Raw genomic sequence first — 72,089 nt, forward strand, 5'->3', positions numbered from 1 at the left:
GCGGTGCAATTTTCAGAATTGTCTCGGTGCCCAGGAACTAAAGACAATGTTCGTTGTGCACCGCTTAGGCAGCGTATTAAGAAGATCTCAACATTCAATTCCTATTTGGAAAGAAGGATTATTGCACTACAGATGTTTTATGCTAGATTAAGTAGGAGAGCAGATATCGATCGGTTGTACTGCAATAGAATAGTGCCTGATCCACAAATTAGCTCTATGTGCATATTTTAGCTGTGCATTATGGGTTGTAGAACATAACTCTTTAGTTAATGTTATGGCTTCTAGTCGATGAGCTACCCATGTGAAATAAGAGAATACATAAAGTCCCCTACTGTGTCAACCGAGTAAAGAAACATAAAACCAAAATATATATAAAAAGGTTTTTTACAGCTGATTGAAAGTGAACGTGGGGAAATCGCCACATGTATATGTATGAGTATTTGTGGCTTAAGTCCCGGAAGCAAATGTAACAAGCACTGCAAAGGCAATTGAACTGATATTTACGGCTATGCAATTCATGCAACTTAACTAATTAACGACATTTAATTGATTGTTGATGGCGAATGAAAATTTTTAATTTTAATTTTTGCCCTAAACTGTCGACAAAAACAAGGAAGTATAATGCATTTTATTATTCATTTATTGGAGTGTTTCAAAGGTGTACATAATTAATGTGATATTTATAGCCACTTCATGTGAATATCCTTTAGCCTCACACCGTTTGCTTAATCTTTACGACCGCATATGATTCTCATAAATAATAAAGAAAACATCTCTGAGTTTTTAGTATCAATAAAAATATCCATAAAACCGTTTTTGTTCTACGGTTATCGATAATTATTTATTGTTTTGCTATTATTCTTGAAGATATTAAGTAAAATATACGATATGAAATATAATATAATATATAAGTACATCTTTAGCACTTAACTAATTATTATCTTTAGAATTTTTTCACACAAGTTATTTAACGCCCACTTACTTGGTAGTTTACCAACAAACACGTGCACAAAAGCCGCAATTAGTGGTGCTGCAGCCATAACGGCATAGCCGTAACCAAACAATAGCCTCAACACTACAGCATGTGTCGATTAGTCATGCCGTAACCATAAACAGCTGATATTGAAGTAGAATTAATGACAATATTTGCATTTTGTCATAAAAAAACGGACGATTTTCCACTAAGTGAATCAATTTTTTGTCGTTCATTTCTAATATTCAAATTTTTATCGTAAATATCAAAACAAATGTAAAGAATTTCACAGCTGCTTACGGTTATGAGGAAAAAAAAATACATGCTGCTATGGTTCTCGTCATGACGCTATGGTGCGGTACCTATAATCGTTTACAATGATGCCCCATGATTCAATGATAAAAGGTTTGCTCAGTAGCAGCTCAGTAGGCAGCTTTATCGTTCGTTCTTGACAAATCGGCTCCCTTAGCAAGACGCTGGGTTGCTAGCTCTAGAAATTTTGAGTAAAAGTGGAGGAAAAGTAAAATTTGTGGAAAATAGATTTCATTTTCAAAATGGTCTGCTTACGAGCAACAACTCGCTAAAGACTTCTCATCTGTGTATGTTCAGGACTAGGGTAGTATGACATGGAATACATACCGCTTAAGTCAGGACATGATAGAGTAATTGAGGCAATCCGAGATCGATGGGTAGAGAATTTACAAAGCTTTATTTCTTATGATGTGGTGATTTAGACGGAGTTCATGTTTTGCAAACAGCTAGCACTTCCCAAAGAGGTACGACAGGGAGAATACTTGGATAGTCCCGATGCTATGGATAACATTTCAGAAGACCTCATTATAAAAAAGTTGGGTTTGACGGAACTTATTTTCAATGAGCCCACCTTCCCATGGATGGATGAAATGTCCAGAGGAGGCTTAGTAAAGCACAGTACCTGCATGAAAAACCTCTACATAAAACTGTAGGTCCCTCCATTTATGGAATAACATCAAGACGCGCGCTACAAATAGGAGGAAGATCTCGGCCAAACAGAATTGTACGTGCCAATTATTTATTTATTTTTAACAAAAAAGTTTCATATTGGCGAAACTTCGCAACTTCGCGATGGATTTTTAATTTAAAAATGAGTTCACAAAATAAAATCTTTGATGAAGTGAAATAATTTCTTGTTTTAATATTAGACTTGGCAATTTCCGCTAATAACTTCTATTTGTACAATTATTTACTTTCAAATATTAATTAAAATTAATTTTTTAAACCGTTCGCAGTTTCTTTCCATTTAAGTAAGAAAATAATAGGACTATGAATAAGTTCGTGCGGTTTTTTCGAAATTTGAAACTTTATTGACGTAAAATGGTTACAAATTTAATATTCAAAATATTGTCCATCGCTTACTACTACTTTTTCCCATCTTTCTGGCAATTCACGGATTCCCTTTGTGAAAAATTCGGTCGGTTTTGCCGCAATCCACGAATCGATCCATTTTTTGACTTCATCGTAATTACGGAAGTGCTGGTCAGCCAGGCCATGTTGCATCGATCGGAAGAGATAGTAATCGGATGGCGCAAGGTCTGGACTATACGGCGGGTGGGGTAGGACATCCCATTTGAGCGTTTCTAAGTATGTTTTGACCACTTGTGCAACATGTGGCCGAGCATTGTCATGTTGCAAAATAACTTTGTCGTGTCTATCGGCGTATTGCGGCCGTTTTTCTCGCAGTGCTCGGCTCAAACGCATCAATTGTCGTCGGTAGACATCCCCCGTAATCGTTTCATTCGGTTTCAGTAGCTCATAATACACAACACCCAGCTGGTCCCACCAGATACACAGCATAACCTTCAGGCCATGAATATTCTGCGCCGACGTCGATGTTGAAGCATGGCCAGGGTATCCATACGTTGCCCGACGTTTTGGATTGTCGTAATGGACCCACTTTTCATCGCCAGTCACAATTCGATGCAAAAAACCCTTTCTTTTGTGCCGTTGAAGCAGTTGTTCGCATGCCATAAAACGGCGTTCAACGTCTCTTGGCTTCAATTCATACGGCACCCAATGGCCTACCTTTCGGATCATTCCCATGGCTTTTAAACGTTTGGAAATGGTTGATTGATCAACTCCCAAAGTTTTTGCAACCTCTTCTTGCGTTTGAGCCGGATCTTGATCGAGCAATTCCTCCAATTCGGTATCCATGAACTTTGGCGGCGCACCCTCGCGTTCTTCGTCTTCCAAGCCAAAATCACCACTTTTAAAGCGTGCAAACCACTTCTGGCACGTTCGCTCAGATAGAGCATGCTCACCATAAACTTCCACCAAGATACGATGACTTTCGGCTGCTTTTTTCTTCATATTAAAATAATGAAGAAGAATTCCCCGCAAAAACACATTATTTGGCACGAAATTCGACATTTTCAAGTGTGATAAAAATATTGTTGTTTACGCTTCAAATAAAAAACTTATACTGACGTTTGTGCCTTACGACAGTAGCTCTCCAATGAATGTTTGGAAATGTGGATCGATGGAATAATAATCAAGTTACGCCATCTGTTGTAAAACCGCACGAACTTATTCATAGTCCTATTTTTACCAAAAAGGATTTAATATTTTCCACTTTATTCACCTTCTTAAATACAATCCTTTGTAAGGGAGTGTCAAAAATCGAATGTCACTAGTGGACAAACCTTTAATACTTGAATCATGGTGATGCCCATATGTTTGATCAGAACAGCTGATTGCTATGGTTATGGTTATGGATAAGGTACGGATTGCAACTTAATGTATACGTACTTACCAAGTGAAGCGAGCGAGGCCGATAGTAACATTTTTTCCCACAGTCAAGCCGCGATCAAGACACTGACGACGCTAGGGTGCAGATCCAAACTGGTCAACTCCCGTAATAAGAAGATCAAATCTCTTGTGTAGGTGTGTAGGCACCATTTCTGATTTGGGTTTTGGGACATACACAGGAACAAAGAGGGAAATGAAATTGCTGATGAGCTTGCCAGGTCGACTAAATAGGTCTCAGAGATCTTCTGCCCTGACATCGGCATCCGTTTGACTGTTGTTAAAGGAGAATCAAGTTGCGCCGCCTTGAATACGAGATTCATGAACCCTCGAGAAGAGATCGTGAGCCAACGCGTATGACGAACGAAGTGGCAGTCCGTCGACATCGAAAACTAGAACTAAAAAAACATCAATAAAGTGAATGGGAAAGAAAAGTTGACCAACAGAGAGCTGGCAGACGACTTAAACATTGCTTATGGATCTGTTCAAGGCATTGCAGTTAATTATTTGGGTTTGCACCGTGCTGCTGCATATTTGGTCTCAAAAGACCTGAATTTCATGCAAAACAGGGGCCACGCTGATATCACCAAAGGCAAGACTGAATCCGACCCAACATTTATCAAACGTATCATGTACACTGCGAATTTTTACCAGGAGATCAGACAGTTAATGAGGACTAACGCCTAAATGTTACGAGATGTTGATATCAAGGAATTCCCCAAAGAAGAAAGGATTTTTGGGAAAACAACTCATGGACTTTTCATCATGATAACGCACCGTCGCAGAGTGGCATCTCTATTCGTGGATTTTTGAATACCATTCACCTGATATGGTTCTTTGCGATTTTTTTAATTTTGATCGAGTCAAAAAACCACTACGGGGGATGCTTTTTAACAGCCGAAATGAAGTAATGTAGCAATGGAAGAAGTAGAAGACGGCTCTGATGGATATACCAAAAATAGAGTTCCAGAAATGTTTCGAGAGCTCGATAATGCGAAAGTATCACTTTTGAGAAACAAATTTGTACTTTAAATTTTCTGAATATATTCCGGGACATGCATAGGCATATTCCGGGGCTTTTATGGACAGTGGGGTGCATTTGATAACGTGACTTTCAAGCAATAGAACTGAGACTCTCCAATAGGGAAGCCGATCCAACTATTGTTAAATGGGTAAGCAACATAATAACCCAAAGGATAGCCACAGGCTCTCTGGGGCAAGTTACCCTAAATGTTACAGCCGCGAAAGGATGTCCACAAGGGGGGTACTATAGCCATTGCTCTGGTTTATCGTGGCTGACGATTTGGTGCAAGCCAAATTAGCTGTCAAATTAGCTGACTTGTTCAAAATCGCTGAGAGCCGCTTAACGGTCTGCTGTTGGCCACACCTCTGCATTCTGTACATCGTGGGCTCTATGATACATATTTGCAGTCGCCCACACGAATAAATCTACATATCTTTCTCCAGCTAATTATGATTCTGTGACAATTGACTAGATTACAGGATTTCCCTACTTGTAATTGGACAGGACACACTTCCAACAAGAAGACATGTATTCGAAATTTTTGAATTTGGTGAATGAGTTTCGTGATGCAATATTTGAATAGCTCAGACGGCAGTCCGCCAGCTACCGTATCATTGCTGTTCTTTAATTAAGTTATTGCTAATAAAGATTTCGCCATTGTCGAGTAAGCGGACGATAGTTCCATCAACATGAGGTTGTATGTTCCAGGAGGGAAAATGGGCAACAGTAGTAGTAGTATTTCCATCGATTTAATGTTCAGGGCACACTTCTCTATGAATTTGCCGTTGCCACTGTTAAGAGAAGTTTGAAAAGTATTACCTCTATAAGTATCATTAACTATTACCACCGAATTTTTAGGCAGAATTTCCTGGCATTTATTCCGGCAAATCGGCAACTAAAGCTATTGACACTCACTGGTTTCGGTCTCTCTTTTTCCTTCGCATTCGTATATTTCTATATTCTTTCCTCCTGGCGTTAAGAATTAAATCACATAAATGATTTTGCCGAAGTTTCAAAAGTGTTCTACGGAATGCCTTAGTCTAAGGCATCTAAGTTTTCTATGGTCATAAGTATCTATACTTAAACTGTGCCTGTGTCACTTGACTAGCAACTGCACCATTTCGTGCCAAAATCGCAAAAAGCTGCAATCTGTTCTAATTTAGCGAACAAAACGAATTCATTTAAAATTAATTAAAATGTAATAATTGCAAAAGGAACGTTAGTCTGATTTAGCAACCTCACAGAATATAAATTAATAAAGCAATAAAAAACAACAGCAACAGCAACAACCACAGTACAACATCTAACAAATGCGAGCAAATGAGGGGAACTAAATCGAGTGGAATCGAATAATGAAAATGATCATTAAAAAACACTTACACGCGCGGATAACTGCTCAGGTCAGCTATTCAGCGGCCGAAAGCCATTCACAAACACTACTATGGCATTTTATTGTACGTACATATGTATGATACACATATATATATAGTACATAACAGCTTCAGCTTCAGCATCGGCTCAAGTATCGGCTGAGTACTGAATGAAACTATTCATAGTTTTATTTCGAAATTTTTACTATACGACTATTATTCCGTTAGCTTTTTTTGTTGCATTCGTTGAGGTAATTAGTAATAAATTCGGGTAAGTGTTGAACGCCGTGTGCGGTCGTTTGATTGACTAAAGTGATTGTACATATTGCAGATGTGTTTTCATAGAAATTGCTTCATTAAATACTTTTGATATTTTTCGCAATTAATTCGCGTGATACAAGTGAGCACAGTGGAGATTTGAAACTTTTTAATTGAGGGCGTAAAAATTGGTTTTAGCGTCATTGGTGTACAACATTTTGTTTTAAAAATAAATTTTGGGTGTAATTTTGATGATATTAATATAAAATTGATAAAACAATGGCATGAATGATGATTGAAAATAAATTAATCGAACAAATTCTACTCCAAAAACAGGTAGTCATAACTTATTTGGTCAAGCAGAGGGGTAAAGTAACAGATGTGTGGCATAAACCCACGAGGTTCGTGCCACAGGGGACGCCCTAAAAGATCTTGGCGACAAATCCTTAATGAGGAATTTTTTGAAATTGACGAATCTCTCTCATGGACTCAAATTAAGACGAACAAGAGAAATTGACCAAGAGAAACACCCACGAAGGGTGTTTGCCCCAATTATATACTAGGTTCGGCCTTATTTGATGAAGTAAATAAACTTCAACGATACTTCGTCAAAAGAATCCTCAAACTACCCGAGCTCACTCCGAATTATGCAATAACACTAAAAACTAATTTAGAAGATAGTCACATTTATTCTTTAAAACTACACATGAAATATACGAGGTGTGTTCTAAAAGTATCGCGAATTTTGTGTTTTTCCAAAACATATTTGTTTATTCCTTAATATCTATTTTATCCCCTTCAAAGTAATCCCCATGAGATATTATGCACTTGTGCCAACGTTTTTTCCAATCTTCGAAGCAATTCAAAAAACCTTTTTTGTTTTATCATCAGCTTCTCCTTCGTTGCCGTTTTTATCTCGTCTATCGTAGCGTAGCGTCGTCCTTTCATGGGCCTCTTCAGTTTCGGGAACAAGAAAGAGTCACAGGGGGCCAGTTCTGGGAAATACGGTGGCTGTGGAATCATTAGTGTGTTGTTTTTAGCCAAAAAGTCGCGCACAAGCAACGATGTATGAGCAGGGGCGTTATCGTGATGCAAGAGTCAATTTTTGAGTAGCTTCTCCGTATGACACAGTCAACATTCGGAAGGCATCCGCGCACTTAATTTGGTTTTTCACATAAAATTTGGTATAGGTTCTTTGATCCATCTTTTTGAATAGGTAAAAATCGAAGACGCAAAGCAGCTGTCAACAATTAACTGAACATTCAAAATGGCCGAACTCGTCGGCATGAAGGAGAGACACGAGTGCCAACATATCGCCACAAAAAAATCGAAATTCGAATATACGTAACCTGCGAAAATTCAAATCTGGAAAACCATTTATAAATACAATTCCACCAGACTCCCACACAAGGCATCTTAAGTAAAAATGAGTTTTGGCTAAAGCATCTGAACAACATGGGAATGGAGTTCGGTCTGAAGTTTGAAAAAAACATCACCGCTACAGACTGGCAATATTGCTGTGTGCAACTTTTTACCAAAATGAAAATAAAAAATACAAACATGGCAAAGTAAAAATCATAATCAAGCGCGACGCGAATTTATAAACATTTAGAGTATTCAAAAGGGGGCTCGTATATTAGAGAAGATATGCGACTAGCTGACATTTCAACAATTTTCAAATGAAGATGTAGTTTATCAAAGCTAAATGCGACCACGTATGGAAATTCCCAGAAAATTTGCACCCTCTGCAATTTAACAAAGGACGAAGATATAAAGCACCTCCTAGGAAGATGTGCAGTACTGAAGAAGATCAGAATAAGATACCTAAACGCAGCGAAGCTAAATGAAGCATAATATATATAATAAATATACTAATAGCCACAATTAGAAAGGACTAACTTGCTTTATATACTCAGCCTTACGCTATAGAGAGTTTCTTATTGTGAAGTTTAATTTTTGATTAATTTTTGACCTGTGGCAGACAACATTGTTATTGCCACAAATTTATTATTTCTTTCTTTATGTATTTATATATTTAAATGAATTATTGTATAAATTATTGATATGTAAGATGCAATAAATATAAATGAATAAAAAATTACTATTACTACTACTCGACTAAGTTCTTCAATAAGTTTTGCGGTTCGATAAGAGAGGGCGTTGCTAGTAGCCTAAATTTTCTTTCAGTATGGGGTTAGGAGTAGTCAGAGGCCCGAAAAATAATGACTGTTTTCTTTTTTTGCTAGTCAATTGCGCTGTAGAGTGCCCGAGCGCCCTTTGTTAATTCTTGAATAACTCAAAAAGTGTATCGGATTGACTTAAAATTTTCACACAATACTTTTAAAATATTATATTACATTTTAAGAGGACAGATACCTGTAAAATTTCGAAACAATTTTTTTTTGTTTTTCTTTCATAAAATGTTAATACAATCCTTTAAGAATATGTCAAAAAGATTTTAGAATGTAAATTGAAGTATTTCTTATATTATAGATCGTCAACCGTGACGACTTATTCTTTGCGTTCGAGCGTTTGGAGGGGTATATCTATGTAGTTACGTTGCCGACTTTAGACGCGTTTTTCTCAAAACTATATTTTTCGAATTGACGTACACGATAATTCGAAAAGTTATTGACCGATCTCCCAGAAATGTTGCACATATCTTTTTTATGATATTACTTTCTATGTAGATTTACAAGTTTTCGAAAATTCTTCGAAAAATAAATTTTTCGAGGCAAAAATAGTAGGAAAATCCGCCCCAAAATTAATTTTTTGGTTTTGAAGCACTTTATTCCGCGATTTTTTTTTTAATTTTTTTTTTAATTCATATAGAAATTATGACATTAATAATTTTTGGTTTTTTGTATTCAGGTCACTGACGCCGATGCGACAATGTCCGCCGACTGAGAAGCCCCGCTCCGACCTTCCTGGAAGAACTGAGTGCACATCCGCCATTTTAAATGATTAAAATAAAAAAAAACAATTTTATATTATTTTATGTATAAATAAACTGTATGCCAATTTTGAAAAAAATATATTGACTTCTCCATTTTAAATACTTTTCATGAAAATCAGGGAAAATATGGCCGTATCTGTCGCCTTAAGAAAATGCAAAACGAAATCAAATTTTTTTGAAAATTCTGACTACCCCTAACGCCTTATGTTGATAAGCTCTTCATATGTGAAGTTTCATTTCAATCTGCCAATTCATTCCTTGTTTACAAGCCATTCAGTAACGACGTCTCACAGTATTTCCTACAATGGAAAAGTATCGGGCAGTGATTGAAATTTTATTTTTTATTTTTAAGTTTAAAAACAAATGAAATTTGTGAACGAATGTTGAAAGTGTATAGAACTTTTCACCATCAATAAGTACAATACAAAAAGGAGTTGCTAAACGCCGTCGAACCAGCCTTGAAAACACTCCACGTCAAACAGCGTACGTTGCAAAACAGCAACAACACCAGAAATCATAGAAAAAATACAGGATATCGTATTTGAAAATCGTCGAATGACTGAAAGAGAGTTAGTAGAAGCCTAGGCATCTCATTACGTTGCGTAAGCAATATTTTGACTCAAGTATTGGGTTTCAGAAAGCTGTGTGCGGCATCCATTGTGCTAACAATGGAACAAAAACACCTTCGAATGCGACTTTCTCTGCAACATTTGGAGCGTTTTCGAAAGGATGAAGTAGATTTTGGGCGTCGATTCCTCACAATGGATGAAACTTGGTTCCATGGTCATGATCCTAAACCCATTTAAGGGGCCAAATGGTGGTGTGCAACTGATTTTCGGCACCGAAACGAGTTCGTGACCCGAAATCGGCCAAGAAGGTGTTAGCACCAGTTTTTTGGGATGCGAAAAGAATTTTATTTGTGCATTACTTGCAAACTGGTAAAACAATAAGTTCTGAATGTTATTATAACCTATTAGACCAGCTGAAGAAAAAAAAAAACATGGAAGAAAAAAACACAGTTTGCAAGAGAAAAAAAAATATTTTTCAGCAGGACAATGCACCCCGCGAATTCAAATCCAAGTTGTTGGAGCATCCACTGCATTCAGCAGATTTGGCCCTTAATGACTTTCATCTGAAAGAATTCATGCATTTCAAAAGCGTTTTTGATCAAAGAGCTGTGAAAGCGTACTGTGTTGATAACCAGCTTTCGGTGTTTTTCGAGTGCTTTCGCTTAAGGGGGAACGCCACTGTGGGGGTCAAAAAATAGTCCATTTTTAGGATTTTTTTTTAAGTAGGAATGATTGTTCGAGGATCGGACCCAAGGCAATTTATTATATATACGTACTATGTTGATGTAAAGTTTTATTAAAAAATATTGAAAATTTACCAATTTTACGTAAATAAACGTAATGAGTTAAAAAAAATGACGTCATCTGGTGGCAGCAATACAGCAATGAATAATCATCTGAAATCAAAAAACCAAAAATTTTATTAATCTACACAAAGCGGCTATCGTTGCACGTAGCCGTGTTTTTTTTTTTTTTTTTTGACAAAATGGTGGTGATTTTAATTTCGATGTGTGTTTTTCACCATTTTTTTGATTTCCAACAGGCCCAAAAAATAGTTATTTTCAAAAATTTGAAAATCGTGTACGTAGCCGATAGCCAATGCGATAACAAAAATTTTTAAAAAAAGAAAATTTGAAATCGGTTCATTAGTCTTCGAGAAATCGTTGCCACCGTATCAAAACAAATTGTTTCGGGAAAAACGCGTTTGAAATAAAGCATCGTATCGCTTTAAAATTTCTACCACATTTTCTTGAGTAGTTATACTAACAATTTATGCAAAAAAACGATAATCGATTTTTTTGAATTTTCACAGTGGCGTTCCCCTTAATATCACAGAGATCCCCTCCAAAGACTGTCTAGCAAAGCTTTCATATACTTGGCCTACCAACAGCCTTCGGATCCCAATCAGCCTACCTATAATTAAGGAAACAAATAATGGCTAGCAACAGCATTTGAATGCCCAGTTTACCTGTTCCAGGTGCAGCATCCACCTCTTTCATCAACTCTTTGTAACAAAATTCTTCACTTCAGTTTCAGAGTAATACCAAACTACTCTACCTTATCAGAGCGCGAGTGTAGGCCTATCGAAGGTACTAATTTGCATAATGATTTTTAAAAGACAAAAATATTAATGCTACTCCATATAATTACGAACATCCTTTCGTTTTGTTTAACCTTTCATGCCGATTTCGAACAGCTGCTGCTACTTTTCCACTGTTATTACGATTATCCTTTCTTTTAAGTCAAGGCGATAATTGAATAGCATTTCCTCGACAATTTTAAGCAAACAAAAATTCACCCTTGCCGCAGCGATATGGAATTTACTCCTATATCTTTAATAAATCTAAATATGTATGCTTATGCGCGCATATGTTTATCCTTCAGCTGCCTCCGCGGTAGTCGGCACAGGTGAAAATTCAAAAATCTGAATCAAGCGAAATTTGCCTTTCTAAAAGTTTTCCCACTTGCCGTATCCCTTATCTATTGTTCAGTTTTTATTAGTTAATTTCCACATATACACATTTATATTCAAATTAATTATTTTCGAAAATGTTTGGTACAATTAACACTTTCCATTCCTTTTCGCCTCCTCGCTTTCAAAAGCAGCAGCGCCAGTTGGAAGATAAGTATTAAAATTCCCACGCAAATGAACAAATAAATTCTTAAACTAAAAATACATTCTTCCGCATTCATCGGACACGCATCACCCACCTTTGCTAGTACTCGAAAAATTATACAGAAGCGCTAGAATCCAATTCGATCGACGCGATCTTGAAACGCCCGCCGCTATCGTATTCACATTGGTGGCTGGAATAGTAGATCGGCTTCAGCATCGCATTTTATGTATGCACCTCGCGCCTAAATGCTAAACGCTCCTCCGTCCATTTATTATTCAATATTGAATACCTAATAACTAATCGCGGCATTTGCCCCAAAACATGCACACAAATATTTGTGTGATTAGCCTTTTGTGACCTTATCAACGTTCGCTGCTCTGTGGGCGCACAGTTAAATGAAAATCAAAGAAAAAAATCTGCTTTCAAGCTGCCGACCCAGCAGTCAGCAAGTGGCAATCGGTTTTTTTACTTTTTTTCTGTTTTTGATTATACGATTATGTGTTTGTGTGTTTGTGTGTATGGGTATCCATTGTAGGTAGCCACCGCCACCAACGCAGACTCATTTGGGCATTTGTGCGGCGCAATAGCTATTTAATTCCCATTTATATTTATTTTGTTTGGTAATTTCTCACTAGACCTTACCTCTTGTCTGCTCTTTGACTGCTTCCCATGGTCTCAATTAGTCCTGCGCTGTGTTTGCTGTCCAGGCAGTTGCCTTCTTCACTGCGCTGTGCTCGATTTACGCTGCAGGATGTTTGGGTCAGGTGTGCGCGGTTGCCGATGCTCGCAGGAGCACTGGACGCTGTGAAGAGGTACTTGAGATGTAATTGGTTTAGACACCTTGACGCCGCACGATTGATGTAATCGATTTCTCCCCGAGCGCACACTTGCACGTGAACAAGAAACTTGTAATGTGTAATTGATGAATTTTTAATAAAATCAATGGAAGCAAGAATTGTAATTTTCCCTTTTCTTGAAGAGGTTATCAATTAAATTCGCTATGCCAAAATAATTTTTGAAGGTGTTGAAGTATAAAAAAATAAATGGGTTTCGTAATGATTTTTCCTTTAAAGATATTGGAAGCAAAACATACATTAGTTTCTATTAAAAGAACAGAAATCAAAATTTTTATTTTTCAAGAAACTCAAATTTGATATCTGCAAATGCTAAAGTAAAATTTCACAGAGATATTTGATATAAAAGCTACTATAAAAATAGAACGTACGTTCGAATCTTGATGAAAAACCAAAATTAAGAAAACGTTTTTTCTAATAGCGGACGCCGTTCGGCAGGTAATGGCAAACCTCCGAGTGTATTTCTGCCATTTCTGCCATGAAAAAGCTCCTCATAAAAAATATCTGTCGTTCGTAATCAGCTTGAAACTGTAGGTCCCTCCATTTATGGAACAACATCAAGACGCACGCCACAAATATGAGGATGAGCTCGGCTAAACACCTAAAAAGGGTGTACGCGCCAATTAGATACATACAAGTTTTTTTTGTTGCAAGCGTAACGTGAGCAATGCGACCACAACGGCTTTGGGAATGGTCACTGAACTCATTACACTCCACCTTATAGCCAAACGGTCGGCAGCTGGTGCAGTCCTAGGATTGCTAATCTATTTCATCTTAAAGAAATCTTCCAGGCCATGTAACAATTCTGATTTCAATCCCGAACTCTCCGTGCCTGACGGTCTGTGCCATGACGGAAAGAAAACTAGAATTCTCCAAGAATTTCAAGGTGGCCATCAGTGATCACTCAGCATGAAGAATTAATGAAATACCATATCTTTAAAACAGGGCGCACTGGTGTGGTTTACTTATGGGTCCAAAATGGAAGACGACAGTGCCGGGGCTGGAATTGTAGAACTACACTTTAAGAAGGCAATTGCAATGCGAAAAACGATTTCCATTTTTCAGGCGGAGATCCATGCCTTAGAGCTCCAGGGAATATCTTCATAAAGACACGCGTGGGGCCAATATCAACAATCTCTCTGACAGTCAAGCAACACTAAAATCGCTTAAAAGCTTCTCATTCCAATCAAGGTTGGTCTTGGAATGTTTGAAAATTCTCGAAACTCTGGCAGCAAGAAGCTTTATTACTCTGATGTGGGTACCGGAACATGTTGGGCACGTAGAGAGTGAAATTGCGAACACTTTAGCGAAAAGCGTGCAAGCACTCCTTTCATTAGTCCTGAGCCTTTCTGCGAGGTAAACCACAACTTCAAAACTGCCTCTGTACGTGGGCTTAATCGAGTACTGGAGAGCCCAAACGGGCATGGGGTAGTCGAAAAGTCTCGTTGATTCAGAACGTATAAGGATAGAGGCAATCCTTAACATCAACAGCAAAGGCATAGAACTCTAAACTGAACTACTAACAGGACATAGCAAACTCAATTACCACATGAAAAAATTGGTGTGACAGAAAACTGTTCTTGTAGACTCTGTAAAGAGGTAAAAGAAACAACAGAAGATATTATGTTCTATGCGACTGCCCAGCAGTGGCACAATGCAGACTGCCTGGGAAGCAGGGTTATAGATCAAAATTTCCTGGTAGAAACTAAGCTTACAGCAGTTTTAGGATTTGTTAAAAAACTGCCTGAAACTGTTTTAGTAGAACTATAAAGGCACGTAGCATACCTGGTAAGGATTCTCCAGAGCTACCTGAGTGAGCATGAACTGCTGTACGACTCACCAGATGCCCAGAAAACAAAAGCGATAACGTCTGGCGCAGCTCAAGGATCTATTCTCGGCTTCGATCTTTGGAATCTGAGGCACAAAAATGCCAGAAGACACATATCTAGTGGGATACGCAGACGAGATAGCGGCGGTCATACCAGCTCGGGACACTGAGGACGCTAGAAGGAAGCTGAACCAAGTCATAATAAAGAGGCAAATATGGCTTGAGCACCACGGCCTGGAACGCCAAACATAACACCGAAGTCATCCTTATGACACGAGGTCACATGCCACTCGAGGTCTGCAGGCGCCACGTCCTTAGTGACCCAAAAAGTAGTGAAATATTTAGGTGTTTAACTTGACTACAGGCTTACCTTCTGGGCCCGGATACGGCATGCGGCTACCCAAGCAGCAAAGGTCATGGTTATGCTAAGTAGATTAATGGCAAACATCGTTGGGTCAAAACAGAGCAAAAGAAAGCTAATTATGGCGACCACAAACTCAATTCTTCTGTTCGGCAGCGAAGTATGAGGAATTGTGTTAAACTGCAAAGCCAAGCGCGAAGCACTGTGGGCTGTGCAACGAACAGCGGCTCTCAGAGTTGCCTTAGCCGATCGCACTGTCTTAGGTGATCAGCAGGCAGATACCCGTCGACCTCATGGTCCGGGAACGAATGAATGCGTAAGACTCCAAGAAGAAAGACATCATCACTAGCTTCTCAGAACGGAGATGCCAAAGAAGGAGAGGAGGGATCGTTATAGTGGCCACAACACACGACGCAGTAGACGACGGTCGCTGTCAGTGCGAAGGCATTTTAAAACTCTACCTCTCCCACCAAACCACAAAAAAAAACACAAGCGGGCGTCGTTGCGGAATGAGTTAGTGAGTGGCTACCATACGGTAGTGCCCGAGCATGAAACACCAATAGATAGAAAACGTTTTTTCTAATAGCGGTCACCCCTCGTCAGGCAATGGCAAACCTCTGAGTGTATTTCTGCAATGAAAAAGCTCCCTATGAAATTCCATCTGCCGTTCGGAGGCAATGAAATAATTGGACATTTTTTTGTATTTTATGTTGAGAAATGAGCTAAAAAAAAATAAATAAAATGTCTACATACTTTGTTCTTCCATTTTGGCAAAATATTATGAAATATAGAACACTTTACAAATATTTCGTATCTACATCAAACCAGGTGTGAGTGACTGAACACTAATAAGGCATATAAGAAGTTGGTGAACTTCAATTTTATTGTGAGCTACTCCTGATCGACTCAAATGGCGCTAGGTGCTGGTTCTACACCTGTCGAATAATTTGGATATTCTTGAGTTTTTTGAGGCATTTTGGTTGAGCGCGGTTGGCAAACGGTACTTTCTAGTTATATGCTCGTATAGCGTGCGAAATTTAATTGATGTCTTTCATCTCTGAAATCTGCGAAATAAGTGAAAAACAAATATGATGAAGCTGATATACGCAGAAGAAAATAATGAGAAGCCTTATCAAATGTCTTACCAAAATAGATGTAAATGTCATTGGCCATGCGGCAAAGGGTATCAAGAGTCTTGCAGTATACTGTGCTGGATACACTCTATGACATCTTCAACATTTCCATCCTGCCTCTGCTTGCTACATTCTGCAGAGATTTGAGGGATACAAAGCAGTACTATCCATTTGAAATGTAAGTTTATTTGAGGTATAAATCTGTCATGGCGAAGCAAGCCTTCCTTTACTGCTTTTTCTCTAGTGCTTTAAATGTGTGAATTTTAATAATACCGTTATTGATTCCATATCTCAATTATACTCTTGCGACAGCAATCACTAAGAATGATTTGCAAATAAAAAATTTTAAAAATATTGCACATACAGGGTGGGTTAATGAGCAAAAAACATGTTGAAGAAATTTAATTTTAATTAAAAAAACCTGACTAGCAGACGGATACAAACACGGGTTAGCAGCTTACTTTTATTATATACATTTTTAACACATTGCGTACCGCCATACGAGTACTTTTCCCAGGCGTTATTGCATTCGTTGTGACATATGAAATATAGAAAAAAAGTAAATTTTTTAATAAATTTCTCGATGCCAAGTTGCGTAATTTTATAATTCCTGGATGCCAAAGGTAGGTGAAATGGTTGCAATGCTAGTCTGGCACTCCTCAAGTAGCTCCAGAGCCATTGTGAAACCTCCAACTGGCCGATATCTACAGCCAGCCAGAGCTGTTGATATAATGGCGAAGATTGATGGGATTTAGGTTGGCACTCTGCCCCAGGCTGTCGAAGAAAGAAGCACGCAGTGATCTTTATCGTCTAACTGCCGGACATTTACAGAGATAGTGCTCAGCAGTCTCATTTGCAATTTCATTCCCTCTATGTTCCTATGTCCTGGAAGCCAGATTAGAGAAATGTTACCTGCACACCCAAGAGATTTGATCTCCTCCTTACAGGAGTTCACTAGTTTCGTTCTGCACCATGGCGTCATCAGAGCCTTGATCGCGGCTTAACTATCGGAGCAAATGTTAATTCTCCCTTGCTCCCGCGTTCCCTAAGCATTTTGCATGCTTGCAGGATCGCAAAGACTTCTGCTTGAAAAACACTAGCAGTATTCGGCAGTTTAAAAGAGATAGATAAATTGGCTGATTTAGAAAAAACCCCTGCTCCGACTCCCGATTCCATATTGGAACCGTCAGTGAAGACAGACTTCGGTGCAGATTTTGCCCTCGATTCAAACCTGCCTATTTGGAAAGATTGCGCTAGCACGACCCTCAAACTCCAGTTTTCGAAAAGAGAGATCCGTCCGAAGTTCGGAGAAATACGGGGTTAACTGTCCAAAAATGCTACCATGTCGCTTAACCTCTTCAGGGACGAATTTTTTTAAAGTAAAAAAACGTTTATTTTATTTTTCATTTTATTACGAGTTATTCAGCTTACATTTAATATATAACAATTCAGTAAGATAAGAAAAAATAGAAAATAGTAATTTTTACAAAAATAATGTTCACATAAGTGGCCATTTAGCGTAGAGTTCATCTATGAATGCAAATATTTCAAAAAACCTGAAGGTACACATATGAGCCGATATCCCTGAAGAGGTTAAGAGATTGCCTCCAGAGGCCAATCTCCTCCAACCTGATTGCACTTCGAGCTGCGATGGAAATGACGGAAAAGTCGATGGGAAGTAAGTGCAAAAGGGCATTCAGGGAAGCACTGGGACAAGTTTTACATGCTCCAGGGATGCCAAAAGCGCTCATATATTTTTTATTCTGTAACAGTACAGTGTAACCTCTCATAACGAACAGATCTATTAACCAGATAACTCCCTTGAGTGGGCATTTTATTCTATGCCTCATCTCATGTAACGGAAGAAGTAACCCTCTTTTGAATGGATACCTGTCTTGGACGGACAAAAGCTGACTGAGAGGCTTCACTGTATAGTGTGGCTGGAAATAATAGTATTTGAGTTTATCTATAAGTGCGTTCACCGGAGGCTTGCACGGCACCTTAATAAATGTAAAGTTTTAATAGCTGAAGCCACACACGACACTCAACACAAAAAGTCTTTGCAAGAGAAGTTACATTTCAAGATCCCAAAGCAGCCAAGAAACACTAATTATTCCTGGAAATAGCAATTCGTACAACGAAATGTTGTTAGTGGAATGCACGACGTCATACCAAAACACTGGGCACATACACCCTTTTTGTGTGTTTGAACGAGCTCCTCCTCCTATTTGTGGCGTGCGTCTTGATGCGTGCGTTCTCTCTGAATTCCGGATGATAGTCACGCACCAACCCGTCACGCATCGCTGAAATTTCCGTGATTGCGAAGCAAATGCCACTTAGTAAGTTTATTGATTGTTCACACACCCTGTATTATTAAAAATAATGGTGAAGCAGCAACTGCTCATAATGCTTTTGAACTTTCTAAATTCACACTGTGAAGTAATTTCCCGCAATCTCAGCACATATTGTTGACTGCAGTGAATCATATTTTACATTTTATTGCAGAATGCAACGATAGTAATAATCTTTGAATTATGAAAGTTAGAATTCGGAACTGATTTGTTAGACTTTTCCAAGTTTATTACACATACGGATGCAAATATTGTGCTTGTGTATGTAGACAGCAGTGTCTTGCGACATATTTTACGTTTCTCAAAACTAGCAAAAAGAAATAAGCTAATTAGCTACTGAAACACCACCAGTCTTTACCCGAATCTTTTCCGAATTCAACCAGAAGGTGGGAAAGTCATTAAAAATCTGCATACGGCAATTAACTGCAAGTACTTCGCGAATCGTTCCACTGAAGGAACGAATTGCCGTCCACCTCACTCAACAAATGAACAAATATACTCAAATCGCCCTATGTGATCGTATATATGCATACAAGCATTCATATAAACATGCAGATGTAAGAGTATGTACAGTGGCTCAAACGATTAATCGCGCATACTCACTACTCAGCCTTAACACAGAATATCGGAGCTGTAGAAAAAGCATATTTTTCAGTTATTTAGAATTCATTCCATTCAATTACATACATGCATTTTATTTACATTCAACATTTCTATACCGAAAAAATAAAGACCTTTAGCCAAGTTTTTAGTGTAAAATTTCGTAAGGGTTTTTCGGACTAATTCGAGGATCGTTTGAAAAGTTCTTGCAAAGTGGCACTTATCGAGATTAGGTTTAGTTAGTAGCATCTCTTGGACGAACACACACCAAATTTCAGCCAGATCGGCTTATTTCTTTGCATTTGGGGATCGAGGAAGTCGATTGATTTTCCTTTTCCATCACGACAACGCACCAGCTCACACCTCAGCAGTTGAGGTCCCAAAATTAATGAAAAAAAGTTCCAACTCGTTCACATTCCCCTATTCTCCAGACTTGGCTCCCTCGCTTCCTTCGGACTACTATTTGCCCTAAATTGAAGAAATGGCTGACGGGAAAAATATTTTATCCAAACGAGTGACTATTTTTCAGACTTGGACAAATCCTATTATTTGGATGGGATCAACAAACTAGAACAGCGTTGAACGTAGTGTATAAGTCTTAAAATCAAAGGTTTTACCCCAAACAATTAAATAGTTTTTCGGGGCACGGACTTTTCAAACGGCTCTCGTAGAGGGTTTCTTTTGCGCAATTCGCCCGTGGAAGTTATGTTTCAACGCATTTCGAACTGTTTCATTACAATTCAAGTTATTCGTATTTTAATTTAATATTTTATTAATTTCCGCGGCTGATGTAAATGAACTTTTTTCTCACTTCTGCATCTTCGCTATCATTAAGCTGCTTTCCTTGGCCTAGGCAACTTTTATTTTCTATCGAAGATTCACTTTTGTATCTTCCAATTGTGTACTGCAATGTTGAATGAGTTCTGTTCATTAAATTCCCGATTTCTCGAAATTTTTTTCCTCTTGCTGCAGTTTATCAATCAGTCGACGGTCCTCTTTGGCGGTCTGTTTTGCTGAGGCAGCCGTTTTAAAAGAACTATGGCTAGCACTTCAAAACTTATAGCAAATTTAACTTGAAATATAACGAAAACCTGCCGCATCCTATTTATGTGCAAATATTAATTTTTACATGTTTTATTTATTGAGTATAAATACGAGATTAAGTTGAATGCACCGTGAATTAATGAAAAATATGTGTTTTCCTAATAAAATTCATTTAGCGCTTCGAAAATCTCTTATAAAATGTAACGCTAAGTATGTACGATTAAACATTGGAGACACTGTACATACCTATAGGAAATCATTTCTGAATATAATTTTACATAGGCGGCTGTCAGGGAACTCTAGCGAAGGCTGATATAATATATGAAGATCTAACTAATATATCTCAGGAAGTGCGCGCATTTGATTACCCCTCACCTTCGAATGGATTCGGAGAAATCAAACTACGGAAGAGTTTCCGCTTTTCCAAATCGAGAACATGTTGTTGTTGTTGTTCACATGGTTGAGTATTTCCACAGAAATAATCCTAATTAGTGACCAGCACCGTTTTTCTACCACTGTCTCCTCGTGTGATGATGTCTTGTTTTGGTTTTTTTTGCTTCTAAGTCAGATCTATTTCGTGAGGTCCAAGTATATGCTGCAAGAAAGGCTTACCGAAGGAGCGAAGCTGTGACCTAGCTAGCCCTGGACATTCACATAAGTAGTGGGAAAGACTTTCCTTCACCCCTTCCGCTTGACAGCTTCTGCAGATGGGATTGAAGGGGAGGTTAAGTCTGGCTGCTGATCCCCTACTTTCCAATGACCTATAAGGGTTACAGTGATGCGTGAAATGTTTGATCGAAAACTTCCTAATAGGTGATTCGTCCTTTGGATTTTGTACAACGGCCATGTGTTTTTTGTTGTAGTAAATGTAGTTAGTTGCTTCCATCTTCTTTCGGCCAAAGCATGATAGTGTGAAGCAATGGATGCTTTTATTGTGTTGAGTGGGGTGGAGACTGCCACCGCCTCTGCTATGTCTAGTGTCAACCTTTTTCTTGCTAACTCATCCGCTGTCTCATTACCCCGTATGTTCCTATGACCGGGAACCCATATCAGAGTAATTTCAAGCCAATATCTAAGTAGTTCTAGTTCCTCTCGACACTGTAAGACTAGTTTGGATGAAATGGAGTTGGAGTCTAAGGCCTTGATAGCTGATTGATTGTCTGAAAAGATCAGAAGGAGTAGCGCCTTCACCTACTTCCTTGTAGAGTTTTAGTAATTTGCTTACTTCTCTGATCGAATTCGATAGAAGAATCGTTAACCTAAGGTCAATCTGAACCCGGCAGATTTAGTGTCTAGTCTGATTGCTGAAGTGTCCATGAATTTTGGTTAACTCTACGGTGCGGGTAAAGAGTTCAGCCGCTTTCATTTGCGAAGCGGTTTAGCTTTTGGCATACCGCGTTTTTGCTGGTTTGAGCTAGGAATATTCGGTGTATGGTCCTTTTGAGTCTTATTTAATAAAACCTCGCATTTGTTTTTCATTCACCTGCTTGCAGAATTCCGAATCCTATAGCTCATGTGGTCTTATAGACCTTACTAGTGGTTCTCTCTGATCAGGTACAGTGACTTATTTTCCTTTAAAGATGCCAGGGTGAAGCTGCCGATAGATTTCGTGGCAGATGAATCTGTTTGTATAGAAGTTTGGGACTCCACTTGTTTATTCTGGATTCCGAAAATAATTTTTTTTCAATATACCTATTTATTTTGTTGTGTGTATGTATGTTTAGTCAAAATCCCCATTAATGATTTCTTTGGTTTGCAAACTTTAGTTAAATTCGTCTTTGAAGTATGCACAGGGCCGAAACCCTTTTTTGTTTGAATGAGAAAATTCCACTGTTTGCACTTTTGGAAACCTAATTCCATAATGTAAATCTTTAGTACGCATGAACTTAAGAAGCTTAACTGTTTATCAACCGCCATTTATCGAAAATTATTTAAGCCATTAATTTACTTGTTTTCAAGCATTTTTTTTATAATTTCTGTATAGTACAATAATAATGTAAAGAAACAATTTTAATTTACAAATCCTCGCAAAAAATCGACCTTTCCTATTGTGAGTGAAAACGAAATTTTGAAAAATTGTCTTTTTGATCCCGGTTCGCCCGTCGTCCCCCACTTACGTGCGCCACTGCTGCGTCATCATCGTCAATACAACCCAAACTCAAATCTTTGTAACAACCGGCTAGCGAGCGCATTGTGGGCAATTCGTCAGCTATCTGTCAGGTAGCGCATATTAGTAAAGGAATGATCAGAGTTTATGTTCGAACTGGGAATTAACAAAACGGAACTTAAAAATGTTGCAACGCCACTTAAAGTTTGTAACACCGTTTAAGCTCTGTGTTGGCTGCTTGCTAGCTGACTGACTGACTTGCTGGCTAACTGCATGGACACGCTGGAGGCCAAACTAGCTGAGCGATCGAGTAGTCGTCGCCTGAATGGCTATTTGAATGTATGATGGCTGTGGTTGTTGTTGTTCGACTGGCTGGCATGGCTGGCGACGTACATAGAATTTGAGTTGAGAAAAATATGTGTTTTCAGCTTTTTTGTAAAGTACTTCAAAGCTTTTTTTTTTGTTTTGCTCAGTAACTTTATGCTCGTTGCATTTTATGCGAAACGACAACGATCTCTTTGAACCTGCCGAATTCCGGTAACCAAAGCATTGAGTGGCGATGGGCGTGGTGAATTAAGTTTGCAATTTCATTATAACAACAACTGTGGTAGAAAGCAGAAATAGCGTGCTTAGAAGCAACTCTTAAGGACACCAACAACCCTTAGATGTATTCTCGTGGGCCCATATGGATTTTTGCGTGCAAATGTATGTTTATCAGTCATTCGAACATTAGAAGAAATTGGGCTTATTAATTAATGCTGTTCAACACCCTTTCTTGTTAGACTTTGACCGCACAAAAACGCAATCAGCCAAACGTTTGCTGTTTATTTTACATGCAACACAAGGCTTTCCATAGGGTTGGGAACAGAATTTTTGTTGTAAAATGGTCTGTATTCAAAATTTAGGTTGGTAAAAATTCTGTTTAAAAAAAATCTACTTGATAAAATTCTTTTTTGCGAAAGGATGTCTTTAAAAGTTCTGAATTCAAATTTAATTCTTAATACAGAAGGTTATATAAAAGGAGTGTTCTTTAAAAATTTAAATGTACAGTAGAAACTCGATTCTTATACACTTCGATACTTGCGTCACAATTTTTTTTTTTTTCATTGCGTACTCAGTATGTGCGACATTAGAAAATTTTTACCTCGACATTTGCCAGATTTTTTGTTTTATCTTTCTCTTTGCTCTTTTTACATTGTTTTTTACATTTATGTAATTCTGATAAAGACATTTTTAGATTGAATAAGCTGAATGAATTTAAGGGAATTACGTAATGACAGTTGCACTTTAACTTTTGCATAATGTCAAAGAGAAGAAAGAAAAAGTTGACATTCTGAAAATATTAAATGGTGATTTCCATAAAAGCATTAGCTAAAAACTTTCACATGCATAAAGCAACAATAACTCGTTTAAAAAAATGAACATAAAAGTGTTTGCTACGCGATCCGAATCCGGTCCAGGTTTTCTGAGTTTCCAAAAATGGAAAAGTCAATTTTCAATTGGTTTTCAGATCAACTTACCAATTACAAGGGATATGCTAAAAAAGAAAGCGAAGTTATTACAGTCTGTGTCAGAAGAAAAGAGCCGAATTTTTTCTTGTAACTTCAAGGTATATTTCGTTCTGCTTTGCCGCACCCGAAGGCGCGATGTGTCTCTCACTCACGCCGACGAGTTCGGCCATTTTGAATGTTCAGTTAATTGTTGACAGCTGCAGCGTCTTCGATTTTTACCTATTCAAAAAGACGGGATCAAAGAACCTGTATCAAATTTTGTGTGAAAAACGAAATTAAGTGCGCGGATGCACTCCGAATGTTGACTGAGCCATACGGAGAAGCTACTTTGGACCAAAGCAACGTTTATCGACGAAAAGCGTGCCGGACGCCCGAGCACTTCAACAACAGACGAAAAAATTGATGAAGTGAAGAAAATGGTATTGGCCAATTGTCGAATCACCGCTAGAGAAGTTGTTGAGGGCGTAGACATATCGATTGGCTTGTGCCATTCGATTTTTTTCATTGATTTGGGGATGAGACGGGTCGCCGCAAAATTCGTACCAAAACTGTGAGTTGGTGTGAGTGTCAAGCTCAGCGCCATTTTAGAATTATTAAAATTAAAAAAAAAAAAAATTCTAATTTTTGTACGTAAAAGAATTTTAATAAAAAACCTAAAAAATTTCAATATAATTTTAATTTTTTTATTGTAAAAAAAACTTCCGAAAGCTCTAGACCAACGGAACTCCTCAAGTTGATTTGATGACAAAAAAAGTTTCTTTTTGGCCCTACTATAACTTATGAATTTTGTATTCTCTATTCGCAGAATTTTACATTTTCTTCCTCAAGTTTCCGCTTTTGGTATGTTAAGAATAGTATTAAAATTGTGTTCTTCGAACATTTCATTAATTCTGCTTTCCTTGATTCCTTCGATTTTATATTGATCGGGTTTCTTACTCCGTACAAGGCTTAGCGAAGCCCATTTTGCCAATTTTTTATTACTAAGTAATCTATATTTAGAATTTAGCTAATTCATTTTCTCGTTAAGCGCAGCTGAGCGAAACAATTAAAGTTACTATTATTTTGTCTTATTATGGAACTAATTTTTTTACTCAAACCTGTCCTAAAGACGATTGAAGCAAAATAGAAGATGAAATGTATTACACAACAAAACACCGTTAACCACAGCTCAAATATTGTAAACACTCAAAAAACCATTTTCAAGTAAGTGATACAGTCGATTCGAAAATTTGATGTGCATTGTTTCTATTATATTTTCCAAGAGTGTATATATGTTAACGTCGATATATTATTGCTGAATTGCCAATTGATTTCACTTATTTTTGAGTTCTTCATCATCACCATCATCTTCATTAGCACTACAGTCTTGTCCATACGAGTGCTTCCACAACTGCGGTTCTCTCCGATCGATCCTCTATTATGCCTTTCCAGTTTATGATCCCCATTTTCCGCAGATCGCCTCATCCACCCAGCGTTCATTTGGTCTCTTTCGACTTCTCCGTCCAATTGGTTGTCTATGAAACGCTATACTGGCAGCTCTCCATTTAGACATTCTGTGTATGTGCGACAGGCATCTGATTCGTTGATTTTTTTTAAAGCATATTGCGTTTTCATTACGTATTAATGCGTCAAGCTCGTGATTGATCTTATCCGATATGTTCCGTCAACTCGCCGGAAGGGATCTCGCATTTTATTTATTTCAAACTGCAGTATTTGGTTGATGTCTGTTGTTTTAAGTACTCATAACTCGCTGCTGTATGTTACTATGTGTCTAACAAGCGCCTTATACTTATACATTGCCAGCTTTTGATATCAATCAAAACTTGAATACTTTTTTAATACTAAGTTTTTCGTTCCAAGCACAACCTCTTGTTCAGGGATCCTTTTTAAAAGGTTTTATCGATAGAAAATTAAATTTTAGGAAACTGCCTGGAAGCTCAAGTCGTTAGCTATAAAATATATATGTTAAATTCACTTCCAAAATCGAAAACCCCAGACTCGGGTGCACAACGGAGTGGTAAATTATAGTTGTTGGGTGACAGAAAGTCAATACTTTATGTTCTCTGTTCGCTTGTGAAAGCATAAAGGAGACTTTGCACTTGAGAGGCGAATTGCTTCGTTACTTTTTTCGTGTTCCTATTTTTTTTTTTGTGTTTTGTTTGTTTCTCTTCTTCCTCCTTGTATCTTATCTCTCAATATATCTAAATATATATATTTTATTCTTTTACTTAGCCCCTACTATTACGACTACTTCCTTCACTATTCTCTAACATATCGCTTTTTTGAAATTTTTAGACCACCGGGTCCTCTTAAATATAATATTTCTCAAACCTTTCATTCGATACCAATATTGAAAGATCTCTTTCCACTCTTTATCATTGGATGATTACCCTTTGTATGTTTATATGGATGCATGTCGTCCTGAACTCGATTTTCGAAAAAGCGTGCTTGTTCGAATGAAATTTTGTGTCACGATTTGACTTTCCGAATACAACGTTGTATCAAACTTTCGAGTCAATGGTCGGTTTACTTTTTGAGTTTTTGTGACCACAAACATCCGTAAGCTAGAAGACCGGCTACCTTCGAACATCAGATGTTATTTTATGGCACAAACACTCGCACACGCTGAGCGTTGTCATCGCCGGCGGATAATCTGCTGGTGTTAGAAACAATTTTTTCATCATTCATCATTTCATTTGATGCTTCTTCGCAATCCGAATCAGACGCGAGATTTATTACTCCTATGGCTCCCATAAAAAGACTGATGTACATGCATACAAATGTGCTATCGAAGAATCAGTCGTACATTAAAAATTATAACATGCATATTTCCTACACAACTCCTTTCTCCATTTCACTCCGAGAAGTGCAAAATTTTTATCATATCACGCGTATCATATTAGCAGCCCATTGCATTATCTTAAATTTATTATTTTTATAAGCTTAGTGAATAACAAAGTTCTAGTAATTAGTGCATTTTACATTTTTTTGTTATGCCTTGGAGGTACTTTATCGTATTCATATACACACATTTTTTAACAAAATTCAAATCTTCATTTGCTAAGATTGCATGCGCCATAACGTAATCATTAAGCGCGTAAATTGCACGCCTACGGCTCAAAGAGACTACTTTTTAAGCATTTGTTTGAAATTTTCGCTGTACTTTGGCAAATAAAATATTTCTATCTTTTAGGTTTCTGTTTTTATATAATTTTTTTTTGTTTTTGTTTTTTTGAATAAGTTCTTACCACCACCTTTTAAAATCGGCACATGACAGCTGCTCGGGCGGCGTACATGTCTAACGCATTTAATAAATCCTCATCTCATCGTTAATAACAAGCGCACAGTTTTCTAGTCGCTATAAACGGTCTCATTAGAGGGTCCAATTACTTACAAACCTGCGCATATATTCCCATACAAAGTTAAAGTAAATACATTCAATCATTCACTCACTCGCTCACTCTTTAGAGCTTTACAATGCGCGTACTACGCCAAGAATGTCTACACATTTACACAGAGGAGCGCAGATGTCAATCTTGCCGCTTAGCTTACGCTCATGACGAACGCCATAACTACCGTTACAGCACACAGTCCACCATTGCAATTTTTTTCCTCAGTCGTTGATTGGCGGCGTCGCGTGCCTAACGCCCATCGGACGGTTCATAAGCACGTTTCCAGCGGGCGTACTCTTTTCAGCAACCATTTTTGTTAAGCGAGTGTGCCAAGAGTAAGCGTAATAGCTTACGGAGGTACACTATAGCTGGCTTCTGCACATATACGCATGGGATATACTGCTCTAACAGTTCGGATTACTGTGTGCTCTCACATTCTATGTTGCGCGTTTGCGTATTTGGCACTCTCACGCCACGAAGTAACTCTCTGATATGTGAAGTTTTTTGTGTATTTGTTTTTAAGTTTGGTTTTCTTCTTCTTTTCAAACAGCTTGCACCACTTTTCTCTTGCCGACAGAAACTTGTTTGGCTAGCTTTGTTGCTGGCCACCGCCTGAGGGTTAGCACTGCTGCCACAAGCATCGTCGGCGGCCCATTGTCGTTAGCGGGATCTCTACTCACTCATTTGGTTAGTTAAGATTTGATTGTCGAGTTTAACTGTCGACAAACAAGACACGACGACACGAATGGCACGACATTCACAGTTGGTATACAACAAGAGCGACTGCTAAGGTCGAGCGAGTAGATAGTGGCGGCAAGAGAGTGGAAGCAATCAGAAAGAATAAGAAACCAATTGAAACACAAGCAACACACACACGCGCTCAGCCGACACAACCACCACTGCGCTATGCCAACCAACACGTACGTCTTCATGCACATAACAGCAGTGTAAAATAATAACAACAACGTATTTACTATACGAAACAGGGAGAGCGGCAAAAAACTCGAAATTCAACTTGTCTAGTTAGCAAACTTCAATCTAGTTTCGAACAGTTGACTGCAAAACGTCGAGTGGAAAGGTTGGCCCGATTGGATAATAGTGCGCAGTGTCGACCGGCGAAGAATCAGTCGTACATTAAAATTAATCGTTAACAAGCAAACTAGAAGAACAAAAACAAAAACACACAAACTGCAATGAAAAAAATGAAAACTATTTTATACTAGCGGCGAACAGTGAAGAGTGAAGGCGTGCGCTAACATAACTACATACATACACACGCACAGCTTAGATCGAGTGAAGTGAAACGTTGAGTTGTGCGCAAGGTTGCTACAAAAAATAAATGAAGCGGTTAATCAGAGAGAATATTGAGGAGAGTCATCGTTTGTTAGAGGTTTGTTGCAGCGCAACTCGATTCGTACGACTAACTGATTTGTGATTTGATTGATTTCAATTTTTGTGTCGGCTGTTGGCTGCCCGCTGTCAGTTCTCAGCTAACTGCAAACGTGCTTAGATGTCGGGAAACTAGTTGTTGCTAGGCTTGTTAGACGCTCTTGAATTAGCTCAATATTGAAAAAATAAAAATAATACAAACATAGGAAAGAAGAAGAAGTGACATTCAAAAGAAAAAAACATAACAGCAAATCATTCTGTGGAGAATTACGCAAAAAGTGGTGAAAAAAAAAAACATTTTCAAATTTTTCTGTACATTTTTTAAGAGTGCAAAGCGTAAAATTAGCGCACCAGTTCTAATTCATTGTGTTTGTACCCGCCGGTAAACACCAACGACAAGCAAATACCGTTTTTATCACTTTGGCTTAACGGAACATGCTTTGTCCGCTCACTATGCGTCCCGCTAGCCCTGCTGAATCAGAAATTTCCGTTGGTGGTGCACCCAGCCCACTGCCTCACCACAACCCGCACCCCCATCAGGCGCATTCGCATTCGTCGCACCATCGCAGCACCATCGACCTGCTGCAGCATCAGCAAATGCTGATGCAACAACATGCGGCCGCCGCCGCTGCAGCCGCTGCTGCCGGACTGACACGTACCGGTGCCGAGGAGTATTTCCAACCGCTGAAACGTTTACGTATGTCCAGCGAAATGGAGGAATCGTCAATTGCGAATCGCACACCAAGTCCGGTGCAAACGCATGGCTCCACACTACCGCCGCCCCCACCGTCATCGTCTGCCATCACTGCAACCACAAACGCCGGCGCCAACGCGAATGCAGGCGGCACTGCAGTCAAATCGAATATTGAAGGTGTGAAAAGTTTTTCCATAGCTGATATTTTGGGTCATGAAAAGCGTGCCACATCCACTTCACCACCCTCAGTGCCACCACATCAGCAGCATTCATCGAGTACACCCACACGTCCTCTACTAAGTGCCAGCAGTCTGCTGCAACCACGCGCCGAACCGTTGGATATGGTGAGCGCTGCAGCAGCGGCTGCCGCTGGTATGCCACATCCTATGCTCTTGCCCGGCGCGCAAATTGTACGTCCATGGGATCATTTGTTAGGGCCAATGCCAGTACGCCCGTTCATACCCTCGGCGCTGTTGCACTATGAGCAGCGATTGGCATTGGACTATCATCGCCAGCTGCAGGAACACTTCAATGCACAAGCGCAGCTGCTGCGGCACATGGGTATGGATATGATACCGTCTGAGAGTGGTTCGGAACGCTCCAGTTCGGCGGCTAGCGATTGTTGCTCGCCAGAAATCGCACGCTCGTCGGGGGAGCCAGCCAACGCGGCAGCGCAATCTGCGTCAGGTGCGTTGGGTGATCGAGATCGCGACCGTGAACGCATTTCACATACCTCAACGTCAGGGAATGGTGGTGGCAGCGGTGGTACTGCCGGTGGCATTGGGTCCAACAACGATAATTCGCCGACCAATGGCTCGAACGCAAAGACCAAAGCAAATGGAACGCCTTTAGATGCACTCTTTCAGATGACCACAAAAGACTTTGATGACTCACAAGGTGAGTTTTGAGTTATATATTTTGTTGTATTCTGATGCTTTATAAAGCAATTCAGCCATTTAAATATTATAGTGAATCGGAATGGAAGTATTTTATTATTTTCAGTATTTTTTTATTAAATATTCCATTCATAGTTTTCGGTGGATTTAACTATAAAGAAGGCATAACAGTCAAGTTGCTCATTAAAGAAAAGTTAGGATTATTGAGATTTTTTATGATGTGCTGCATACAAATATTTAGTTGGAAACTCCAACTCTATTGAAAGTTTATTATTTTTCTAACTGATTAATCGTCAATTAATGACGATGCTCAACAAATTTCCAACTTCTGATTTTATTCGACGTCGAACTATGTGATTAAAACTCCTAAAAAGAATACGTAAATAAAAATGTCCTAACACACCTCAGTTCTCAGATTAAAAGCTACGCCTAAAATCACGATTTTCTTACGCACTAAAAGTCTCACTTTCATTGATGTTTTGCTTGGAACAACAATGTTTTTTTTTATGCAGCTGGGATTCTTCTCGCATTGGAATTCACAAGGCTCCCACTGTAATAAGCAAGCAATTCGCTTTCACCCTTAAAGGAACCCATATTTTTGCAGCAAATGCAATTTCAACAACGTTTTGCCTCCCATTTTATAATAGCAGTGCAACAACACTCTTTTTTTTTATTTTTCTTGTAAAGTAGTCGAATTTCTTTTTGCCAAAGAAATTTTTTGTGACGTCAATAAAAGCGTTCCATGCTTGCTTTTCAACACCGATAAGTAAATAGAAAAGTTGTATCTTTAATTAGTATTTTAATGTCTGAACTTTCGAAGATTCCCTCCTTGATTTTTGCCTTAAGCGTTTTACTAAACTTTTTATGAGTCTCAATTTGAGCCAACTAATTGGAGATCCTTTCGTTCTTCTTCTTGTTGATTGGTGCGATAACCGCTCGCGCGATTTTGGCCGAGTTTAACAAAGCGCACCAGTCGTTTCTTTCTCGTACTAAGCGGCGCCAGTTAGAACCACGCAAGTCCTTCTCCATCTGATCTTTCCTATGTAGAGGATTTTTTTTTATTGTCCACTTCACCCGGAAGCATAGGGCCTCGAGAAGACTCAGTCTTGCTATGGTTTCGTTATTCTATTTGATTTCTGACAGGTTAGGTGATTAGCCTGCCGCTACGAGAGATGTAGAGGAATACGAATTATAAAAAGGAACATCTCTTCTCGCATATATTTTAGTGAACTTCGTCTTTCGCTAACTACCTGCTCTGACTTATTGAAAATCTGCCTCCTTTCAGCGGAACTTTTTTGCACATAACTTAAAAGCCTTACCATTTCGGATCTATAAAGAAAAAATGTTATTACTGGTATCTTATCAAAGTATGTTTCAGTGATTTAAAAGCCGAAAAAAATATTGATTATCCAGGAAAAAACATCTGTCCTTGAAATAGATTTAAAATTTTGCGCATCGATACTGCATCGATGTGTCTTCCAGCATTACTTAGTGAGGTATTTTTTTTTTAATTGAAACAGCAAACATTTATTGATATATTACAGTTAAACTTTTGCAACAGGAACATATTTGAAATAAATCTCCAACGACATTTTACCCAAATGTACCCAATGCCCCCAAAGTACTCAGGGGCTCTCGTGCTCTGAAGTAATTTTCAAAAAAAGCAAATCCTTTAAAAACTAGCATTTTAAAAAAATGGATAAAATTTCTTAATAAGTTCAAATTTCCAAATATATGAAGAATAATCAATTTAGAGGTATCGTACTTTAAATTGAAAAAAGACCACGAAAATTAAAATTGATTCGGCAGCTTTTTATTTTTGTGTCGAAGCATTCATGACATTTATTTTTTAAAGATAATCCCTTTCAAATGTTAGCCGAAACTGCGCCGTAATTCGGTCATCCCTAAACACCAACTTTGAATGACTCGAATCTTTGAATGACCCGAATCTTTGAATGACCGATTTTGAGGACTTCGGTGGGCATCTAGTGAATAACTTTAGTAATGTTGGCTCTAATGCCTCAATCAAAGCTGATTTATTCAGAAAGCATTTGAACATTACATACCCCCACAAATAAGAGTGCAAAGGTGTGAGGGTATGTAAAGTCTAAATGCTTTGTGGATAAATCATTTTCGATGGAGCTATTGGAACCAACATTACTAAAGTTATTCCCGTACGATCTCGGTGGGCAATCCTCTAGCCCGAGACGAGAGTAAATTGCTCACGGAAACAACGACACAGTAATCCATCTCAACCGACCAAATGCTGTGGAGATCACGGGCTTCAACTTCCGGCATCAAAGAGTCGGGGCACGATAGCGTTCGCCCGTTCACTGTTGCATTGGCGCCAGCCTTGTCTTTGAAGAAATACGCGCCGATGATTCCTTCAGCCCTTAGGTCGCACCAAACGCTTGTTTTTAATGGATGTAATGGCTGTTCTTGAATAGCTTGGGGTTGCTCTTCAGTCCAAATACGGATATGGCAGTTTTTCTTATTTATATAGCCATTAAGCCAAATATGGGCTTCATCGCTGTATGCCATAAGTTGGCCTGAGCGCGCGATGAGCACTTTTCACAGAGCGTTGATTTTCGTAATGCATTTTCACGATTTGTAAACGTTGTTGAGGCGTAAGTCTTTCCATAATGAAATGCTAATGAATACTGAAACAAATTATATATTTCGTTTGACAGAAGTGACGAGTGATCTGTCAAAAAAAAGCCTATTGGAAAAAGTAACTCCTAGCTGATCACCTGTTATATGCATATAATTGGCGGATACATATTTTTTCAAGGGCTTAGCCAAGCTCTTTCTCTACTTTGTGGAGTGCGTCTTTATTTTGTTCCACAAAAGATGGGATCTGTAGTTGTATGCGGCTTTGCCTATATTTCTGCATTGCATATAAAGACAATAAGAATATATTTAAATTTTTAAACTAAAACTCATTTCTAAGTCGAGCGCATTTAATATATGACAGAGAGAAAAAAGTTAAATAATAGGGATGAAAAAGTTAAGTTAATAAGGAAAATATGTATTAAAAATTTATACATATTTTCGCCAAAGTTTTTGTGCCCAAATTCAGTGTGCTATAATATCAGAAACGGTCTTTCAAAAGACGCGCCTAGCCATAATTTTCAAATAAACATATAGGCATTTAGATTTGTTCAGATTTCAATATTTTTATTCAAAATACGGTTCCTAATAATGAAGGGGACAGATACCTGGAAACGGCCATATTTTCCCTGATTTACATTAAAATTATTTTAAATGAAGAAGTCAATATATTTTTTTCAAAATTAGCATACAGTTTATTTATACATTAAAATAATATAAACAATTTTTTTTTTATTTTAATCATTTAAAATGGCGGATTTACACTCAATTCTTATAGGAAGGTCGCAGCGAGGCTTCTCAATCGGCGGGCATTGTAGAATCGGCGTCAGTGACCTGAATACAAAACACCAAAAATTTGTTTGTTTATTAATGTCATAATTTCTATATGAATTAAAAAAAATGGAAAAAAATGTGGGGCGAATCTTCCTACTATTTTTGCTTCCAAAAAATTATTTTTTCGAAAAATTTTCGGAAACATATTATAAAAAAGATGTGTGCAAAATTTCAGGGAGATCGGTCAATAACTTTTCGAGTTATCGTGTACGCCAATTCGAAAAATATAGTTTTGAGAAAAACGCGTCTAAAGTTTGAATGCCACGTAACTATACCTCTCCCAGCGCTCGAACGCAAAGAATAGAGTCGTCACGGTTGACGATCTAAAATATAAGAAATACTTAAATTTACGTTCTAAAATTTTTTTGACATATTCTTAAAGGATCATATTAACATTTTATGAAAAAAAAAAAATTCGAAATTTTGCAGGTATCTGTCAGCAGGTCGGTCCACGGCCAAATTCGGCCAAACATCCGGCTAGAAATTTTGGTAAGGCGGTGATTAGGCGCAAATAAGGCAGACCGCATTCCAAATTTGCGCCTCATAAGGCAGCCAAACTAGGCCCAAGTCCCGAAAGGTATCGCCACACATCTGCCTGATTAGGCGCAGGTTCGAAAAACCGAACTTCGGTAATACTCCGGATGCTCTTCTACAAATCAGTTAGGGATTCCAATTTATGCCTAAGTGAGACACTGCCACAGATTTTCGTGACCACAATTTGGTATTGTTCTGGCATGCCAATCTTTGCCTTGCCTAATGTGGGCCTGGTAAGGTAATAGTGAGGTGTGCCTCAGTAAGGCCTGCCTAATTCGGGCCTAACTGATTATTCGGCATGCCTCACTGTAATTCTAGTCGGGCAGTCGATTCATGAACGTCTAATTGTTGAGAGCGTCGAGATATCGATGTTGCACGTGGTTTGGCAACACTTTGCACTGCAGCAGTAATATTCTCAACTGAACTTGACGTTTTTGGCCTGCTACTGCTTTTTCTATCCTCGACCTAACCAGTTTCTTGAAATTTTCTGATCAACCTTTGAATTGTCGACTCATTCAGAGGGCTCTTTCCAATAAAACAATCACGAATTTCACGATATGTTGTTCTTTAAGATAGACCCTTTATATTCCACAGTCTAACTTCGATAAAAGGTATATGAACATATAAAAATCAAAAATTTCAACGTAAAAGCAGGTGAACATATAAAAGTATATAAATTCAATATTAAAAATAAAATAAAAAAAATAAATAATTGGCGCGTACACTTCTGTTAGGTGTTTGGCCGAACTCCTCCTCCTGTTTGTGGTGTGCGTCTTGATGTTGTTCCACAAATGGAGGGACCTACAGTTTCAAGCCGACTCCGAACGGCAGATATTTTTATGAGGAGCTCTTTCATGGCAGAAATACACTCGGAGGTTTGCCATTGCCTGCCGAGGGGCGACCGCTATAAGAAAAATGTTTTTATTAATTTTGCTTTCACCGAGATTCGAACCAACGATCTCTCAGTGAGTTCCGAATGGTAATCACGCACCAACCCATTCGGCTACCGCGGCCGCATACCATAAATTCAATATTATTTTTGTAAAATTTAGAAATACAATATTAAAAAAAATCCGTGGAAACAGTCACTCACTTTTCCGCAACGTAATGTGGATTTGCTCTCGGCTGCTCTAACTACAGCATTTCTTAGCTTTGCAAGCGCATATCAAAACAATTTTATGATTCATAAAGGTGATGATAATTGAAAATATTGAGAGAAATTATATGTGTTTGATGCAAAGAATTAGAATATATTAGCTCAAAAACTCGGGTTATTCTACGAAAAGGCATAATTGAAAAATCACAAAAGTCATGGATTCTCAATTAGGTTTTCCCGCGCTTCTGAACCGTTGCAAAATGTGCTACTGCTAATTTGTAATACCAGCATTAAATTAAGCCAAACTAATGATGAAATGTGACCAGCTTGAAATCAATAAATAGTCATTAACGTTTTCTCAGAGTATAGGTGTTATATTTTCAATTAAATGCAAATGAAGAAAATTTATGGCTTAATTCATTTATCGCTATTTGTGGTATTCACTTAAATTAATTGCGCTTAAAGCTTTTACATGTGCACCGATACATGCAACCATTGGTACTTGGATGCATGCACACACTTATTTATATAAAAATATACACTTGTGCTCACTTAACTGAGTCACTTTACCTTTTTTCAATATTCGCAATATTTTTCATGCAAATTTTTTTTTTAATTTTTTCTAAAAATAAATGGCATATTAAATTAAACGAAAACAAGTCTGTGTATATAAACTGCAAGCAGAACAAAATCAAATATGTTTTAATATACAAGTATACATAAATGGTACACAAGTTCTCCACTCATATACTGCAAATACCTAGAACGCCAAGCTAAGACGGACGCCCGTGCAAAGAAAAAGCAAGAAGAAATGGAATTACGCTTATGGGAAAGGAATTAGCAATATCAATAAATAATAATATAATATATGATATAAGCAAATTTTGAAGTTCATATGGTCCTACGGTGCACAGTTATGGGGCTGTAACATTCACCTTAAACAAAGGTTCCAGAAGAAAATCGTTCAATGTGCAGTCGTTGCTGCTTGATTTATCCGTAACTGCGCTCTCGAGCGCGACCTAAATATTGACTAGGTAGCAGACAAAATAAAAAAGGCAGCAAAAGGACACGATGCAAGATTAAAAAACCACATCAATACGAAAGTCTCTATTCTCGTTTACCCAACAGAATCAGCCCTTAAGTGTTGTATGCAGGTTAGATTAGGTTTGGCAGCCGCATCGCACATAGAGACAACGATGCCACTTAGACTACGTAACGGGTCCGTTGTGAGCCGCAGGGGCTGGGCTACATTCCCCTTCCATATTGAACCATTCTGAGCTTTTGACAAAGCGTAAAAAGTTGTTGATACCTAAAGTGTATAGATTAGCCATATTCATTAAGAAGTAGGATCTTAAAAATCGGTTCCTGCTTCTGGCTAGAGCCGGGTATGTGCAAAAAAGGTGTTGAATTGCTTCCAACTCCTCCTCATTTCTGCAGCTACGACAGAAATCATGTGTGTAAACGCCTAATCTCCTTACATGATTGCCTATGAGACAATGTCCTGTGAGGGCCCCTACTAAGGTCCTAATTTGAAGTCTACTCAATTTTATAATATTCTTGGACAGACGTTGATTTAGCCTCGGCCATGTTTGCCTAGCAATTTCACAGGTATTGATACTAATCCATCTTTGCTTTACAGAACTGATTAGTGCGTTAATAAGAAGCTTAGAAGTTGCGGGAGATACCCCCGTAAAATTACTTCCGTTTGCAATACAAACACCTTCTCTTGCAAGTTGGTGAGCCCTACAGTTACCTGGCATATCTCTGTGGCCTGGAACCCATCATAAGATTATACGATATTGCTTGGCCCACTCATTTAGAGATTGGGGACAACGTAAGACACTCCTTGTATGTGCCTCATATTATACATTCAAAAGAAATTGCTCGTTAGTTAATAATAATTTTCTTCGTGACTAGTGGCAATGTAAGCTTCAAAAAGAAAAAAAAAAATGAAATGAAAAATATAGTGCATTGCATAACAAAACACGAATTTTTTACAAAATTTACAAAAATTTAACGAATTTTAAAAAATTGTCATCGAAATTTTTAACTTTTCTTAATCAGAATCTTTAGAAGTTTTCTAGACATGCAGTTTTGAAGCTCATTCATTCTCAGTAGCTAAATTTGTATTCCAAACGATATTGAGCAGTTTCTTCCATATAAAGAACCTCCAACCATATGTTTATAGTATATGGAAAAATGTTCAATCAAAAACAAAAAATTTAATGCAATTTTTAAGCGTCTTAAACCTTACTCTATTTTATATAAAAAGTTGAGAGGCTATAAAACTGCATACCCAGAAGTTCTCAAAGTTTTTTGAATAAAAAGTTGAAAATATTGGTGACCTATTTTGAAATTTGTTACATTTTTGTTAAGCTTTAATTTGTGAGGCTTTTGTTATATCGGATGTTTTTTAGCTGCATGAGAACTACCGATATCGATAACTATGAGACAGCTCAAAATGGCAAACTATGTTGACATTTCTGTTCATTAAGGTTTGGCAAGTCGTCCTGCATCGTTTAACGCCAGAAGAATGCTTCCAAATAGGGGAAATTTACTTTGAATTGAAAAAAAAACACTAAATAAAGAAATAATTGAAATAATTGAATTTGAATTAAAAAAAAAACTAAATAAAGAAATAAGTTCGCGAAGTTCATAGAACGAAGTGTTGTAGAAAATACTGAAATTTCGATTGGTTGTCGTTCTCAAATTGTTGCCCTTTGTTCTTTGACTACGTGGAAAATTTCAGTTAAGGATTGCCTTTAAAATTCGGCTCGTGCAAGAATTGAAGCCAAGTAACCGTCGTTTCCGTCACATTTTCGCCGATTTGGCGCACTTAGATTTATTATTGAGATTTATTGGAAAAAGTTGTTAAAAATGGGATTAGTTAAATGGACCGTACAACTCATAGTCGCAGCGGATATACACATGCCGGATATCATATTAAAAAAAATAAATGGCATTTAATTATCTACCAGATTATAAGGAAAAAGAAATTCATTTCAACAATATTTATTTAATTATTTATTTATTTATTCATTTAATAGCCTAAAAACACAGTATTTCTTACAGACTATGAAAATAATAAATAAATGATGAATGATGATAATGATAAATGAAAATAACAGATAAATGCTAAATAATTCAATCAAAAATAAATTCAAATTATAATTTACTAGTTTCATTGTAACGAATGAAAGAAAAGGTAATATTTCTGATTTACAGAGAAAAAATATTAGATAGTACTTAAAATTTAGTTCAACAATTCATTTAGTAACAATTTGAAGTGGTTCTTTGTTGAAGAAAAATCTAAGACAATATGGCTTGAAGGCGAATTAAATTCTCTTACAGTTCTAGATATCGGAATTGGAGCATAATTAGTTCTAAACATCCCTACCCAGAAAATATTATAAATTCGTAAGCTTCGCTGAGAAATACTGAAATGAATTTGCACGAGTAGCGATCGGGAGTCAATCGCCCCACATATCAAATCGAAAAGAAAAGGGAGGGAGAGAATAGTCCCTCTAATATCAAGTGTTTTTAGATTAATGAGCAAGCACCGACTTTTATAGGATGGAATTGCAGCAGTGAAATTCAAAGAACGCGAAGCATAACGGACAAACGCTTTCTGGACATGTTCAAGCCTGTTTCCGTTTTGTATTGTATGATCATTTTAAGTTCTCAAGCCTTTGAAAACACACCCTTTACAATGATTTGTATTTTATTTAAAGGAAGCATGAAAAATATGGCAAATATTACAAGAAGGTAAAGTTACTCAATTATGTGAGCACTAGTGTATATATGCATCCTATAAGTACGCTGCTTGAATAGTTAAGAAACCTTATTAATTAATACATATGTAGGCACTTGTAAGGAAGAGGAAAGGAACATTAACTAGTCATATTGTAAGTAGATTTCTGTAGAAGCACGTCAGCTAAGAGTCAGTGAATTTCATTCAAAGGACATAACTTGTAGTAAGCACACAAGAAGACAAGTTTTCAATTGAGTTTACACTACATAAATGCTACTGCTGAATTTACACATTTGAAAGGAGTTCTAAACTAGTTCAAAACCAGTATGTAACTAGTTGGAAACTAGTGTGTAACTAGCTCGAGACTAGTCTATAAAAATAGTATTTCTAGTTTATTGTCTTAACATTATATATGCATGGCATTACTAAACTTTAACTGTAAGTTAAATGATTTCCCGACAGCTTTTACAACTTATTCCATATGTATATGTGTGTATAAGTACGTATTGCCTATTGCCTGGCGTTATATTCCACATGGGATCTACGGGAATATATATATATATACATATATAAATATATATATGTTTACTCATTAACACCTAAGGCCATAAATTCATGGTCTAAGTAAAGCCATTTTGTATCCGTCACCCGCTTTTATCCACATGTTGCTTACAAAAATTCCTTAATGCATATTCATCTTCACGGAAATTGTTAAAAAATTCTATTGGATTGCAAAAATTGAATTGGCGCCACAAATTTCCTTATCATACCAGCTGGAATGACAATTGCAGACGCTTGTGTTGGAAGTAGTGATTGTCAAACGAGAACTAAAAACTGTAACGCCCACTTGCCCGCCCCCTTTCATTAAATTGTCATTTTATTTAAGCGCTTTTTTGCAAATTTCAATAGAAAATATTTAAATTACGAATTTATTTTAGCGTAGTTTAGCGCATTATTATTGGCTCAACTCAGCCTTAACTGGTGCTGGGGTTGCTATGCGCGCATTGTCACGCTCAACATCAAGTTAATTAGCGATAATGGCTTTGTGGCTGCGCCTATTGTTGCCATTTGCAGTAATATTTAGTATGCGTATGGAGGTGCTTAGTTATGGTGTTCGATACACACACACACACGCACACACACATCCGTATGTATAAGCATCATTAGGCGTTTTCCCTGATTTCGATTTAGTTTTTCATTATTTGTACTGGAGCCAATATTTTACATATTTATTTTCATATCCAAGGCTACTTATTCGTAATTAGCGTTCACAAACTGCGCTTAGAGTGCAGGTGCAGTGCCACGTTCGGCGAACTCCGTTGAGCGGCGGAACAAGCGAATTGCACAATACTTTTAAGATAAGAATACAACTGGATGCTGCTAAAAGAGACAAATTAGTGAATTGAAAATGAGAATGAAGTAAATAGTGCGCTTGCTTGCGTTAAGTGCTATGAAGCGCTGAGTGCCGACGTATTTTGCCAGGATATATCAACTCGCATTTTGGTTATTCGAGATTTCATTAGATCTTTGTAGGCTATTTTTGGGCAACTTGCCATTGCGCTAAAGGCTTAAAACTTCTAAAATGGCTCAATCGCCAGCGGTTATTGTTATAATCTATTGAGTATGTGACAAGAGGGTCAATGCTTAAGGCACATTAATTAAAATCAATTAGTGACGCAAAATTAATCATCCAATTTCGTTTTGAATAACTTTTTTAATAAATAAAAGAATTGGTAAAATTTATAAATTTTCCGATGGAGTGATTAATTTTGCGCCACCTTGTACAATTTGTTAGTGGACGACGCTGTGCTCCAATATTCGCATATCTATTAATGCGCTTTGTAATATGCAGCAAAAACTTGAATTTAAGAGCTCTAAAGATGCCAACTGTAAATGTTCATATGTATTAGCATAACGTTAACCCTCCGTTGGACACCTTTTTAAAACCTTCGGTTGGGCAGACAGATCTGACGTTTTTTCGTCTTGTTCGAGGCTCCTTTTTAAAATGCTACATCCACAAGTCGATGGAATAAAAGATTTTAAAAAGTTACCTGGAAGTTTATAGTAAGTCGTTAGCTACAATAGAAATATGTGAAATTTACGTCCAAAGTCAAAAGAGACAGTCTGGCCAGACAGTCTGGGAGACCAACGGAGTGTTCATTATTATAATATTTATCGGAAACTTTTACACAGATAATACTAAAAAGGGGAAACAAAAATTTAATACATCAAATTTTTATAAATGTATTAAAAAGTAGAACATATACGAGGCATTTTTTTAAAGTAAAAAACAACAAGTAAATTTTTTCCAAAAATAATTTATTTACTTGAAAGACCATACTTTACTTTTCTACATAATTTCCATTACTATTGAGGCATTTATCATGTCTTGGGACCAGCTTTTGTATGCCATCGTCAGAGAAGATTGCCGCCTTATTAGACAACCACTGTTTCACAGTTGTTTTCACTTTGTCATCATCGGAATGGCGCTGCCCCGCCAGATGGTTCTTAAAGTGCATAAAAAAATGATAGTCGCTCGGCGCTAGATCGAGACTGTATGGAGGGTGGTCCAATTGTTCCCAGCAAAAACCAGTGATAAGGTCTTGTGTTCGATTTGCTGTGTGTGGACGGGCATTATCCTGGAGCAAAACGACACCTGCGATCAGCATGCCACGCCTTTTGTTTTGTTTGAATTGATTTCTGCTTCGATTCCCATGTAACGTAGGCTACCCATGATTCATCGCCTCTGACAATATGGCGTAAAAAATCATCCCCCTCGTTACTGTATCGTTCGAGAAAACTCAATGCCCTGCCCAATCTCTTGGTTTTGTGCTCATCAGTCAACATTTAAACACGTGAACACAATTTTCGATAATTTAAAAGTTCGGATACAATTTCGTAAAGAACACTTCTTGAGACAGCAGGAAACTTTTCAGCTAAGGACGAAATCGTAATCGTCTGTTCTCTTTCACTTTACAGTCCACTTTTTGAATCAGTTCATCAGTAATAACTGAAGGTCTCCCACTTCGTTATTCATCATGAATGTTTGTGTGGCCATCTTTAAAGGCCCTAATCCATTTCCTCACCATTCCATCACTCACAATGTTTTCATCATACACTTCACTGATTTGGTGATGAATGTCAACAGATTTGAAACCCTTGAGCTTAGAGAAACCGTATTATAGCGCTTACTTCACAGTCGGTGGGATTCTCAATAGGTGGAGGCATTTTAAAATCACGCAAACAGATGTAGACTTGATAGGATGGTTCCATGGCTTCCCAACAGAAGTAGCTAAAAGACGCGCATGTGCTAAACAGCTACCGCCGTATGAAATTTAAAATGAAGAAGGTGGAGAGCAAACAATAGTTAGAGTTAAATTAATGTAACTTATTCACAATTCAATTAGATTTAATTGGCAATTGGTCTACTGCCTATGATATGAGTTCTTTCATTGAAGATGGCGCAAAATTAATCATCTTATCGGATGATTAATTTGTTTTTTTTCACCTCCGAGTGTATTTCTGCCATGAGAAAGCTCCCCATAAAAAACCATTTGCAGTACGGAGTCGGCTTAAAACTAGGACCTACAAGAAACAACATCAAGTTGCACACCACAAATAGGAAGAGGAGCTCGGCCAAACACCTAACAGAAGTGTATGAGCCAATTATATTATAATTTTTTTTAGTTACTGAAATACCAAATTGATTAATAATTTTGCGCCACCTTGTATATAACCCACACTGTAATTCTATATCGTCTACTTAGACCTAAAATTTCTGCTGTGTAACTACCAATTTGGTCTCGATTTTATGCGGTTTTTAGCTTTTTTATGGCATAGCTACAAATAGAGGTTTGCCAATGCCTGCGGAGAGGCGACCGCAATTTGGAAAAAAAATTTTCTATTTGTTGTCATACGGCTCAGTTGCGATCGCCATTATATGCCTTAAAAATCAAACACTAGAAGAGTACGCAAATGTAAAATAAAAGCAAAACGGAATCATCTTCACACAACAAAAAATACCGATTTGAGGTGAAAAAAATACAAAAGCGCTTGCAACATAATGGAGCAAAAGTTCAGTGTAAACCTCTGTTTGACCAATAGGACCTCTGCTAATTTAATACTTCAAATTGAAAATTTTAGTAAATTGAAAAAACAAAATTTTAGTAAATTTCAGCAGCCTTTCCCACATATTTTTCTATTTATTTCACAATTTAATATTTATCTTTTGAATTCAAACAACAACAAAAAAAATAAAAACACATTAATTATCATACAGGCATCTCACATTTAATTGCTTTCTTGGTGAACGCTTGTACAAGAAAATATGCTGGCATTCACTTGGAGACACATTGTCTGTCTCAGTAATTTGTACCAAGTCAACTCACTTACTTCAGCCACTCATATCAATAATTAACTTGTCTGACGATTAACAAATGTGCACAGACTGATTCCCTTGAAAATACCAGCATATTTCACTGGAACTTATCAATTCTTCAAATACTTATCCAAGTAATTCTCCAACTGGCTATCACTGGTCAAGTGCTTGTGAGCTAGAAAAGGCCATAAAATTAAGTGAACATATTTCATAATTTCTACATTCACCAAATCGCTCGCTCTGGGTATCAAATATCACTTTCTCCACACACAGTTTACGCTGACGGAATATTTTGTCACAACCAGCCGAATGACATTTTTTACCAAAACAAACCAGCCTACAACATTAGAAATTGATTTACACAGGTTTTAAGGCTGGACTGATATCTGGTGGCGAAGCGAGGATACAACAAAAACGCACACCAAACTATCGCTGCCACTGTTATCCTTTACTTGTGTGGGTGTGTTTGTGTGCATGTGTTGTATGCAATACAAATTACCCTGAACATTGTAAAGGCCACATGTCGCATCGAACATTTTGTAATGGTTTTGCTAGAGATAAGTCCACATTACTTAATGATGATTAAGTATGGCCCTCGAGACCTTAACCCAAAAAATTGGCTGGATATCTCAAGTGGATAATGGTGCTCAAATTACATTTAAACGATTTCAGGATAAGACGCATTGAGCGCATACTCTAAATATTTTCCCATTTCTGAAGGCAAGTGTATATGTGCATATGTATGGATTTATGTGTGTATGTATAACCCGGAGTGAAACAGCAAATTAGTTAGAAAAAATACTATGTAGGTTAGAATTTCCTGACTGAAATCGAACTAGTCCGAAAATGACCAGATTTATACCGACACAAAGCGATTTATTCAGTATTTTTTTATTCAAGGGGGTATTCCCATGAGCGGCGATCGAAAAATTGAAACGTTCGGGATTTTTTGTTTTTATGGAAAAAAAACTTTATCTTTTTTTTACATTAGATTGTTTGATATTTATAACTAGAGATCGGATTTTTATGCAAATTGAATATTTTATTATGATGAGTTTCTACCTAGCTGCGAACTTCATGTGATGTTAAACAAAATATGCACTTGCATAAGAATCCGATCTCTATTTATAACTGTATAAAAAATAAAATTAGAAATATTTTAAAATGGCGGAGATATGACTCTACAAAAAAAAAAGTATTATCGCCGCACCTCAGCCATTACAACGGCCGTTTTATTCATCTGAAACAAAAAAAAATAAAAAATTATTTTATTCAGGAAGGTTATCGTCATCATATGAACTAGAATCTTTGAAAAATAATTACATGCAATGAAATGGCAGCCTCTTAAACATGAAAATCGCGATTTAACTTTTTTTTACTTTGGTGGGCCATAAAAAATCGAAAATATTATTCGATTGTAATAATTCTAGTTCATATTATAGGGGCATTAATTACGAACAAAATGAGACCTTAGACGTCGGTAAATCGGACATCGGTAAATTACGCGTTTAAAGTCAACGACAGGTCAATTCTGACCTGCGCGCGCTCGGCTTTAATTCTCCGTAACTCATGGAGATTTCAAGGTTTCTCAAAAATTCCTGTTAGAGATTATTCGGAAAGGATAACAGAATTAAATAATAAAAAAATAATAATTTTTGGAACCCTTAACATACTTTGGGTACGTTGTAAAGCATTAAAACGAGTAGATATGAAGTAAGCAACTGAGTATATAATCGCTTCGCCAACAAAAACATATTTAATATAATTGGAAAAGATAAAAAATATTATTTATTGTGCTGAAATTTTTTAATTTTTTAAAATGCAGTGAAAACTGCTTTATTTATTCTTTGGAATGATGCCAATTTTGAAATATTTATGTACATTTTTTTCCCGTTTACTGTCTATACTTAGAAAATGTAAGACTAATTTTATTATCAAATCTAAATATACCTAATTTTCTTGAATCCACGTATTTATTTGTACTTAAAACTAAGGCATTTATGAAAAGCACCCAATAAAATTTTTGCTTATTGGTATAATCAGTCCATTGTTGACTTCCTCTTCAGTCTGTTAACGGAGATGGGGTTGAGTGTTATTTCTGTGCTTAAATGATTTGTTTGTGATTGAAGTCTTTTATTGCGAGTGATTGAGCTATTTCATCGAGCCCTTTCTGGGATTTGGGGGCAGCCACCTCGGGGTGGGAGTCAACTGTGAGTAGGCCGGTGTCATCTGCAAAAGTTCCGACAATAGTTTGCTCTGTGATTGGTGATTTACTTCTGTGTAAAGCAGGTAAAGTATTGGGTCCATTATACTGCTTGGGGTACGCCAGCTAAACTTTCATAGAGTTCTGACTGTTCTTCGTTTCGTTTCACAAAAAAGTGCCGATTTTTTAGATAAGAATTGATAAAAATATAATAACTAATGGGCAGAGTGAGTTTTATTTTACAGAGTAAGCCGTCATGCCAAACGTGGTCGAAGGCTAGAGATATATCGAGAAATGCTGTCGAGCAATAATTATTCTGCTCAAAAAGTTTGTGAATACTATTCACGAGTCTGTGTACTTGTGCGACGGCACAGTGCGTCTTTCTGAAGTCGAATTGGTAATTTGGGACTAATTTTCCGTTTAAATCATGTTTTTGAGAAAAAGGGATTTCATAAGTTTAGATGCAATAGGAATAAGCTGATGGGATGATAAGATTCCACTTTCTCTACGCTTTTTGATGGTTTAAGCAGCATTTTTATTTGTGCGATTTCTTATATAAATACACTTTTCATTTTAGTAGTTTTTAAAGCCGCTTTTTTCTTCTTAATAGCCAAATATGCAATATTTTCAATCGATTTTGCTTAAAAAATAAAACAAAAGTAGTCTCTTTGAAGCCATGATATTTTATTTTGTTACATTTTTGGGGAATGTAAAAACCGAATTCTCGATGTTCGGTTTAAGAGGTTATATACAGTTAGAAGGCCGAAGAAAGCGAATTTTTCAGAATTTCTTCTGAGAAAACTTTTAAATTTATGGATCTAAAAATGATTACACATATTACGTTATCTTTTAACTGTATTTTAAGTCTTATATGTTATGTTTGGTCGAACTCCTCCTCCTATTTGTGGTGTGCGTCTTGATGTTGTTCCACAAATGGACGAACCTACAGTTTTAAGCCGACTCCGAACGGCAGATATTTTTATGAGGAGATTTTTCATGGCAGAAATACACTCGGAGATTTGTCATTGCCTGCCAAGGGGCGACCGCTATTAGAAAAAAAACGTTTTCTTGATTTTTGGTGTTTCACCGAGATTCAAACCTACCTACGTTCTCTTTGTGATTTCCAAATGGTAGTCACGCCCCAACCTATTCGGCTACGGTGGCCGAATTAGTATTAGTAAAAAAAATATTTTTTCGAAAGGAACTACGGCTGATCTCCGGGAGCTGCTCTCAAAAAAGACGTTTTGCGGTGACCCCTATGTCTTTGAACTGGATCCTCTGAAATTAAAAACCAAACAGATTTCGTTAAAGTAATGTTAAATCTGGTAATTAATCGAAGCAATAAGTAGAATACATTTTTTTGACAAAATGGCGGTTTCTCAAAAAAAAAAATGGATTTTTAACCAAAATTTCTTAAATTGTTTATAAAAAGTATATTTACCGGTGAGAAAAAATCTTCGATTAATTACTAAAAAATATGTTTAAGAAGCTCGGATTAAAATTTGAGAATAATCTGTTTAGCCGATTGTTGGTCACCGACTTTGAAAACACCATTTTGAGAAAAACGAATATAAAGTTAAAAAGCCTTCTCAAATTTGCGTGTAACTTCGAAAATATCATATTCACCGGAGCGATATTACATTTTCTGTACATTAAGAGAACAAAATCGAGAACTTTTGAAAACTCTAACTGTATATAACCCCTTAAAGGAAGCAAATCAGCAATGCAATTAAAGAAAATTGATAGAGAAGACAAATGAAATAAAAAGAAATAAAAAAAAAAACGTTTTTAGAAGCTACGATCTTTGTGAACAAAACACAAAACACTTTTGAACACTAAACTTCTTATTTGACACGACTTGAGTTGCGACTTCACAGAACCGTTTTGAGACGACAGAGGTGTTAAAGAATAATTTGGAAATGGAACTGAAAGCGATTAAAAAAATCAGCAAAATGGGTTTTGATGTTTGGAAAAGGCGATGGAATACGCAATGGTTGCCATAGAGATTACTTTGAAGACGAATTTCGCGTATTTTTTGCTTTTAAAATTTGTTTCGCGCGAAGCAAAAGTCGGGTATGGCAAACGCGCCATAAGAAGATTCATAAATGCAAGAAGAGGCTGCCGTAATAACGGAAGACGAATACAGTTTGATGTTAAAAAAGTAAAAATAAAGTGGAATATCTCAGAATATATAAATTAATAGTGCAAAAAAAAGGTTTATTCGGTATTAAATGCCGATGCTGCACAAAATTAAAAAAAAAAAACTAAGCGGTTCCGCCAACAATAAATTGGTACCTACTATAGCTTTCGAACTTGTTCATAGCACTGAGTAAAAATATTTTAGAAATCGTTGCAAATTTTGAGATATACTTATACAGGGTTCGATTGAAAAGTAATGAACGCGCGGAGCGTCTGCCAACGATCAACCGAATCTGCTGGTGGGGAAAAATGATCGTTGGACATTCCCCTTCCACTAGCAACCGGTCCCAGTTCGCTGGCAACAGCGGTGCAGTCAACATCGTTCCGCGCGTAAAAGCTGTATATATATGTATATTCCTAGATCAAACATAGCGCATTTAGAATTTCGACTTAGATCGATCGAAAGGTTTTTAAAAGTAATTGTAATTTTGCATAATTCATCTGCCATAGTTTCTGGTTACCAAAAATGCTTCCTTTAAGCGGATGACTACGTAACACTTCGCATTTTATTCGAAAAATATTCGAAAATAAATCGAAGGCACTATTAATCAAATAACTTTTTAAAACCCGCTTGTTAGCTCGGCCACAGTGCCGAGTATCTGAAATACATTTTTTGAATACATAAACACTTTATTCATTTATTTAATCAATCCTCCGACAAGCATCGTTAATCAACATAAACAAAAATCATTTTGCCAAAAAAAAAACAAAAAAATCTAATTAATGCGAAATCCACTTAGGAGTCCCATAACTCCCTGTTCCAATTCACAGATTCACGCTGCTATACGAAAAAGTACAGCTAATTTGTTATTCGCTATTAACTATTCCCATCCATCTATTTATTTTTCATTAACGTTTGACTTTTTTTCTTTCTTTTATTGTTGTTAACGTTTTATTGCTTTGCATTTTGGTATAAATATTTTGGTGTGGGTTCCAAGCCAAACGGTAGCCAAATATATTTTGAAGGTAGTCATAAATTTTCTTTGAAATGAGCCGCAAAATCATTTGAAAAAATGCCAGTAGAAGCAACAAGAAAAACAACAGAGCATTTGAAGCATATGAAAATAAAAACAAATCAGTAACAACCACTAATGGCTTGCAACAGTGGCTACCAATATTAATTTGAGCATAGGTGAATACGTTAACTTAATTAAGCCGGTTCCTGTACTCAACAAAGTTGATGATGAGCTGGAATGCTAACCAAAAGAATGTTTATATTTGTATGTAAATCTATGCATGTGTGCGAAGATGCATATAGACATTTTATAGGCAAATGTATGTATGTCTGTATGCATATAAGTTAGGTGTAGGTATACAGGTACTTGTGCATACAGATGATCAGTTTATATGGCATATCAGTGACGACTTCAATAAAATTACTGAAAATATTTAAGAATTTAATGATCGACTGACAGATATTTGGATAACTGTAACAATACTTTTTATACCTGCCCACACTTCTGCATAACGATACTATAATTTTTGTAATCTTTTTTTATATTTTCTACAATAGATTTATAGAAAAATCAGAAAACAGCAATTTTACGTGGGTGAAAAGAATGATTAGAATGAGCAAAATAAAATTGTTTAGCAAAATTAAAAAAAAAAAAAAAAAATTATTTATTAAACTGTATGTACTTGAGTATGTATTTGAGTCTGAAAATGTATTATATATACAACACAAGTGGATTATTATTAAAAAGTTGTATTATGATATTTCAAATATTTAGTTTATTTGAAATGTAGAATCGAGGATTACTAATATAGGTATTTGAGATTTAAGTGTTTCGTGTAAGCGAGTTTGTATGTAAACAGCAGGCCCAGATACAATACTCGTCGCCGAACCTCCAATTATAAGAAAAAGGAGTTCTGCTACACTCTCTAACCACCATGCATTTTGACTTGGTCAAAATTTACTTTAAGGCCCCTTTGAACGCCCTAACCGCGAATTGTATCCATCGTGTACTGTAATTCACTCGGAGACTCGGCAAAAAGCACTAAGTCGTCGGCATACATTAACATTTTATTGCGAAGATTAGCACCTTTAACTCCACCAGTTAGGAAATCGTTTAATTCATTTAAGTACAGAGAGAACAAATACTCCGAATTATATGACACACAGGGAAACAGATTTGCTTCCGCAATAACTACATACACTCCGAGTAAATATGTACTTTGTCTTGCGGTTTGTTATTCTGCCAAGCCACAGGCTTCCGTGCATCCTTGCTGAGGTAATTGTACGCCTCGGCGCTCGTTGGGTAAAAAAGTAGAAGGATATCTCGCTAATGTTAAATATGGAGCCTCTTAGTGTTTTTACTTCTACGTACTTGTCTTTTTTCATACCTTCGTTTTTAGACAATTTTAAGAACAAGAAACTTTCAACTTTTCTCGACTCGGCTGCTAAATCAGAATCACACGATTTGAGATATTTGATTTCTGATTTCTAAACAGATTTGTCAACACAGTTTGCTATTCTCAGCTGTCAAACTCAATAAAAAAACCAAATCCAACAGGTTGGGCCGAGCTACTCCTCCTATTAATGGTGTGCGACTTGATGTTTTTCCACAAATGGAGACACCTGCAGTTTTATGCCGCGCCTGGATAGCCATCTTTCCTCCTCCCCAAATAGCTTTTTATGAGGAGCTTCTTTTACGGTAGAAATACCTTCGGAAACTCGTCATTGTCTGCCGAGGAGGGACGGTTATTAGAAAAACAAGTGTTTCATGTCTGGGGCTCGAACCCTAGCACTAACGAATGCTACTCACCCACCCAACGCGGTCACCTAAGGCACTGCCTATGATTGCACTAAAGTTATTTTCCATGTTCACAATAGTTTGTGTTGCTTGTTTGTTTGATTTGTCTTTATTTTCGATTTTGTATGGTATATTTGGAGAAATATTATGCAAAATAGGTTAAAAAATGATATGCCAGTGTGATTCTATTACGGCTTTAAATTTAGGTAAATCACATAACTTAGGAATCTAAAACCTACAACTTCTCTATGTTTTCTGAGTTAAGTGAAGTTTAGGCTAACCAGAAACTCGTGATGCTGGTATGGTAGGTTGCTCTCTGTTAGGTAAAATTATGTCTTGGCTCCTAATGAACACAAAATTTACGATCACTTTTAAAAATCGGTGGAAAAAGGGACATCAGCAGAGATTATTTAAACACTTTTGTATTGTCCAAAAAATTACTATTAATAATATATACGAGTACTTACATTTGTTTATTACCTACTTTCAGGACTTAGGGGTAGTCAGAGGGCAGAAAAAATTATGATTTTCAAAATTTTTTTTTTTGCAGTCAATTGCTTTATTTTACAAAAATAAAAGCATAGTATTAATACATCATATTTCGACTTGGCTTTAGCAAAATTTCAAAAAAAAAAAATTGATAATTGTAACAGTCATGGCTGTTTGTGTGGAGCCCGTTTCTGCAGAAGTCCGGTGCGGTGATCATCACAAGTCCTTGGAAATTCATCTAAAATCCATCGGACAAAAGAAATTAGTTTTATTAATAGATAATCTTGTGCCTGGTCGAAGCTTTTTTTCCAAAATTAACAATATGGCGGCATCAAGAAATAATTTTCAGATTTTCGAGAAAAAAGCCGACAATTAATTGTTTAAAAAATCGACATTTTTGCTAAAAAGAAATCCTTCGATCATGCACGAACTTATTATGTTTTTCAAAAGCAGTATAAATTTTATTGAAATCTACCAAGCCGTTTTTAAGTTATAGTGATCATCAGTTCAAAAAACATAGTTTTGAGAAAAACGTATTTAAAGTTTTGCTATCGATTTATGTAGAGTTATACGAATTATTCAATTACTTACAACATACGAACGCTCCGGAGCGCCCTTTGTTAATTGTTGAATAACTCGAAAAGTATTTGTCGGATGCACTTGAAGTTTTCACACAATATTTTTAAGATATTATGCTATAAGAAAGTGCAAAAAAGAAATCCCATTTTTGTTTTTTAATTCTGACTACCCCTAACCCCTTATATACTCACATTTTTGGTGGGGCAGAAGTGTACCAAAGACCAGATTCATAAAAAAATAGATCTGTTTGCTTCTAAAAAGTCCCATCATCTGCTTTAAGGTATATGTTTCCGTGATCGATATTTTTTGCTGGCTAAAATTTCTTCATCTCCAGCTCTCCGGCATCGAATTGACACTTTGCTCTCTCAATTTTTATGTGATTGATAATTTTTTGGCGCTATCGAACCAATACTTGCAAAAATTAGGAATAACTAATACCAATTTCTGTTGTATCGAACGCAACCACAAAATATATAAACTGAAGACATCTCCACATTCGTCTATCAATTCGTGTTTTAAATTTACTAAAAGGTTTCCCTTTCCAATTCAAAGAAGAAAACAAAAATTAACTTCAGTGCGGTTAAAGCATTAATGAAATGTCAAAATACCACTTTGTCAAATATTAACAATTTGAATTTTTCATCTACATGCACAGCTTCGTTCATTAATCAAAGCTCATTTAAAGCTTTCTTCATTGCTGTCGGCACAAGGAATAGTAAAATGAGAAAACATGCAGTTATAATTAGTGTGCGTATAGATACATATATATGTACATATGTATGTACATTTATTATACATATGGATACATGCAACACGTATAGCCAGATGTGAAATAGGCGGCACGTTTCAATCAGCCTAACATTCAAGAAAGGTTTTCAAGGGAGGGTATTGAGAAAGAATGTCACGACACATATATTGGAAAGATGTATATAAAATATACCAATGGTATCAGAAATACTGCACATATTAAATGTAGGTACCCCTTTCAAGGTCCCGATCCTCATTGCATACTCATATCACAGTTTCCCAGCCTTGAAGCTGTGCTAAGTGCTTTTCTGAAAAATAATTCGAAAACTATACAATTTTTAAAAGAAATTATTTTTTATTGAGAAAATATTTGTCTGAGCCTCAGTCCGGAACACATGAAATGAGCGGGAATCAACAAATGATAGAAAAAGTTATCTTATAGCTTTCGACCCTCGGCAGGCAATGGCAAACCACCGAGTGTACATCCTTGGCTGAAAGTATTAGGCAGCCCACTAAAATACAAATAATTTCAAATGTGTCTACCAAAGCGACCGCTGTTTTTTGTAAATGTGTCACTAGGATATTTAGACTTTGATTGCAATAATAAATTGTTTTATGGCAAAAGCCAGGGGACGTCTAGTCTATGGTGCATAAAGTCTAAAAAGAGGCATTTTAAAAGGCATACCTAAAGCATTTTGGCACTTTAAATTTCGTCAAAGTGTGAATAATCTGTAGTGTAAAATTATCAATAATTTCTTTTTTTTTCGAAATACCTAAAAAAAAGTGAGCTTTGTTACGACAAAAGAGCGGGAATCCAAGTTTTAAGTGAGAAAAGAAAGTGTCAGGCTGAAATTGCCAACTAGGAGTGATATTTGCGGTCAGCAGTCGAATTTGCTATTAAATTGCCATAATAAATCAAAAGGCGGAAGAAAACGTCTCACTAGTGTACGGGAAGATCGAAATCTCTAACGCGAGGCTCTCAAGGATCGTAAAAAACCCTCTTCTTCCCTTGCAGCTGCCCTGTCGGAAGAAATTGGAAAATCCATTAGTTCTCAAACAACTAGAAGAAAGCTTTTGGAAGCAGATTTAAGAGTATGCAAGGCTTGAAAGAAGTCGTGGCTTTCAAAAAAAAATCGATAAAAGCGTTTACAATGGGCTCTCCAATACCAACATTTTACGGAAAAAGATTGTTCGAATGTTCTCTGTTCTTCGAGGGAGGCTTAGCTTACATTATTTTCAAATATCAACAACCATAGCTTCTTACCTAAGAACACAAATCATAAAAAAATATGTTTTGCTTTTCTACAGGTATTTGAAACACCTGATGTGATGTTTGCGAGGCGACGGGTTTGCGAGGAATACCTCTCAGATTGCGTGGTACCCACTGTTAAGCATGGCGCAGACATAATCGGGGGTGTATGGCTGGTGATTGTGTCACCGAAATGTTCATTTGATAGGGTCGCATGAATAGACAAAAGTACATAAATGCATTTTGAAGCTGTACTTTTGTGTTCTTACGCTCGTGCAATTTGTCATCGTTCAGACGACAACCAAGTAACATAAGCATTGGCTACGTTGATTTTTTCTTATATCACCTACATAATCTCAGCTTTCTCGTCTCATCCCATGGGACGGTAGCAGTTCAGCTGATTCCTTCAAACTCGCTGGTAGCTGGTTTATGGTCTGAATTCTAAATTCTGTTCTCCGTTGTGTATTATCAAGAAGAGTGCTTCTATTCTAGATCTTGATGGGACAACAATTGCTAGCTTTTTCACGGCATACTCCAAGACCCTTGATTTGAAATGTCGAATCTCCAGTTCAGTTGATATAACTAAATGATAGCCAGAAATGTATATGTATTAGCCATAAGTTCTCTACATTTTCGTTGTTTTATTTCCAGAGAACATTCTGGAAAATGTGTTTCTTCTCTTCCAAAATCGAGCAATTTTGAAGTGGTTTAGACTAGGCAAGGCAAGACGAGACTGGGCTAGGCTTGTGATACCCAGAAGAAGAATTCCACGGACCTATTCCTAAATGTCTTCGAGTTTTTTGGCGAATCCAAAAACCCCGAAATTGCGCTGACATCAGCTAGTTCAATGGTCTTCGTTCATCGAAATGAGCTGAAATTAACGCGATACTTGTGAGAGATGCAATCAGAGAGGATTTACGATAAAATTTTATAATTTTTGTTAGCTAAAATTCCCAAAATCGACTCATTTTATTCTGTATTTGAAAAATTCTGTAAAAGAGTTTTTTCGATCAGCTTATTAGATCGAACCATAAATTTAAACATTAGTTCATAAATGCAGCCATACATACATACTCGTACATATGACCGAGCGTAATAGGTTCCAACTTGCACAGCGAGCTCAAACTGCATACTAATCAATGAACGCTACCAGGTTATACTCGTACTAATGTAGATTTACAAAACCAGGTAATTAAAAGAGATTTCGCGAGCAGCGACTCGTAGATCTCTACACCCAATGTAGTTGTTATTTATCAACAAACTTGCAGTGAGCGCTTAAAAACTGCAATTTACTTCTCAGCAACAAATTGATAAATTTGTATTTAGACATTGCGACACTTCAATTGCACACAAATTAAATTATGCAAAATAAAGGAGCTGAACGCGCAAAATCACCATCAATTTATACGGACACAAGACCCCAAGTGGAGAGCGAGCAAGTGGCAATTAGCGTTTTCCAATTAACCATTTGCTAACTAACGTTCGGATATTGCTTGTTCACACATTGTACCTATTAGACTAGCAATTACAAACACATACACACACACACATGCATTAACTTTAATACACATGTTCAAATCTATTGCAAATAGGCATACACTCAATAAATCATAACTCTTGCAACAATTCAATTAATATCTAATTTAAATTTTCATTTTTTTTTATTTGCAGATAAATCACATTTGGATATCTTTTCGAATCGTCCACAACCAAAAAAGAAACGCAAATCCCGCACAGCTTTCACAAATCATCAGATATTTGAGTTGGAAAAACGTTTTCTCTATCAAAAGTACCTGTCGCCGGCCGATCGCGATGAGATTGCCGCCGCACTGGGTCTGTCCAACGCACAGGTGATCACTTGGTTCCAAAACCGGCGAGCAAAACAAAAACGTGATATTGAGGAGTTGAAGAAGGATTTCGATAGTGTCAAGGTATTCTCTGCGCATAAATCCTTTCTGGAGAATGTCAACGATCTCAGCATATTGAAGAAGAAGCCCATGCATGAGGCGGATGCAATGGTCGGGCTTGCTGCGGCCGCAGCAGCCGGTATGGTGCCTGTATCATCTGCTGCCGCAGCAGCCGCTGCCGCACAGGCTGCATTAAATACACAAAAATGAATGAATGGGCGCACATTGCGCCATAAATACATTTTCACACAACCAACTGCGTGAGGGGATGAGAACAGCAAATGAAGAATTGTCAAATGTTATGTGGATGCGCTGAACTGCAAGAGAGGAGTGAGGAGTATGGAATTGTCTACGCCGTAAAGAAAACTAAAAACCATTGAAATACAAAACCAAAGCTATCAGCACATGAAGTAAAGCGCTCGCTTAGCTTCGGCAGCGCGATCTGCAGAAGGATCTATAAATCCACAAAAGAAAAAACCATATTTACCCAGCGTCACCACGTGGCTGTGCCATTAGAGGTTGGTGCGCAGTATTTTATAATTTATCATTCCATGCTTTTTCATCGAATGGCAGAGTTCAATCCACAAAACTTTACGACAACCAAATACTCGTTAGTCCAACATTGCGCCCTAAAAGCAAACAAGTTCTCAAAGCAGTCTCGTAAATATTGCACGACAGTTTGCACAGATGTCGCCCGCTGTGGCGGCATTAACTTAAGACGTGTACATCGAGAGCCATGAATGGGTTCGTTGAAGAGCCTGGCTGAATGTTGGCAACAAGCTGAAATGCAGAAGTCTCAGACGCAAATTTAAATAACGCTTTTAAGTAAATTTTATGGCAATTTAACTATGGAACGAATTGAGAAAAAGAAAGACTTTAATAAAATTGAGATATTGAAAACACTTAAAAAATTTAGTATTCAAATTTATTTGGGGAAAGGAAAAGACTTAGTTTTTTGAATTTGGTATGCTTTTAAGATTTTTACTTTACTTCTCACGCAAAGAATGCAGCGGAGTTCCAAGTTTAGGTGTGCCCACACGCCGCAATGCTATTGGAGGGACTCGTCAAAGCTGCCCCACCCGTCGTTTCACAAGCTGATCGTTAGAAAAAAATAGATATTCTTAGTATGACTGCCCTCAGCGCGCATTTCTTCAAGATACTCGTATATTAAAGAATTCAGGAAGTCGCTCTCGCTAATTCCACAGCAGAACACCACACTTTCTTGGGTCCCCGGCCACTCTGGAGTGTAGGGAAATGAAAGAGCAGATGAGTGCGCAAGGAAAAGCTCTGAGCTTGATTTTCAGCGAGTGGTAGAGGGCATAAGCATTTCTTTAAACTAACTGTATACTGTGATTGACTTGAGCATAATCGCGGAAACCAATAGAATCTGGTCTCTGACTACTAATTGCAGAGTCTCCAACGCGCTCTGGCCAAAACTGTAGCCTAAAAGGACAAAATGTCTGCTTGGATTCAACATATCAACTACCAGCGTTCTTACAGGTGTTATAACGGGTCACTGCACTATTGCCACCCTAGACAGTAGAATGGGTGCACCTTACAATGACTTTTGCACAAGTTGTGAAGATGAAGAAAAAATTGAGTCGGTACAATACCTCCTCTCTGAATGTTCTGCACTTGAAAGAAGCCGTGCCAAATATCTAGGCGTTCGTATTTCTTTGAAGACCTAGGAAATTTGCAAAATGTCTCACTGGGACTAGTCACCTTCTTAAAAATATCTAAGTGGTTTAAGAAACTTAGTGGGTAGATGGAAATCAATTGCAGGTATCCCAATGAGCCTTAGGACCATCGAGTGTCTTGTCTTAGACAAGCAACCTGGTACGATTTTACATGAAAACGAAACTCATATATACGCATATTGAGCCATTTTTGGAAAAGCAAATTAAAAAGGACCAAGATAATATTTACTAATTTCATGTTTCGAAAGTTTGCTTAGAATGAAAATCTTTGCTTCTGAACCCAAATTTGCGAGTGCTCAACACAAGTCACTTTCTTTTAATCAAATAATGAATAATTTAGAGAAGAAAAGAGGAGTAGCTATCTCAACACTTTAGTCCCAATACGAGAAATATGATCAGTATAGTAAGCTCGTCATTCTCTCGCTGGCCACTGTTGCCTGCAATAACAAAATGCATACAAGGTCATTTGTTGCGAAGAGCGTCGGAAAGAAATGTATTCAATAAAGAGAGTCACTGTGCAAGTATGATAAAATTGGGAACTCCTCTTTCAGAATACCATTTGAACTACCGCCACTAGTAAATTTTCGCGAAGTCTTTTCCGACAGAGTTTTTTCAAAGTTTTTCCTCGCGCAGTAGATGGTGCGCTGCTACCACAATGTGGGAAAATACCGCCAGATTATAAACTGGTTTCGCGGTTTCCGTTATGCGATGAGTTTGACTTGCTTTTCCAGTATTTAGTCAAAAACATGAAATGCTGAATTATTCTATCCATTTTACATTCGCCTGACAATATCAGCCGTTTGCACTCATCGATTATTCAGTGCTTGAGAAGTAACACAACTTCTACTCGATGCTTTTTAGCAGAACATTTTGGCCTTTTAGGGTTTTCGTCAACACATCCAACTTTTCCGAAGTGCTTGGCGACCGGCCCAAATGCTAGCTATTCTTTGTATGCTTTCAGCAGCTGCTTTTGATGTTTTTGTGTGTTTCTGTTTGGTTGTATCTACACAATGTTGCCATTGAGATTTGTCAAATTTTGAACTTAGGACGTCATATGTGCACAGTACGTCACCAACCAGACGAGTGAGCCAAATCTCAGTTTTGTTCGAATCTCGAAAACGACTCCTCTCACTTCGTACCCGTTCTGGCACAAAAGAAAACAATTAGTAGGTTTATAACAGGGCTTCGAAGCGGAGCCGAAGAATTAGCAAGGAGCGAGAGATTTTAGCGGGGCTGAGCGGAGGTATGGAGCTAAAAAACTTCCTTTGCTTTGAGCACCTTATCCATGGGTTTACACAAGGAACTGCTCTGAAGACAATAAATAGAAAAAATCTTTGCGTACCTTGGGCGTCCAGACAGCCGCCGCTAGTATCGTTTCGTGATCTTACTACGATTTGCTTACGTTTACATTTGAGTGAAGCTTGGATTATAATAATGTTTTAATAACACTTGCCGAAACCTCCAAATTAAAATAGATTTTTCCATATTATGCGCTCTTTGGTGATTAGGTTTTGCTCTCTTTTGCGAACTACAACGAAACGTCGCCGAACTGACGAGTTATGGTGACACGATGAAACTAATGAGAGTCCCATGTAAATGAATTCTGCACGATGGTATTCCGTTCCGTAGTATCGTAGATCGTTGTTTCATCGCGTCAGCTGATACAGGTGTACGTTTACGTTGGTGAGTATGATCACTTTTACGAGAAATGTTTTGCCAACTTTACTGTACTCGAAAAATCGGAGACAATGGCGACGACAATGAGGGAATTGTGAATGTACAATATTAGTGAAAAAATGTGATTGTATTGCTATTGTCTTTGCAAAATTGTTACGTGTAAACGCCAAGTAAACGACACATTTCAGCAAAACAATTTGTCCAGTATTTACTAAAACATTGTTGGTAAACTATAGCAGAATGTTAATAATTTTCGCAAAAAAAAAAGAAAACGTATTTTTTACAAATACAAAGTGAAGTCCAAAATAAACAAGACTGAGCTAAAATAGAAACGACAGGAGCTTTGTTCTGATAACTTCGAGTTTATTTATTCAAAATAGTCCCCTCTGGCCCCGATACACTGTCATGCGCAATCTAAAAGCTTTTGGAAAGAGTGTTCCAGGTCATTGACTGGAATGTCCTTCAGGAGGTCAGTACAAGCCTTTTGGATGGCCTCTACAGACACAAAACGTTTTCCTTTCATGGCCAAATGCAATTTTCCGAATAGGAAGAAGTCACAGGGAGCCATATCAGGATGAGCGCCAGCTTCCTCCTTCGCGGTATTCAGGGTGAATTCGGCGAATGCGATACAACAAGCGCTTAAAAACGCCAAGATAGAAAATTGCATTGACGGTTTGGCCCGTTTGGCACAAACTCCTTTTGGACAATTCCCTTGAAATCGTAAAAACAATTGAGCATCGACTTGACTTTTGACTTATCCAAACGCGATTTTTTTGGGCGACGGCTCGTCTGGGGTCATCCATTCGGCACTTTGACACTTAGTTTCAGATTCATTTTGGAGATACCACGTTTCATCACCAGTTGCAATGTTGTAAATGAAGTTCTCCACTTTTCTCGCTTCTTTAATGAGGTCTTTCGAATGTTGAATTCTGAGCAATTTTTAATCCTCAATCACTTTACAAAAATCCCGTGTCAGATAAAGAGTTGTTAAATGCTTTTTTTACATTTTGAGTAAATAGAAGAAATATTGCGATTTAAAACTGAGAACGTTTTCAAATCTATAGCAAATTACCCCGAAATTCTGCAAATGTGTCGAATGCAGTTTACCAAAATCACAAATAACCGCCAAACGTCGGCAAATCAGCTTAAAATGTCAAATTCACTGAGAGTGTTACAGCTGTTCGCGGATATTACTACCTTCTGTATTCTCGCCAGCGTGTGCACTATTGGTAACCCCGCGTCATCAAGCTCGGCTTTCGAAACGACCATTCCGTCTCTCCAATTAGTTGGGAAAATATGGCGGGTGCACGACCGAGCATGGTTCTTGATGCGGGGAATTTAGCTTCCATTTTAATATAATTTTTTTATTATAATTGTTTTTTTTTTTAGGTTATAGCTACAACAACTCCACTCACTGTGCATATATATACAAGGTGATTGATTTTTTATACTTAGTGTGGCATATAATTATTTGTGTTTGCGTGGGGTATTCCACTGGTTGCATTGACTTGATGTAGGGTAATAATTATACTGAGTATTCGTCTTGTTTGGGTACGTGTTATAATTTACTTTAATTTGTCTCTTGCTGATTATATCAGCGAATTGAAAACTGGTAGCAATAAATTCAAACATGCTTAGATTAGCATCACGCCACCACATGTCCGCATTTAATAAATTTGCGAAATTAGCAGTGGTAGAGATGAGCCGAATACCGATGACAGTATTTTTTTGTTTTTTTCGTATAATCAATCGGATTTTGTTTTCTTTTCTTTGTGGTTTTGTATAATTTGTCTACTTCAATTTCAATAAATTAAAATATTGGTAACTGCCCTCGCCGCTATTCTGGCATTTCTACCTCACTCGCGATTTTTTGTATCATTTTTTTTTTTTTTTTAGTTTTTGTTTTGGGTTTTTAATTATTATTAAAAACTGCTATTCATAAATTTGAGTTAATTAACTATTAATTTAAACAATTTGGTCACTGATATTCACGCAAACAATTTGGAAGAAGAAGCGTAATTGGCGCAAAATAAAAACTTTGAATAAAATTAGGGGCAAAAAAACATCAAAACAACACAAGGCATACAACAACAAAAAACGCCGATGTAGCCGAAGGAATCACGGTAAATTATAATCACCTTGTCCAATCCATTAGCTGAGGAAAGTGTTTAATTCTGAGCGAAAATCCCGCAGAGATTTAATGGAATGCGGCGCACGCACACTAAGTAAGCCCAGCTAACCAATTTTATAGCGCTAAGCCGGTGAGATCGTTTGATCAGCAATTTAATCGCTTACACATTTTATTATTTATGTATGCATGCCCATACATATATACGCTTACAGGTAGGTGTATAATGAGCAGCCTGTGTGCAAGTGTGCAGCAGCGCTAATTCTCATGCCCGAATTTATTAAAATTCAAATTAGTTTGTAATAATTTATTGCAATGAAATTAAGAGTAACTCGAGAAACTCTGTTTTAATCCCGTTTCCTCTATTACTACACCTATAGCGGTTCTCTATAGGAACGTATTGCAGTACCCAATCGAAAAAATCTTGCTATTTTAAACGGGTAAGAAGTTGCAGCTCCTCAGTTAAAATTTGGGAGCAACTCGCGATCTGAGAGATTCCCAATTAATGTGAATGCCATTTTTTCTCTATCTGAACTGAAGCCTTTATGACTGTATATTTTCAGAGCTTTGGCCCATGCGTTGTCCTTTTTTGAAAATCCTTTATATATCTAAATATTTCTTCCGCGGCTTCTATAAATATAATAATTTTCCCCCAAAGGCAAAAGTAGAGCAGTAAACAGGTGGCTCAGCGGGTTTTGTACGCAGTATATACCCTGTAGGAAATTCATTAATATCAGGTTGAATCACCCTTTTTTATTCCTCTTAGAATTCATTTAAATAAATTTTCAGTGCAAATTGAATTCTTGAGAATTTCGTTAAATTGGCGGATGCTTATCAATTTGAGATCAACTAAGCCCTCATACGGACACCACAGCCGAATGGGTTGGTAGGTGACTGTCATTCGGGAGTACGTAGGTTCGAATCTCCGGGCACGAAATAGCAAAATTATAGACACTTTTTTCAAACTTTCGAGTGCTTTTCTGCCAAGAAAAAGCTCCTGGTAAAAAATTTCTACAATTCGGAGTCGGCTTAAAACTGTAGGTCCCTTCAATTGTGGAACAACATCTAGAAGCACACCACAAATAGGAAGGAAAATTTTTCACGGTCTCTTGTTCTTCAAGATATAATATTTATAATTGAAGGAAAACAATTACGCGTAACAGATCTTATCATGCAACTGACCGAAAATTAGAACATTAAAGAAAGGCCTAGGACAAGAAACTTTCCGCTACTTGACTGTAGCACCAAAGGAAAAAATATGATTTAAAAAAAACGATAATACGTTAAGTCGCGGTGGAGACAATTTAGAAGGTGTGGCCAACATCAGACCGTTAACCGGCTCTCAGTGAGCTTAGAAGAATCAGCTGATTTGTTGACGTCACATGGAATATCACAGCCGTTTGCTTATGACAATACTTGCATGTGTTGGTGATATATAGTACGAAGCAATGAACTCTGTTGTAGAAAACAGACGCAGAGGCGGATCTGTATGTGTCTGCAGCGACAGCAAAGCTGCGCTCATGGGCTTAGGTAGCCCCCCAACCACTTCCGGGGTAGTTAGGTCCTCTAAATCCAGACCGAACTATGTCGGTAGACATAGCATCCTGATGCTAACATAGGTGCTGGGACACGTGGGTATCGCGGGTAACGAGACCTCTCACTCTTTAGTTAGGATAAGCTGTGAGACCAATTTCATTGGCCCGGAGCTCGTTTTGCCACTGCCTTCTGCAGCAAGCAAAGCCACGGATAGCAAACGGGTTACTTCAATCCACAAGCGAGCTTGACATGGTGAGAGAGGCTGCAGATGGACAAAGCTGATGTTACATGTCATGTCCGACCGGCTGTCGCAGATTCCGACCTTCGCTCGAATCAGGTTTGATGTCTTTGGCACTGATGTGTTAAGAAGCGACCACCATGGCTCCTTGATGCCACAAGATCTCCTCAGACTCCTTCGGAGGTCGAGTAGATTTAAAGAAAAAAGGGAACCCGAGTGAAGTGCAATGGACTTAATGTTGTCTGAGTGCTGCTAACTTAAATTGTCTAGTGGTAACGTCGAATGTTAACTCCGCTAACAATGTAAGTCTAGAAATTCAAAGGAGAATCTCTCTTGCTAACAAGTTCAAGTAAAGTCCTCTTGCGACGAAGAAAACTGACACACTATAAGGCTCTCATCATGCCCATCCTAACGTAAGGCGTGGTGGCTTAGATGATGATAATATTGGATGAGGCCTCACTTGGAGTGTTTGAGAGAAAGATTCTGCTGAAGGTTTTTGGACCTTTGCACCTTGGTGACGATGAGTATCGTAGTCAATAGAACAATGAGCTGTATTGGGCTCACGACGACATAGACATAGCGCGGCGAATAACGATCCAGCGGCTACGTTGGCTGTGTCATGTCGCCCGATTGGATACAAACACTCCGGCCCTGAAAATATTCGTTACGGTACCAGTTGGTGATAGCAGAGGAAAAAGAAGGCCTCCTCTACGTTGAAAAGATCAGGTGGAGAAGAACTTGGCTTCGAACTGGCACCGATTAGCACGAGAAAGAAACGACTGGCGCGCTTTGTTAAACTCGGCCAAAATCGCGTAAATGGTTATCGCACCAATCAAAAAGAAGAATAACTTTGAGGGTTGTGGGTAAGACAAATCAAAGTTGGTGTTCAACGTTCTGGTAAACTGTATGCATGTATGCAGTTTAAGTTTTTCCTACAGGGCATGTGTTTATGTATGTAAAAAAACGAAACCAACGCTGCAACTATCAAAAGTGTGGTTTCTACCAGCTACTGTATGTGCACAGGCTGATCGATGATGCCCAGCAATATATGGTATTTATACGTGAACGATCAACGTTTGACCCGCAAGCGTTTGTTGCGGTTCACTTCAAAGCGTTGTCTGCCGCCCGAGGTACATAAGTATAAGTAGTTTTGGCGCTACGTACGGGCAATTACACACTGCGTTTAAGTTTACTTCTACGCTTGCGCAGCCAACCACTTATATGCACAGCCACAAGCGCAACATACCTCTGCATAGTCACACAAACCCACATTTCATTTCCATCTGCATACATACATATGGGCATATGAATAGGCAGCATTGATCGCTGACTATCAGGCGTTGAACGACGATCGATTTATTTGTTGTCTTTAGTACTTCGAGCACTGGCTTCTGTTGGTCTTCGCTTTGCCACTCTTGCTTTAGTATTTTAGCGTTTTTCTACTTTGGTAGCGCTCATTTAAATAATCAAGCCATCAATTCAGCGGCTAATGATGCCCGAAATACACGCGTGCGGTACGCGTTGATTTTGTAGCGATCACCAAAGAGCGATCGACTATCACTTGGTCAGTGGCTACTGGCCACCATCGGCTACCAACCAGTAGTTAGTTGTTGATCAGTGTTGTCGGTTTTCTTTATTTCGATTTTAATAAACTCCATAAAGAGCCACTCCAAGATGCATCACGTACACACGCACTTTTAGACGCTGGAAAAGTCTTTAAAAATATTAGATTGAATTTTTATTAGTACTTAATCTAATAGCCTACCTTCTGCACCTTCTTATACCCTTCTCGCTGCCTCTTGGAATTTTAATTTTAATGCGCTCATTGACAAAGTGTAATCAGGCAATTGGAAATGAAATTTACGTTAGAGATAATGGAGGAAAGTTCAAGATAATCAGCCGAAAGTACGGCATTAGCTCTCTCTGAAATATAATTAATAATAAAAAAAGTCTATAAACACCGTTTGGTAGACCGCGCAGCCGCAGCCAAATAATGCTTTGGTCCCTGGGCTGCGAGGCATGGTGGTCGCCCCAAATGCTACTGGTAACCGCTGCGCCGCTTTGCTCGCAACAACTCGCACCCAGTCGTATGTTTGTCATGTTTTCTTTTTTCTCGATTATATTTTTGTTGCTACAAGCAATTAAAATCGGCTTAAATCGTCATTGCGACTACTGCTGCTGCTTTTGACTGTGGCCACCTTCGTCTTTTTCAACGCCGCACTAAATTGTAAGATATATTGCAGATATACGCATACATACATATACATATGTATACAATACATATACACGTGTTTGCCAGCATTCATGTTTATGCTCGTATGCATAAAACATCTTCGATCGAAATATTCTCAAACTCATATTGGACTTGTTATAGTTAATTATAGGGTTTACCATTTTTTATTAGTCTATTTATCTCTCTGTCGATTTTCGGCAGCTTATATCAACAGACACCTTATATGTGCGCGTTATATGTGTATGTGTGTATGTATGTTTGTATGTATGCAATAGATGTTTAATCAGATTTTTTCGGTTGAAAATTCTTTATTGGTGGGATAGTGGCGCAAGCGTTTGATCTTTTTGCGTGATATTCTCGAATTAGGTGTGAAATACTTTGTTTGAAAGAGTCGGCGGTGTCGGCGGTCGGGAAACAAGAGACTAACAAACCGTTCGGAATCTGATTATGTGCAAGCTTAAATACATACTTGTGTTGATGGAAGTGGATGTCATTGCAGACATAGAATCGCCTACGATAATTTACTACAAACATGTACTCGTACATATATGTAAAAGGCATTAGCATATATGTATGTATATGTATAAACTCTTTTGTCACAAATCAGCGACTACGATGCGTTAGAGATTTAGAGACAATAACATTTTCTGACCAGCACAGCTTCCAGACATAAAGCCCATAGAGCGTATGTGGCTTATTTTAATATGTAAAATAAAGGAACTCAGCATAAGCCATTTTTCCGGGCTTTAATTCACCAGTAGAGCGCCATAAGTACAACCGAATGTGCAAGGCTTGTATGCAGCATGCCCCAGAGGATTGCTGCTGTTAACAAATCAAAGAGCGTACCTACTAAATATTGATCTTCTTTTGCCAAATTCCATTTATTGGTACTGATTTATTAATACAAGATCATTACTTCACTTTGTTAAGCCTATCTTGTTATATGGGGTCATAGGCTGGTGGAACTCACTAGAGAGAACGACATTGGTGTAGAAGCTGGAGAGAGTTCAGAGGTCGGCAGTTATTGGAATAAGTGAGGCGCACCGAACGACTCCTACACTGGCTGACGCTGCACGTACCACAATCAGAGTGAGGGGCTCGGGCTATAGGCTCAACCTCATTTATGGGCACTCAAGCATCCTTAGAAACTTCGAGCTCATCCTCCTGTCACCGGATCAATGTATACCCTCGTTTAGTTCAACCAGAACTTTCTCCACTCATATTCCATCAAGGGTAAATTGGACGGGGGGCTACACTTGAGGACAGGGCCTGGTGAACTTGTTCACGGAGGGATTGAAGTTGGAAGGAAAGGTTGGTGGAGAAGGTTTTTGCGAGGAACTTCCCATCAGGTTCAAATTCAAGTTACCGGACCACTGAGGTGTGTTCCAGGCAGAGGTAGCTGCAATCAAGGAGGCAGCTGATTGGTGTTCGGAGCGTCCCACTGATTACAATAACTGCCGACCTCTGAACTCTCTCTAGCTTCTTCACCAATGTTGGCCTCTCCTCTGTAGTGAGTTCCATCAGACTATCACTTGCGTACTAACAGTCAAGAAAGTAAATATTTACTCCGACAGCCAAGCGGCAATAAGGGTCCTCGGATCAGTGACGGTGCGAAATTGGTCAGCGAATGCCTGGCCTCACTTTCGACTGCATCCGAATTCTTTGACATAAGCCTCATCTGGGTTCCTGGTTACAGCGACAGTGCGGGAAACTGTGAGGCGGATGATCTGGCCAGACAAGGAACATGTGAGGGGATTCCCCCCGAAGGAAGAGAATTAGGATTCTCCTGACTACCTGCTGTCTGCTCTTGGAAAAATGGGAATAGCGCCAACTCAGCGAGCGTTTGGCAAGCTGGCGTTGACATTAAAAATTTGATGAGTTTCATCAGCAGCACAAAGCGGTTGACATAAACGCAACACAGCATCGTTCATCCATCCCAACCATCCCACCACCACCTCTCTCTGCCCTCTCCTATCATCCCATCTGTTTTCTCTTTCACCTCACCGCCTTCATTATGGTATACCAAGGGACGAATCCGTTTATCTTCGACCAAGTGTGCTGATTCCATGTGCGACCATTACAACCTAGCCAGCTTCACTTTTTAAAACGAATAATTTAGTGATTAAAGGGATTAGGCACCCCTTTTGGTAAAGGCTGTACGTATTCACGAACAAATATGGTTCAAACTCAAGCGTCACAGTTTTGTACTTATAAACTTATAATTTGAGCTATCGGTTTCTTTCCCTTTGTAAATGTTATTTGTGACTGCCAACTATTTTGCGCTCATAAAAGCAGCAGGAACTCAAAATCATATCATAACTGCGGTTTATTGCGAGCAATCCCGAAAGTAGCCACCCAATTCGGACAAATAATGGGGAGGGGTGAGGTTTGGCGCACTAGACAGGGATGGTTCACTGGAGCGGCAGCTCTAGGTTAGGAAAATCCCGATGCCATGGCACCCACCATGCGGCACAATGAACTGGCTGCCATGGGAAAACCTAGTAGCGATGGACATGTCGAAAGCTTTTGATATAGTCAGCCACTCTGCACTACTAGATGGTATCCAACAGTCGACGCTCCCGTCGGGACTGAAGAGGTGGTTGACGTGGTCTATGTGGCCGGCAATTGTCTGCCATTTTTCGAGACCACAGCTCAAAACAAAAGAGGATAAAGCAAGGTGTGCTGACTTTCACCCTTGCTTTTAAACTTCTATATCTCGAAGCTCCCCCAACCACACGAAGAGTTTCACTGGTCTCCTGTGCTGATTATTGTGCGATAATGGCATCTGGCAATGACATCGACGACTTGTGTTCTAAAGTAAACTTTTATCTCGCCAATCTTCCTCGCTCTTTCACAGTGCGAAATCTCTAGCTTTTCTCCACTAAATCCACAATGATCCTCTTTATCACCCGGGTGAAGGAGGTCGAATTGCAGCTAAAGGTGAAGGCCGATGACGCACTATTACCGGCCGTAAATCCCCCTAACATTTTGGGTGTCATCTTCCACAGTTTGCTCATCTTCTCAGCGCACACAACCGTAAAGTCCAAAACCGCAGCATGGCCCTCGAATCGCTAGCCGGTAGAACTTGGAGTAAGGAACTCGGAAAAAAGTTGCTGGCGACATTTAAAGCAATTGAGCGGCCGATTAATACAAGAAAAATATCCATGGATGTCAGAAAAAACGTTCACGCTTGAAACTTAAAAGCACAGATCAATGTTGTAAGGAGAAAAAAGGGAAAAGCACAATTGAAAATATGATCCGCTGAATTAAATAAACGAGTTACATGGTAAGAGAAGAAAATGGACCCAACAACTAGCAGGGAAAGCTCTGAAAGCGACCGAAGCTCACTAAATAAAAGATCTGTACAAGTTAACGAAGAGACTAACTAGCAAAAAATGCATTAAAAGTAAACCTCTGAGGATGACAATGGTTGAACTACAACCAACAATGAAGAAGAAATTAAAATACGGGCTAAGCATTAAAGGGGCATGCTATCTGGCACTACAGAAGAAAACAGCGGAGGATGGGAGTGCATTGCTCACATCGAGGCGGAAGACATCAACATAGATAGCCCAGAGTTGAAGCAGGAGTAAAGAATCGACATATAAACAATTCAGCAGGCCCCAACGGTATTCGCCCTTAACATAAAAATCTTGAAGCGGCTAGTGGATGCTTTTCTTTCTCTCTTCTTCTAAATTGGCGCTATAACCGCTTACACGATTTTGGCCGAGTTTAACAAAGCGCGCCAGTCGTTTATTTCTCGTGCTAACCGGCGCCAGTTAGACACACCAAGTGAAGCCAAGTCCTTCTCCACCTGATCTTTCCAACGCAGAGGAGGCCGCCCTCTTCCTCTGCTACAACCAGCTGGTACCGCATCGAATACTTTCAAAGCCGGAGCGTTTGTATCCATTCGGACGACATGACCCAGCCAACGTAGCCGCTGGATCTTTATTCGCTGCGCTATGTCTATGTCGTCGTAAAGCTCATACAGCTCATCGTTCCATCGTCTGCGATATTCGCTATTGCCAACGTGCAAAGGTCCAAAAATCTTACGCAGAATCTTTCTCTCGAACACTCCAAGCGTCGCTTCATCGGATGTTGTCATCGTCCAAGCTTCTGCGCCATACGTTAGGACGGGCATGATGAGAGTCTGGTAGAGTGTTAGTTTTGTTCGTCGAGAGAGGACTTTACTGCTCAGTTGCCTACTTAGTCCAAAGTAGCACTTGTTGGCAAGAGAGATTCTACGTTGGATTTCAATGCTGACATTGTTATCGGTGTTAATGCTGATTCCTAAATAGACGAAGTCTTTTACAACCTCGAAATTATAACTGTCTACAGTGACGTGGGTGCCGATACGCGAGTGCGCCGACTGTTTGTTTGAAGACAGGAGGTACTTCGTTTTGTCCTCGTTCACCACAAGACCCATTCGCTTTGCCTCTTTATCTAGTTTGGAAAAGGCAGAACTAACAGCGCGGTTGTTAAGGCCGATGATGTCAATATTATCGGCATACTTCAACACTTGTACGCTCTTATAAAAAATTGTGCCTGAGCGATTAAGTTCTGCGGCTCGTACGATGCTCTCCAACATCAGGTTAAAGAAGTCACACGACAGCGAGTCACCCTGTCTGAAACCTCGCTTTTCTTTACCTTCCCATAAAAGGTGATATATCCAACTGCAGTACCTGGAGAGGTATCACTCCTCTAAATATGGCAAACAAATAAGTCACTCGTAAACGCACAAACGTTTAGCTACACACGTACATATGAGGAAAGAGCAGGCAGTCTTTAGACAGCAAAAATCATGCGTGGATCATACATGTTAACCACAATCAAATGAATGGCAATCCCGACTCTGCTTTATATTTACTGATTTTGATCTAGACGAGCGGAGCGCAATTTGGGAAGGAATGGGATGCAGCGACATGCCATGAAAACTAAAAAGGAAGAAAAGTATGCGCTTGGGTTTAATAAAGCGTTTAGAATATTAAGACTATGCAAACGATACCTGCTTACTAGCTCCGTTTCGGAAGACATAAGTCGGATCTCCGTGAAACACCAATATGAAGAAAAGGTTTTTTCTAATAACGGTCGCCCCTTGGCAGACAATGGCAAATCTCCGAGGGTATTTCTGCCATGAAAACAATCTCCTCATGAAAATAACTGCTGTTCACAGTCGGCTCAAAACTGAAGGTCCCTCCATTTGTGGAACAACATGAGGATTCACACCACAAACAGGAGAAGGAGCTCGGCCAAATACCCAAAACGGGTGTAAGCACCAACTATATACGTATACATATATATATATATACATATATATGCATATACATATATCACTAAAAATATGTTTATAGTTCGCAGAGGTTTACAGTCCGGGCTAAGATCTCGCCGTTTTTTGGGCTTTATTTGCTTTGCCAAATATTTTGTTCCCAGTAAATACCTTTCTCTCAGGCTTGCATATGTATGTATTGTACATATATTAAGTATGTAATAGCGACAATTTTTTGTCATTTCCTCGCGAATATGCCAACATCAATTATCAAATAAAAATGATCACTTGTGATCAATCATTTGTCTGCAATTACATTCATGTGCTCACCTACCACCAACTGCTGTGCTATTGCTTGGGAACTCATTGACACTTCCGTGGATAATGACAGTCTCCGTGAACGGCGGCAATGCTGGGGAGGCATAGTGTCGGTTGGTGTTCGAGGCAATAGATTCCCACTTGTTTGTGCACAACGCTGTGCGATTGTTTGTAAAAAGCGAATAGTTAAGTGCCAGGGCTCATTAATACTAATACACTAAAAATTACTGACTAATGACGCAGTCGCTCCAAAACGAGGTTGCCAACTGTACTCTGAGAGTGTGAGTGCACCATAAAGAAAAAACATGTAAAATGAAAAGAAAAACACCACAAAACTCTCGCAATTAATTACTGAATTATTTGTGTAAGACTTTCAACATTTACTAATTATCGCGCTTGCAACGTGTTAGGACTTCCTCTCAAACGGTTCACAAACGTCGGTCACCCCGTCTTTTATTGCATATTTAGATTTCACATTGGAATTGTAAATGTGTCGCCAATTGTTACTTGTTGGCATTCCAATCAGAGTGCATATGTATGTACATATGTCTGTGCATTGGCGTACTAACCGACGGACTGGGCTGAGCTCAGGTGGAGTGAGCGAAGAGTGAGCGTTGAGCAATCTACCATTTGAAGTCTAGTGTCTGGGGGCAGTGCCACCAAGGTTGATGCGATCAAGTGCAATGATTGCAGCAACATACCTTCACACGAACATACAGTCGCTTACTCGTGCATGTGTTGCTCGTAGCAAACTCACATAGAAACACTGTCATTGCAACGCAAAGGCACTTAAACAAAACCCATTGACTTTGGCCAAACGACAGAGAAAAAGAAATGCCGATCACTGAAGGGAAATTTGTGAATTGATGTTACTCATTTAAATATACACACGTACATACATATATTGATGCACCAGCATATTCTACAAGTACGTACTTTGATGTTTGCAGCCTTTTCGCTATGGGAAAATAAAGAAAAGTCTTGACAAATTGATTTTTATATCAGCAAACCCGCTCTCGAAGAGCTTACAAATTTTGAAGGCATTTCATGCCGCATTTACTGTTGTGTCATAATAATATTTGTGTACAAATACTAAAAGTAGTTTCGGATATTTATTTAAAAGTAGTAACATACTTGAAAGATGGCAAAACGTAGAAGAAAGAGCCAACGAAGAATTTATTTGTATACCTTTATCGAAAGTGTATGGTATAAGCAGCAGCGAACGAAGCAAACCTAGGCGTATGGGACTACAGCAAAGTTCACTTAGTTGGAGCAATTTTAAAAAATTCTAAAATAATCGAAAGGTGATGGAGACTTTAATTTTCAGAAAGCTGAAAGAAACAAAGCAGAAGCTGAAACAAAGGCTGACTATAGACGAGTGATTCGTCATTCGAGTGATGACGTGCTTTCCTGCCAATAATTTGAGATGCAAGAGGAAGCTGCTGAAGCCTAATATGAT

General features: G+C 38.0%; 1 protein-coding gene across 1 annotated transcript; it reads left to right on the plus strand.

Annotated features, from left to right (window-relative positions):
- The first annotated feature begins 27,501 nt into the window (after nucleotides 1–27,501).
- On the plus strand, nucleotides 27,502–56,434 carry LOC128855385 (homeobox protein B-H1). The gene is made up of 3 exons (XM_054090245.1): nucleotides 27,502–27,708; nucleotides 27,780–30,209; nucleotides 55,302–56,434. The coding sequence occupies exons 2-3, from the start codon at nucleotides 29,054–29,056 to the stop codon at nucleotides 55,745–55,747; spliced, it is 1,602 nt and encodes a 533-aa protein (XP_053946220.1). The 5' UTR covers nucleotides 27,502–27,708; nucleotides 27,780–29,053; the 3' UTR covers nucleotides 55,748–56,434.
- Nucleotides 56,435–72,089: the final 15,655 nt, after the last annotated feature.

This window comes from Anastrepha ludens, chromosome 2 (assembly GCF_028408465.1).
Source record: "Anastrepha ludens isolate Willacy chromosome 2, idAnaLude1.1, whole genome shotgun sequence".
Lineage (NCBI taxonomy): Eukaryota > Metazoa > Arthropoda > Insecta > Diptera > Tephritidae > Anastrepha > Anastrepha ludens.

What these genes read in the sequence shown, in the direction of transcription:
- LOC128855385 (XM_054090245.1), top strand. Translation starts at nt 29,054, where the DNA reads ATGCTTTGTCCGCTCACTATGCGTCCCGCTAGCCCTGCTGAATCAGAA. An exon ending in AGACTTTGATGACTCACAAG is followed by an intron (nt 30,210 to 55,301) that starts GTGAGTTTTGAG and finishes TTTTATTTGCAG; the next exon opens with ATAAATCACATTTGGATATC.